Source organism: Bombina bombina, chromosome 6, assembly GCF_027579735.1.
Source record: "Bombina bombina isolate aBomBom1 chromosome 6, aBomBom1.pri, whole genome shotgun sequence".
Lineage (NCBI taxonomy): Eukaryota > Metazoa > Chordata > Amphibia > Anura > Bombinatoridae > Bombina > Bombina bombina.
In genome coordinates, this window is record NC_069504.1 from 455,679,388 (window position 1) to 455,751,476 (window position 72,089).

Here is a 72,089-nt window from a genome sequence, read left to right on the forward strand (position 1 = left end):
GTAACACTCACTTTTTTGCCTCACCGCAAAACTCATAATACCAGCGCTATGGGAATCCCATGACAAACGTAATTTTTACGTGTGCGGGACTGACGTTGCGGTACATGCTAAAAGGTGTGTGGTACACCTATACCGACAACACTTGTAATAGCTGTGGTGCTGTTTTAACGCTGAAAATGGCATATTTTCAGTGTTAATAGCCGCAAGACAAAACTTGTAATCTAGGTGATGATTAGCTACAACATAGGGAAAAAAAAGAATGTAACATTTATTTTTTTATTTTTTTTTAAAGGTTTGATAGTTTGGGACAAAGTTTAGTGAATTCTGAAGTTTAATGGATAAAAATATATAGAAAGAAAAAACCACAAGGAACAGTGTTACTGCCATGGGCAGTTCATTGCAGGAAAACTTACACAAAGATTTGCGTTACTATAAATATGTTACTTTACAATAAAAAGCAAACATCACTGGGTAAAGTTTTCTTTATTGATTTTATCAAAAGATTATTATCTAATGTTGGAGGTTATGGTATTGCTACTTACTGCTACTACTACTTATGCTTTAGCAATACTTATAGTATACATTATACTATATAGTGTGTTCTCTGTTTATAAATCAGGCTTAGAGAATTTACTAGTCTTGAAGGAATTAACAGCATGTTGTACCATTTGCTGGTGAAAGATAAAAGATTATTCTCTCCATGTTAACTGACTTAGGAAATACAGCCTGCACTACATTGACAAGATAAAGAATAAAATCCAATTTTCTGAGCTGAATGGCCACAACCATTTATAAGTGACAACAGTGAATCTTGTGAGATCAAGAGATAGATTCCTTCTTCTTGAAACATCCCACATAGCAAACAAATAGAGGGGGGAATAGAAAATTGCCTTGCTTCTTTTTTTATTATTTCAAGGATGAATATTCACTCATACTGATGTTATTTTCTTAAGAAATGTGAATTGTCTCCATAGAGCTTAGAATACAAGGGGTCATTCACTTAAGTGCAACACCTGGTGCTGTGAGATATCTTTTTAATGCAAACTTGTAATTGTGTAGACATAGCTACTCATGTTTTTTAAAAAGAAATGAAAATGAAACAACTATTTTATAAAATGCTGAACAGTTAGAATTTATTGACATAGATTGAAGAAGACAATTCTTACTGATTTTGAACTGAGTGTGCCTATTTAATATTTCTAAAAGCAGCATGCGTCAGCTAGCTAGGCTTACATTACTATTGATGGGATTGCTTTTTATTACTGTGCAATTGATTACCTTCTTTATCACTGGTCGATTGAGTGTTTTGAATTAGGTGTTTAAACTATTTGACATCTGGGCTGACATGAATTTTTAAAAAGCTGTATTTGGTAGAAACTGTCTTTTTCCAAAAAAAGATGCAACATAATAGCTTCTGAATTTAAAAAAATAAATTTCCTTTGGATTTTAGATACTTATAAGGCGAAACTTTCACATTTTTAACCTCATACAAGTTAATGTCTTTGCTACAAGAAGCATAATCATAAAAGAAAACATTCCTATTGGATTTAGCAAGCTATTAAGTTTAACATTTCACATTTTTAACCTCTGACAAGTTAATATTTTTGCAAAGAGGCTTATAAAATTTGGAAATGATCAAGCAGAGATTAATTATATTTCTAAATTTAAACAACTTTCCTCTTCTAATATATGGTCATTGTTTTATACTTATATATATAAAGGTTGCTTGATAGTAATATATTTTTTTAATCAAGGTTATATTATGGACTGGAAAAATATACTTTAGAAAGAGATTTAAAAAAATATATCCTCAATGTCTAGTAGCTAAAATGGTTATGAGCTAATATGTTCCACAATATATCAATCATTTTCTGGGATAAATGTGTTGTGAAATGTAAACAAATGTTTGGTATTATTTATTTATACTATCCCTTTAAATCTGCCAAACACTCTCTCCTTTATCCCTACCCATGGCCAGATTAAAAGTGGAGCACTAATTACACTCCGGCTTGAGCCTTAATTGTATAAGTAAGCTTTTCATGCACGTTGGGTTGCACTCATATTATGAGTTGAATGTAAATTGTTTTCTCTCTTGCACTAACTTGACGACCGCAAAAAGCCGAACTTAGAATTTTGTGTGTGTTCACATTTTCCCCCATCAAAGTCAATTTAAAAAAAGTGGAAAATAAACACCCCACTCTCGCGCCAACCCGATGGCATGCTCTCATGTGTGCTACCCCAACATACAAGAATATTGTTTTATCTTATTTATATAAGGAGATCAAGCACAGGTCTTCATAACTGTAAACTTTATTAAGAAGCTATACACACACACACAATGCAAGAGGCACTTCCTGACTCTACCATTGTGCACATAACAACAGGTTGAAATGGTTCATACCAAATGATAATCTCAATAGCACACATTTCCTTTTTCTTTTCTTTTTAAACAACAGAAAACTTAAAGTACACTTTTTTATTTTAACTGTAGTCTATGTGAAAAAACTTCAGTTCCTTTTAACATTGTTCAATTAAACTTTTAGGTTTTTTGATATATCGACCTGTCCTTGTTTGCATTGCATCACTGGCAGGCAAGTCAGTCAAGCTTTGCAAAGTTTCTCTGGCATCTTCTTTCTCCAGCTGCAATGGAGTGTTCAATGTATCCTCACAGGTTTCCTTCACTGTCGAATTGTTGTTAACTGATGTAATAGCCATCAAATGTCTACGATTCCTACGTAAACATTGCCCATCATTGGTTTGAACTACATACGATCTTGGAGAATATTGCTGGATAACTGTCCCTTCAGTATTCCAGCTGTTTGAACCTTGTACTCGCACAGGAGTTTGTACCTGAAGATTCTCCAAAGGCTTTGCAGCTCAGTCATAGTATTCATTCCTTTTTTCTCTGAGTTTCAGTTTGGTTTCTATTACATGTTTTTGTGGGAACCTTTTCCAAGGTTTCACAACTGGTACTTGAGTGACCAGCTGTCTGCCAAACAATAATGTTGCCGGTGACTTCCCAAATTTTAAAGGAGTAGCTCTATAGCTAAGAAGAGCCAGACATGGATCCTCATCTGCATCTGTTCCTTTACGAAGTATGTTTTTCACGATCTTTACTCCAGCTTCTGCTAATCCATTTGCTTGTGGATATCCCGGGCTGTATGTTCGATGTTCAAATTCATAGGTACTGGCAAAACCCCTAAACTCTCTACCATTGAATTTAGGACCATTGTCTGATATTATTACTCTTGGAATGCCATGTCTCACCAAAATTGCTTTTACTTTTTTGATCACTGTACTTGCTGACTCATCTTCCAAAAATGCTATCTCTCGGTAATTAGAGAAGTAATCCATTACTAAGATATAACGCATATTTTTGAAAACAAACAAGTCCATTCCTAACTTTTCCCAGGGTGCCAACGGGAAGTCCTTATCCAGTATAGGATCTTTAGGTAACTGAGGTCTGAATTTTTGGCAAGTCTGGCATTGAGTGATCATTGTCTCAATGTTTTCATTCATGTTTTCATTCATGTTTGGCCAGAACAAAATGTCTCTAGCTCGTCTTTTTGTTTTCTATACCTGAATGACCTGCTTTCTTCACTTGACTTAAAAGAGCATCTGTTTCTGTAGCCTGTTCTATTGCTGCCCACATTGCATGACTAAAAGGGGCTGTCTTCAAGATCAGATTGACGTGAACAGTCACCTCTTTCTGCAACTGTAAGTCCTCGTTAAATGGTAAGTAAGCTCGTGACAGAGCATCCGCTACCACCAACTCCTTGCCAGGTATAAAATCCAAGGTGAAGTCATACCTTTGAAGTCTTAGCAACAAACGTTGAATTCTTGGAGGTACATCTATCAAGCCCTTTTGTTAGATGTGAATCAAAGGTTTGTGATCAGTTTCTGCTGAAAATACTCTCCCATACAAATAAACATGAAATTTTTCACATCCGTATACCAGTTCTAGTGTTTCCTTTTGAATTTGAGCATATGATTTTTCAGTATCTGTCAATGCCCTAGATGCATAAGCCACAGGCATACATCCCGAGCCTTGATTTTGAAATAGAACTGTTCCCAATCCAATCTGTGAAGCATCAGATCAAAAAATTGCAGAGTTGGTGCAGTAGTAAGCATTTCCTTCAAAAACTTCCATTCTTTCTGGTGATTCTCTGACCATTCCCAGGCATAGTTTTTTCTGAGTAGTTGTCGCATTAGTACAGTTTTGTCTGGTACATTAGGTATGAACTTGCCAAGGTAATTCACCATTCCTAGTAAGCGTTGTATATCTTGCTTATTTTCTGGCTGTGGCATTTCTGTAATTGCCTTAATCTTTTTCATGTCTGGTAAAACACCACATCCAGTGAGTTGTTCTCCCAAATATTGAATTGAAGTTTTTCTGAATTGACACTTTGTCTTATTGAACTTCAAATTATTCTCCTCAGCAGCATCTAAGACCATCTTTAGCCTTTCATCATGTTCTTGCTTATTTTTACCCCAGATCAGAATATCATCGATGAATATGGTTGTGCCTGGTATTTGTTCAAGAAGTTTCTGCATGATACTATGAAACGCTTCTGGTGCTGAACACAAGCCAAAGGGCAGTCGTTTGTAACAGTACCTCCCATAAGGAGTATTGAAAGTGCAGAGTTCATGCTTTCCTCCTCCAGTGGAATTTGCCAAAATCCTGAGGATGCATCCAATTTACTGAATACAGTTGCTCCACTTAGCTCCCCAAGCAATTCAGTTTTTTTTGGTAAGTGGAAGTGTTCTCTTAAGATGCTTTTATTCAGTTCCTTGGGATCAATACAGATTCTGAGACCCCCATCCGGTTTTTCCACCAACACCACAGAATGAACCCATTCAGTAGGTGTCGTGATTTTCTTTATAATACCTTTATCCTCCATCCTGGCAAGTTCACATTTAAGATGATCCCTTAGAGCAACTGGAACATTTCGCATGGCATGCACTACTGGACGAGAACCTTCTTTTAGTTGTATTTTATGTCTCATTGGAAGACATCCTATTCCTTCAAATACTTCAGCATAGTCTGTTAATAAATATTCTATGTCCTCTTCTTTATTAGTTCCATCAATGGCATTTACCCTTTTAATCAGTCCTAAAGTTTCACACATTTGAAGACCCAGTAGAGCTGGTTTGATTCCTGGAACTACCAGAATGTTCATTTTATGCATTTGATTTCCATATTCTAGGAACACACTGCACTTGCCAAGCACTGGAATAAAATCCCCATTATATGTCTTTAGTTTAACTGAGCTTTTCAGCAGTTCTGGTTTGTTCTTCAGTTGGTGATACTTGCTCTCGGGCATCAAATTAGCTTGTGCACTTGTATCTACTTTGTAAGCAATATTAGTGCCATTTGTAATAGCTTCAATGACCCACTCCTTATCTGTAGCTTTGGGTAAGTCAAGTATTCCAATAAAGAATTCTTCTGATTCCTCACTTTCTGACTGGTCAACAATGTGAACCATTTTTTTAGCTTTACACATCTTTTGAAAGTGATTCCTTTTTCCACATTTTCTGCAGATTTGCCCATAAGCCTGACATTGTCTTATACCATGCTGCTTTCCACATCTTGTACATAGCCAGTCTGATACAGGCTGTGAATTTGCTGTTTGTGTGATTAAACTTTTTCCTTTCATTTTATTTTCATAATGTAGATTCACTTTGTTTTTCCCCACTGTAACTGCCATTACTGGTGTTGCTGCTGTACTGTGTTGCAGAGTGTGCACACTTGTTCCTGTGCTGCCTCTGAACTTTGACACATTTCTACTGCCTTTTCCAGTGTTAAATCTTTCTCTCTGAGCAAGCGTTCTTTAACCCTTATATTTCTGCAGCCCATGACTAGCTGGTCTCTGATTAATGAGTTACACATTGCTCCATAATTACATGATCTACTTTTCCGTTTTAAGTCAGTTACATACTCCTCAATAGTCTCATTGCGTCTAGGTACACAGTACTGTTCAAATTTGTCTAGAACAACCTGATAAACATCCCTTTCTTCATCTGTAAATGTGAAGGTGTTGTATACATCTATTGCTGCTGATCCTGCTACAGTTAGAAAAAGTGCAATCTTTTGTTCATCATCTTGCTCCTGAGCTCCTATAGCTCTAACAAATACAGTAGCTGGAATCTTTGCTTAAACCTCTGCCATGCATTTTCCATATTACTAGTCATTTTCTATTCTGGTGGAGGATTTAGCTTTTTCCATCTTAATGTTACTGAGTCTAGATTACTTTTTGTTGTAAATTATGCAGTATTAATATAAAAGTCTGTAGTGCTGTTAGAATTAGTCAATTGTACAAGTTATGATGCACTTACTCGTGACAAGAAGCTGTAGTCACTCTGCCAGAGCATTGACTCTCACACTTTCAATTTGCTGCAAAGATTTCTTATGGATTCCTCAGAGTCCTTGCTTGTCAGTTCAGATGGAAGCAGGGAACTCCTTATTCTGACACCATGTTTTATCTTATTTATATAAGGAGATCAAGCACAGGTCTTCATAACTGTAAACTTTATTAAGAAGCTATGCACACACACAATGCAAGATGCACTTCCTGACTCTACCATTGTGAACATAACAGGTTGAAATGGTTCATACCAACTGATAATCTCAATATCACACAAATATGTTCTATTTATTCATAAATACATATTTGTACAAATATACATATATGATGGGTTTTTTCGTACAATATATATATATATATATATATATATATATATATATATATATATATATATATATATATATATATATATATATATATATGTGAGCAAATAAAGGCCAACCCCCAGGTGACACGATCCCTTCCCCAAAAGATATCTATAAACGTATATCATATATCAAATAGAGTAGATTTTAATGGGCATATACATTATACCTCATGTATATAGAAAATCAACACATATGTCATAAAAAGTGCCAAGTTCTCATATGGTAAATATGAGTACTAAACATATACAATTACAAAACAACCAATGGCCATTGGATACTATATAATAAATCCCCTATAGAGGCTGAAAGGGCATCATTAATTGTAAAGTCCGTATGTTACAGGTAGTTGTCCCAAATCCAGCATCAATCTTAGGGATGTTAATCAAAGTCACACTCTGACCCTTTATCAACATCAAAGTTCCATCATTGGCACAACAGCAGCATTATGGCAATGTCAGCAATGGTTATCAGTAACAGTTCATGCAAAGCGAGGAAAAGTTGCGGTAAAGTTGCAGCAAGGCAAAGCAACGTATGCAGGTTGAAGTAAAAGCAAAAGCCAGTTAGTCATAGCCATTCACACAACCACTGTAGGGACCACACTTAGGTGCCTCCATGCGATGTCCTATGCAGTAAAGACAGACACTTAACCCCTTTGTACGCGGGTACTACCTCTTGAGGGATGTGCCCTCGCCCAAGGGACCCTTAATCCTGGGGTTTATTCTGGCAGGTAAATAAGTTTCTTACCAATCTTCACAGCGGTTAGTCCCCGCTGCAGTTCCACTTACTTTGTGTGTCCCGTGGTGTGCCGTAGGGATGCCTCCCTGTTATACCTTGCTAGAGCTGATATCCTCCGGTTGTGCAAACGTACACTTACAGGGTCAGAGGTCCTCCAAGTAACCAAAGGAAGGCAGGAACAGCCCGGTTGGCCTAACAGGAGCCGTAAACAAACAGTGCAATTACACAACATGTGTTTCGCCGCTGGGCGAGTTCTATGCGGCTTTCTCAAGCGTGGGAAGTTACGCTTGAGAAAGCGGCATAGAACTTGCCCAGTGGTGGTAAGACCGAACGTTTCTTCTTCTGAGACTCCCAGGGTCAGGAAGGAATATACAGTGGTGTTCTCAGACTTCCCAAGCAGTGAGGAGTATTGGTGGATACGTCTTTGCTTACCTCATATTGATTGAGGTAAACTCAAGTAAGTGGACACCCTTAAAAGCATCTTGATTTCCAGTGTCATTCTGATTCATCTATGAACTTTTGTATATTGTGTTGTTTATTTATTAGTGTATAGATACTCATACATTTTTGGGGGGACCTGGTGCTGCTGGATCAGAGCTTACCTACAATTGCTTGTTCTATTATTATATATAGGTATAGATAAATACAGATGTATATATAGGAATATCTCTTTATAAATACTTAGAACATATTCTGCTATGTGCAGAACATGAGAATGTGAAATATTTACTGTAAATACACAATATTTAATATGAATATTTCATAAATATGCTTTTACATGTTTTCTTCTACTTAACTGCAAAGGGCTCTAATGCACGTATATATATATATGTTAATACATGTGTACATAAGTATTTGTGTTTATATGTGTATATACAGTATGTCTGTAAATACATATATACACATGAGCGCAAACGTTTATGCTCCACTCTTTATCTGGCCCCCATGTCCATATGTTCCACATATACAATATCAGCCCAACACTATCAAGTTCCTCAGGTGAAAGCTAGGAGTCTTTGCACTTAAAGTGAAGTTCAAGTCCGCCTCTGTAGTTAACATTTTACACATTTAGTTTAGAAAATAGTATCATGTTAATTCATTGTTTTTCCTAAAAGTAAGCTTGTCGCTTTAAATTTTAATCTATATTTACCGTCGGTATTGCTTCCATTGTCCGCCCAACATTTATCACTTTTTGATTGACAGTTTTTCCAACATTCATAACCTATCCCTTTACTCACCCCGTGGCGTCCTGCCCCTTTTTACCATCATCATCATCCACTATTGCGCATGCGTAATACAGCGTGTGTCGTCCTAATCGCAATGCTCGTTCACGCTTAGTGCATGCGTATTAGCCAGGATAGTGGATTTTGATACATTGAATCATTCGGTACTGCTCGCAATAGAAGAAAGGACGAAATCCCTTTATATTCTTCCAAACAGGTAAATAACGTTGATCTAAATGCCCATAACAGTGACTTATCTTTATTCTTTCAGTGTCTATATTGAACAATGCTCCTAAATGAAATAAGCGACGGACTGAGATTTTAAACGCATGCGCAAATGAAGCTGTAATACGCATGCGCATATCGAAGCACTTGTTGTGAACGCGCTTTGGAGAGACGATTTCTCCTTCTTCTTGCGCTAGATACGTCATTGCAGCCAAATAAGGAAGTGGACCGGGGGAGGAGTAACACTTAGAAACAACGGTATTATTTATATTAATTTTTAACTAAATTCTTAATTTTTTTTGTAAAACAAACTTAGCGACTGTGCTATTGAGCGGTTAATGTTTAAACGGGTGATGAGCAGTGAGGTAAAATTGAACTTCACTTTAACTCCACAGTATATCAAAACGCACAATAGAAGCAGCACCTTAGTATAAAACAATTTTCTTTGTTTACATCCCAAGAAAAAAAGTAACAACAACAACGTTTTAGTCCACATGACCTTATTCATGTTGAATAGATATACACTTTCCAAGCCCCCTTTTAAACTCTACAGAGGGCAGAGTTTTCTTCAATTACATCTGTCACGGCGGGGGGGGTGGTCCACTTACTACACCAGTACTACACCAGTACCCCTAAATTACGGTTATAGTGACACCTAAAGAAACATAAATGTATACAAATTATATTTTGGTAGCATTCACAAGCTCACGGAAGCCATGAATTCTGTTTCTCATAGAGTTTAAAAGGAGATTTGGAAAGTGTATAGCTATACAGCATGAATTAGGTTTTGTGGACTGCAATGTCATAATTGTTCTTTTTTCTTTGGGATTTGAATAAAGAAGATTTGTTTACTCTAAGGTGCTGCTTTTGATCTGCTATACTTATATCTTCCACAAGCAGCCACAGGTAGCAAAGCAGCAAACAGGAGAGCAGCAAAGCAGGCCAAAGTACGTGGTTTTCAGAGAACTTGGCAAGTACCTTGCAACTGTTTATTTCTCTAATGGATTGTAAGAAAGGATGCAAGCTGCAATGGAAATAGTCTGTATTCTGCTCTTGGCATACACTTGCCAAAATAGATGTAGGGGAGGCATGCAACTGTACAGTGCTTGATAAAAGCCAATACCTAGCATGATGGATGATTGGAGCAGGTAATGGATCTGTATTATGATTATAATAAGGATTGCATGAGGGAACTGGCCTGAGCACTAATCTGGAAATATACTTGGCTTAAAGGGACACTCAAGTTATACACCCTTGTCTTTCCCCTCTTTATAAAGGCCTAAAAGCAATAACAACGAAGCAGCTAAACCTATAAACTACTCCCCACCTCAGAGCAATAGAGGAGTATTACACAAGTGCCACAATGGCATCTAAGAAACAACTTAAAGGAGACAAGGCACCTAAAACCAGCACTGCTAATGCAGCCAAACTTAATACATATTTCAGAGCTCTGGGTGCATTACAAAGCTCAGACACAGAACTAGAACCTGAAGATACATCCCCAATTCAGAGTTCCACAAACACTAATACAGAAGAAAATGTCCCACTGACTAAAGCAGACATCAGCTCACTGACCACCAAAGAGGACTTTAACACTCTCCTACAACAAGTAGACAACATACTCAAAGAAGGCTTGGCTGAAGTAAAAAAAGGACATAGCAGACCTTGGAGAGAGAATGGTATATATAGAAGAACATACCACTGACATTTCTAACACAATGGAGGATCAATCTAGATGTCTCTCCACACAATATGTTCAAATTAAACAGCTTAAAAGCTTATTAAAAGACTTGGACAACAGAGGGAGGCGGCAGAACCTGCGAATCAGGGGTATCCCCGAAAACATAACAACAGACTTAATCGCGCAATATTTACAGAAGCTTTTCCAATTTCTAACAGATGACTCACCTCCCTACCAACTAGACAGAGTTCATAGGGCCCTTAGACCCAAGCCTCGAGAATCAGAATCATCTTGAGACATAATACTAAAGTTCCACAATTTCAAGACAAAGAACTCATAGCACAAGCTGCAAGAAAAACCTCACCAATACACTTTGAAGGAAGATCCATACAAATCTACGTGGATCTGAGTCCTATGACACTTACTAACAGAAAAGAAGCACAGTTCTTAACAGAGCACCTGAGTAAACATAAGATCCCATACAGATGGGGTTTCCCATTTAGTATAAAAGTCAACAAGGATAAAAAAATCATCATCTACAAAACCACTGAAGACTTAGAAAAATTCTGCAGATCCCTTGACATACCACTTCCCTCCCTGCCACTTCTACATGAGAAGGCCATGTAGCAGGGGAGCAAGCAGGATTGCCTTCCGCAACCTCAACACTCACAGTGGCAGAAAACAAACAGAAAGCACCAAATAAATCCGCCTTCTACCACCCACACCTCTGCAGGGACTCTCGTAACAACATGAATCAGACTGTATACTCTAGATATACAAGAAAACTAAGTATCCTTTTTTGTTATGAGATATTACTTTACATATCTTAAAGTCACAAGACTTTTTTCATTAGACTGACTACTAAAAAATAACAGCCTTTATATGAATATGTATCATTATCAATACTTATGTGCTTATGCTTCACATTTATGACTATCAACAAATTCCCCTCACACATTATCCCCCTTGCGCACACATGCACCTTTACATAACATAACATAATCATAACATACACATACATTATTTCATCACTACTACACTCCTTAATTTTACTCACTCAGTAACCCAGTACTCATTTTCCACCAATAGCCAAGAAATATCACAAATTGGCAGTAAAATGTTTACATCTGTAAATGTTGTTTTTATGTTCTTGTTGAAAAGTTTTTCTGTTAATGCTGTTAAGTTTTGTCGATATCAAAGGTATCAAACTCCTTTTCTTTATATACAGAACGCAACTGGGATATCAAAGTTTTTTACATTATCCTACAGGTTCGGGTGTCTACAGACTGATGGGGCTGGTGGGAACCTACCCCTCAAACTCAATGTACCATTCCGTAAGTTATCCTCCCTAATAGCGTCCCAAACCCACAATAGTTAAAACATGGCATTAAGTCAGCTTAAATGCTTAATGCAGAACTGTAGAGGCCTCAACTCCCCTAAAGAGGTCAATCACTCTAAACCACTTCCAAAAATTAAAGGGCCATGTAATATTTGTCCAAGAGACCCACTTCACAAAAGAAAACTATCCCAAATTTTCCTCCCATGATTACCCTACAGGTTATTTTCACTTCCACCCTAGAAAGAAAATACTAGGTGTAGGAATCATCTTTCATAAAAAAACATCCAATTTCATTTAACCAACAAATATGAAGACCCAGATGGGAGGATCCTCATACTCATAGGGCTCTTATTCAAAACAAAGGTAACACTAGCTTGCATTTACACCCCCAACACCAGGCAAAATAGATTCATCAGAAAGGCCAATGATAAAATTCTAGAACTCAGATCAGGAATAGTGATAATTGAAGGAGTCTTGAATGTGAAACTCAATCCACAAATAGACAGCTCCTCAACCAAAAGGAGTCGAAACACATACAACAATACTAACATACTAGATAGTCTGAAAAGCAACACAATGGTGGATGTTTGGAGACTGCAACATCTGCAATCTCGCTATTATACATACTATTTGCATACCCAAAAATCATTCTTGAGAATTGGCTATTTCCTAATTGATCATAACCACTTAACACTAGCTTCCTATACAGAAATTAAACCAGCAACATGGTCAGACCACACAAAACAGTTTGTTTAGAACTTGACTGGCCAAATAAACCTCAAAGAGAGGCATTTTGGAAACTAGACGATTCAATGCTACACAACACCAAAAACATTTAAAGAGATTAGGAAAACTATTGAGGAATACTTCCACCCTAACACAAACACTCGCCTAGATTACAAGTTTTGTCGGTAAGGCTGTGCGGTGCTAACAAGCATTTTATGCTCACCGCTCACCTATAGAAATGCTGGTATTACAGGTTTTTACAAACCCGGCGTTAGCCACAAAAAAGTGAGCGTAGTGCAAAATTTAGCTCCACAACTCACCTCAATACCAGTGTTGCTTACTGTAGCGGTGAGCTGGCAAAACGTGCTCGTGCACGATTTCCCCATAGGAATCAATGGGGCAGAGACGGCTGAAAAAAAACCTAACACCTGCAAAAAAGCAGCGTAAAGCTCCTAACGCAGCCCCATTGATTCCTATGGGGAAATACTTTTAATGTCTATACCTAACACCCTAACATGAACCCCGAGTCTAAACACCCCTAATCTTACACTTATTAACCCCTAATCCACCGCCCCCAACATCGCCGACACCTGCATAATATTATTAACCCCTAATCTGCCGCTCCGGACACCACCGCCACCTGCATTATACTTATGAACCCCTAATCTGCTGCCCCCAACATCGCCGACACCTACATTATATTTATTAACCCCTAATCTGCCACCCCAATGTCGCTACAACCTACCTACACTTATTAACTCCTAATCTTCTGCCCCCAATGTCGCCACCACTATATTAAAATTATTAACCCCTAAACCTAAATCTAAACCTTACCCTAACACCCCCCTAACTTACATATAATTTAATTAAATCTAAATAAAATAACTATCATTAACTAAATTATTCCTATTTAAAACTAAATACTTACCTATAAAATAAACCAAAAGCTAGCTACAATATAACTAATAGTTACATTGTAGCTAGCTTAGGGTTTATTTTTATTTTACAGGTAAGTTTGTATTTTTTTTAACTAGGTAGAATAGTTATTAAATAGTTATTAACTATTTAATAACTACCTAGTTAAAATAAAGACAAATTTACCTGCAAAATAAATCCTAACCTGAGTTACAATTACACCTAACACTACACTATAATTAAATTAATTACCTAAATTAACTACAATTAAACACAATTATCTAAAGTACGAAAAAAACAAACACTAAATTACAGAAAATAATAAAATAATTACAAGTTTTTTAAACTAATTACACCTAATCTAATCCCCCTAATAAAATAAAAAAGCCCCCCAAAATAAAAAAAAGCCCTACCCTATACTAAATTACAAATAGCCCTTAAAAGGGCCTTTTGCGGGGCATTGCCCCAAAGTAATCAGCTCTTTTACCTGTAAAAAAAGTACAATACCCCCCCAACATTAAAACCCACCAGCCACACACCCAACCCTACTCTAAAACCCACCCAATACCCCCTTAATAAAACCTAACACTAACCCCTTGAAGATCACCCTACCTTGAGAAGTCTTCACCCAGCCGGGCCGAAGTCCTCCACGAAGCCGGCCGAAGACAGGCAGAAGTCTTCATCAAAGCCGGCCAGAAGAGGTCCTCCAGATGGGCAGAAGTCTTTATCCAGGCAGCATCTTCTATCTTCATCCATCCGGCACGGAGCGGCTCCATCTTCAAGACATCCGACGCGGAGCATCCTCTTCCAATGACGTCCAAATGAAGAATGAAGGTTCCTTTAAATGACGTCATCCAAGATGGCGTCCCTTGAATTCCGATTGGCTGATAGAATTCTATCAGCCAATCGGAATTAAGGTAGAAAACAAAATTTATGCTTATCTGATAAATTTCTTTCTTTTGCGATGTACCGAGTCCACGGATTCATCCTAACTTGTGGGATATTGTCCTTCCTGACAGGAAGTAGCTAAGAGAGCACCACAGCAGAGCTGTCTATATAGCGACCCCCTTAACTCCACCCCCCAGTCATTCGACCGAAGGCCAAGGAAGAAAAGGAGAAACTATAAGGTGCAGAGGTGACTGAAGTTTACATAAAAAAATACTATCTGTCTTGAATAGACAGGGCGGGCCGTGGACTTGGTACATCGCAAAATAAAGAAATTTTTCAGGTAAGCATAAATGTTGTTTTCTTTTGCATGATGTACCGAGTCCACGGATTCATCCTAACTTGTGGGATACCAATAACAAAGCTTTAGGACACGGATGAAGGGAGGTACAAGACAGGAACCTAAACGGAAGGCACCACTGCTTGCAAAACCTGTCTCCCAAAAATAGCCTCCGAAGAAGCAAAAGTATCAAATTTATAAAATTTTGAAAAGGCATGAAGCGATGACCAAGTCTCAGCCTTACAAATCTGTTCAACAGAAGCATCATTTTTAAAAGCCCATGTGGAAGCTACCGCTCTAGTAGAATGAGCTGTAATCCTTTCAGGAGGCTGCTGTCCAGCAGTCTCATAAGCCAAATGGATGATGCTTTCAGCCAAAAGGAAAGAGAAGTCGCCGTAGCCTTTTGACCCCTACGCTTTCCAGAATAGACAGCAAACAAAGAAGATGTTTGACAAAAATCTTTGGTTGCCTGCAAATAAAATTTCAAAGCACTAACCACGTCCAAGTTGTGCAACAGACGTTCCTTCTTACAAGAAGGATTAGGACACAGAGAAGGAACAACAATTTCTTGATTGATATTACTGTTAGTAACAACCTTAGGTAGGAACCCAGGCTTGGTACGCAAAACCACCTTATCAGCATGGAACACAAGATAAGGAGAGTCACATTGTAATGCAGATAGTTCAGAAACTCTTCGAGCTGAAGAGATAGCAACTAGGAACAAAACTTTCCAAGATAAAAGCTTAATATCTATGGAATGCATGGGTTCAAACGGAACCCCCTGAAGAACTCTAAGAACTAAATTTAGACTCCATGGCGGAGTACTAGGTTTAAACACAGGCTTAATTCTAACTAAAGCCTGACAAAAAGCCAGAACATCTGGAACATCTGCCAGACGCTTGTGCAACAAAATAGACAGAGCAGATATCTGTCCCTTTAGGGAACTAGCTGATAATCCTTTCTCCAATCCCTCTTGGAGAAAAGACAAAATCCTAGGAATCCTGATTTTACTCCAGGAGAAGCCTTTGGATTTGCACCAAAAAAGATATTTACGCCATATCTTATGATATATTTTCCTGGTAACAGGCTTTCGAGCCTGAATCAAGGTATTTATGACTGACTCAGAGAAACCCCGCTTTGATAGAATCAAGCCTTCAATCTCCAAGCAGTCAGTTGCAGAGAAATTAGATTTGGATGCTTGAATGGACCTTGAATCAGAAGGTCCTGTCTCAATGGCAGAGACCATGGTGGAAGGGAAGACATGTCCACCAGGTCTGCATACCAAGTCCTGCGTGGCCACGCAGGCACTATCAAAATCACTGATGCTCTCTCCTGTTTGATTCTGGCAATCAGACGTGGAAGGAGAGGGAAAGGTGGAAACACATAAGCCAGGTTGAACGACCGGGGTACTGCTAGAGTATCTATCAGTACAGCCTGAGGATCCCTTGACCTGGAGCCGTAACGAGGAAGTTTGGCGTTCTGACGAGACACCATCAGATTCAACTCTGGTGTGCCCCATAGCCGAACCAGCTGAGCAAACACCTCCGGATGGAGTTCCCACTTCCCCGGATTAAAAGTCTGACGACTTAGAAAATCTGCCTCCCAGTTCTCTACACCTAGGATATAGATCACTGACAGATGGCAAGAGTGAGCGTCTGCCCATTGGATCCAAAGAACCCTTAAGCAAATGTCCCATAAAACAGAAAACGTTACTCCCAGACACAAAAACGTTTGTCCCAAATTCACATAACAAACTGAGTGCCCAGAAAAAATTAACCCTTTATGCAAGCTAGTAAAAACATCTGATAACACTAGGATTACTGCTTACCCTTCCCCTAATCGGGACACTGTCAGCCTTTCTGAGTTAACACAGTCTCTGCAGAAAATATGACTGAACATACCTCATTGCTGTATAGCAAGAAACCGTTCCTCACACTGAGGTTTTCCTGTACTCCTCAGCTTCTGTGGAAACAGCAGTGGACCTTAGTTACAAATGCTAAGATCATCATCCTCCAGGCAGAAATCTTCATCTATGTCCTGCCTGAGAGTAAATAGTACAACACCGGTACCATTTAAAAATAGCAAACACTTGATTGAAGATAAAACAAAACTAACAGTTTAACAACTCTTATCTTCCTGCTTAGAGCCAGCAAAGGAGAATGACTGGAGGTGGAGTTAAGAGGGGAGCTATATAGACAGCTCTGCTGTGGTGCTCTCTTTGCTACTTCCTGTCAGGAAGGACAATATCCCACAAGTTAGGATGAATCCGTGGACTCGGTACATCATGCAAAAGAAAAATCCTATTGGCTGATGCAATCAGCCAATAGGATTGAGCTTGCATTCTATTGGCTGATCCATTCAGCCAATAGAATGCAAGCTCAATCCTATTGGCTGATTGGATCAGCCAATAGGATTTTTTATACCTTAATTCCGATTGGCTGATGAAGACTTCTGCCCGTCTGGAGGACCTCTTCTGGCCGGCTTCGATGAAGACTTCTGCCCGTCTGGAGGACCACTTCGGCCGGCTTCGTGGAGGACTTTGACCCGGCTGGGTGAAGACTTCTCAAGATAGGGTGATCTTCAAGGGGTTAGTGTTAGGTTTTATTAAGGGGGTATTGGGTGGGTTTTAGAGTAGGGTTGGGTGTGTGGGTGGTAGGTTTTAATGTTGGGAGGGTATTGTACTTTTTTTTACAGGTAAAAGAGATGATTACTTTGGGGCAATGCCCCGCAAAAGGCCCTTTTAAGGGCTATTTGTAATTTAGTATAGGGTAGGCCTTTTTTTATTTTGGGAGGCTTTTTTATTTTATTAGGGGGATTAGATTAGTTAAAAAATGTTTAAATTATTTTATTATTTTCAGTAATTTAGTGTTTGTTTTTCGTACTTTAGATAATTGTTTTAAATTGTAATTAATTGTATTTAGTTTAGGGAATTTATTTAATTATAGTGAAGTGTTAGGTGTAATTGTAACTTAGGTTAGGATTTATTTTACAGGTAAATTTGTATTAATTTTAGCTAGGTAGTTATTAAATAGTTAATAACTATTTAATAACTTTTGTACCTAGTTAAAATAAATACAAAATTGCCTGTAAAATAAAAATAAATCCTAAGCTAGATACAATGTAACTATTCGTTATATTGTAGCTATCTTAGGGTTTATATTATAAGTAATCTAAATAAAATTTCTATAATTAAGTTAGGGGGGGTTAGAGTTAGGGTTAGATTTAGGGGTTAATAACTTTAATATAGTTGCGGCGACGTTGGGGCGGCAGATTAGGGGTTAATAAATGTAGGTAGGTGTCGGCGATGTTAGGGACGGCAGATTAGGGGTTATTAAAATTAAAGTGGTGTTTGCGATGCGGGAGGGTGGCTTTTTAGGGGTTAATATATTTTTTATAGTGGCGGCGATATCCGGATCGGCTGATTAGGGGTTAAACATTTTTATTTAGTGTTTGCGATGTGGGGGGGACCTCGGTTTAGGGGTTAATAGGTAGTTTTTGGGTGTTAGTGTACTTTTTAGCACTTTAGTTAAGAGTTTTATGCTACGGCGTTAGTCCATAAAACTCTTAACTACTGACTTTTAAATGCGGTATCAGTCTTGACAGGAGAGGGTGTACCTCTCACTTTTGGTCAGACTCGTAATACCGGCATTATGCAAGTCCCATAGAAAATATAGGGTACACAATTGATGTATTTTCACAATTGACTGTATTTTCGCCTCTGACCAAAAAAGTGAGCGGTGAGCCTGTCATTTCAAGACCAGCGGGCATTAAAAAGCAGCGTTAGGACCCCTTAACACTGTTTTTTAACCCTGACGCACAACTTGTAATCTAGGCCTCAGTTAATAACATACAACATAGCACAAAAGCTAGAAGAGCTCGCAACCAGGAAAACAACACTCTCAAACAAGAATTTAAAAGAGCCGAAGAGCTACATAAACAAAACCCAAAAAATACTTGTTAAATAAGCTTACTGAAACTAGGACTGCATTAAACAACCACCTCCAAAGAGAAGCCCATTAAAAAGCACTCTTTCTTAAAAAACTATACTTCCATGGAGGAAATAGAGCAGGCCCACTTTTAGCTAAAGCCTTGCGGAAAAAAAACTCAGTAAATCACATTTAAAACATAAAAGACAATACTAGAAATATAATTTATGAAAGCCCCAAAATAGCTAAAGTTTTTAGAAACTATTATGACCACTTATATAACCTATCGAGTACACTAACGACCCCTCATGAGACAAATATATTGTCATACGCAGACATAATAGAATTGCCTACACTTACAGAACAACAAAAACAGGCATTAGATGAACCAATTACAGCCCGAGAGATCTTAAAAGCCATACAAGATCTACCTTCAGGCAAAAGCCCAGGACCAGACGGCCTTACTAATAAGTATTAGAAGACATTTAGTGACTTACTTATCCACCCTCTACAATAATTATTCCAAACACTAGATCCCCAAAACCAGTAAACCACATGACTCACCTAGTAATTATAGACCATTTTCACTCCTCAATACGGATCTTAAAATATTTGCAAAAATTTTAGCTACACGTATTAACCAATTTTTACCACCCCTGGTTTCGTCCCGGGCAGAGAAGCAAGGGACAACACCATCAGAGCCCTTCAATTAATGGAATACTCCAAAACAAACAAAATCAATACCATTTTCCTTTCAACCGATGCCAAAAAGGCCTTTGACTGCCTAAATTGGTCATTCCTATTCTCCACCCTACAAAAATTTGGCTTTGGAAATACAATTATCAATAGAATCAAAACCCTATACCACACCCCGACTGCCAGGGTTAGGATAAATGGAGTACTATCAGATAGCTTCCAAATAGATAACGGAACAAGGCAAGGCTGCCCTCTATATCCCCTATTATTTGTCCTGAGCATGGAGACACTAGCTGCCTGAATACAACAAAATATATACATTAAAGGAATACCCCTAGGGAATAACAACTACAAAGTCTCTATGTACGCAGATAGCATCCTAATATCCCTCACATACCCTCACTCCTCCTTACCAGCAGTCACAAAAGAGTTTAAAACATTTGGTCAGCTTTCATATTTCTCTATAAATTACTCCAAATCAGAACTATTAATCATCAACCTCCCTAAAAACGAAACACAACATCCTTATGGAGTCGTGCCCATACAAACTAGAAATTAAAACACTAAAATACCTAGGTGTCCATCTTACTCATAACCATAGAAAACTTTTTATCTCAAATTACTCTTCCTTATACAACTTGACCCAAATAGACCTAGAATCCTGGTCGATGCGCTCCTTCTCTTGGTGGGGAAGGATCCAAACAATAAAAATGACAACACTTCCAAGAATCCTATATATAATGCAAGCAGTCCCTATAACTATTCCCACATCTTTCCTTAAAAAATGGCCGTCAACTGAACAAATATATATAGTAAATATACTATATAGACCCCAAAAAGACAGGGGATTAGGTCTTTCATGTCTAGAAACCTATCACAAAATGATATGTCTTCAGAGAGTACTCGACTGGCATAAAAATATATTAACAAAAGCCTGGACAATAATAGATTCTCACATCCTCAGAACTCCGAATGCAGGAGTGCTATGCTGGATTCCCTAAACACATAGACCAGAGGAGACAAACCAGTACCTCCTCTACACAAATGTATTCTCTGCCTGGGACAAGATCCAAAAATACCAGCCACACATCACTACCCCAAAATCCTGGTTATCTCTAATATCCCCAAATGCTGAGTTCTTAGGTGGACTAGAATATGCTAATACTCCACAGATACAACGTGAAATAGGATACACAATCCCTATCTACAACCTACTTGATGGCCAAAGACTAAAACAGAGACACAATCTAACAAACATTCTCAATGGTACCTTTTCACAATGGCTCAAATATAGATAACGGCAACCTTTTAGACACATCCATACACAAACAAGATTGGACCAGACCCCTAATGCACTTTGATACACTATGCCTTACTCAAGGAACACTCGTTATCGGTAGAAAAAAATTACCGACATTTACATATAAATGGCAATTAGAATTAGACACTGCAATAGACAAACAAAGTCCTCTACAAAATCATCTACATCGACAAAAATCCTGCATCTTAACTATAAAGTCATAAGGCCAGATTACGAGTTTTGCGTTATGAGGGGTGCGGTGTTAACTTGCACGTTATTGTCACCTACAGCGCTGGTATTACAGGTTTTTCTAAACCCGGCGTTAAAAGGCAAAAAGGTGAGCGTAGAGCAAAATTGTGCTCCATACTGCACTTCAATACCAGCGCTGCTTAAGTCAGCTGTGAGCTGGTTGTACGTGCTCGTGCACGATTTCCCCATAGACATCAATGGGGAGAGCCGGCTGAAAAAAAGTCTAACACCTGCCAAAAAGCAGCATAAAGCTCTGTAACGCAGCCCCATTGATTCCTATGGGAAAACAAAAGTTATGTTAACACCTAACACCCTAACATGAACCCCGAGTCTAAACACCCCTAATCTTATACTTATTAACCCCTAATCTGCCGCCCCGACATCGCCGACACCTACATTATACTTATTAACCCCTAATCTGCCGCCCCGACATCGCCAACACCTACATTATACTTATTGACCCCTAATCTGCTGCCCCCAACATTGCCGACACATACATTGCATTTATTAACCCCTAATATCCTGCCCCCAATGTCGCTGCAACCTACCTACACTTATTAACCCCTAATCTGCCGCCTCCAACGTCCCCGCCACTATAATAAACATATTAACCCCTAATCTGCCGTCCCCAATGTCGCTGACACTATGATAAACATATTAACCCCTAATCTGCCGTCCCTAACATCGCCACCACCTACCTACATTTATTAACCCCTAATTTGCCGCCCCCAACGTCGCCGCCACTATACTAAATTTATTAACCCCTAAACCTAAGTCTAACCCTAACACTCCCTAACTTAAATATAATTAAAATAAATCTAGCTAAAAATTCCTACCATTAACTAAATAATTCCTATTTAAAACTAAATGCTTACCTAAAAAAAAAAAAAACTAAACTAGCTACAATATAATAGTTACTAAATAGTTATTAACTATTTACTAACTACCTAGCTAAAATAAATACAAATTGACCTGTAAAATAAAACCTAACCTAAGTTACAATAACACCTAACACTACACTACAATTAAATACATTCCCTAAATTAAATATAATTAACTAAATTCAGAACAATTAGCTAAATTACAAAAAAAAACTCACTAAATTACAGAAAATAAAAAACAAATTACAAGATCTTTAAACTAATTACACTTAATCTAACAGCCCTATCAAAATAAAAAAAGCCCACCCAAAATTAAAAAAAAAAACTAGCCTAAACTAAACTACCCATAGCCCTTAAAAGGGTCTTTTGTGGGGCATTGCCCCAAAGAAATCAGCTCTTTTACCTGTAATAAAAAATACAAACAACCCCCCAACAGTAAAACCCACCATCCACACAACCAACCCCCCAAATAAAATCCTAACTAAAAAACCTTAGCTCCCCATTGCCCTGAAAAGGGCATTTGGATGGTCATTGCCCTTAAAGGGCATTTAGCTCTATTGCTGCCCAAGATCCTAACCTAAAAATAAAACCCACCCAATACACCCTTAAAAAAACCTAACACTAACCCCCGAAGATCCACTTACCGGGAGAAGTCTTCATCCAAGCAGCAAGATGTCCTCAACGAAGCCGGCAGAAGTAGTCCTCTGAACGGGCAGAAGTGGTCCTCCAGATGGGCAGAAGTCTTCATCCAGACGGCATCTTCTATCTTCATCCATCCGGCGCGGAGCATCCTTTTCTTCCAACATCTTCTTGCTGAATGAAGGTTCCTTTAAATGGCGTCATCCAAGATTGAGTCCCTTAGATTCCAATTGGCTGATAGAATTCTATCAGCCAATTGGAATTAAGGTTGAAAAAAATCCTATTGGCTGATGCAATCAGCCAATAGGATTGAACTTCATTCCTATTGGCTGATCCAATCACATTTGATTGGATCAGCCAATAGGATTGAAGTTCAATCCTATTGGCTGATTGCATCAGCCAATAGGATTTTTTCAACCTTAATTCCGATTGGCTAATAGAATTCTATCAGCCAATCGGAATCTAAAAGACACCATCTTGGATGACGTCATTTAAAGGAACCTTCATTCAGCAAGAAAACGTCGGAAGAAGAGGATGCTCCGTGCCGGATGTCTTGAAGATGGAGCCGCTCCGCGCCGGATGGATGAAGATAGAAGATGCCGTTTGGATGAAGAAGACTTCTGCCCGTCTGGAGGACCACTTCTGCCGGCTTCGTTGAGGACATCTTGCCGCTTGGAATTAGGAAATTTATTTAATTGTAGTGTAGTGTTATGTGTTAGTGTAACTTAGGTTAGGTTTTATTTTACAGGTCAATTTGTATTTATTTTAGTTAGGTAGTTATTAAATAGCTAATAACTATTTAGTAACTATTCTACCTAGTTAAAATAAATACAAACTTGCCTGTAAAATATAAATAAACCCTAAGCTAGCTACAATGTAACTATTAGTTATATTGTAGCTAGCTTAGGCTTTATTTTATAGGTAAGTATTTAGTTTTAAATAGGAATTATTTAGTTATTAATAGTAACTTTTATTTAGATTTATTTTATTTATATTTAAGTTAGGGGTTGTTAGGGTTAGACTTAGATTTAGGGGTTAATCAATTTAATATAGTGGCGGCGACGTTGGGGGCAGCAGATTAGGGGTTAATAAATGTAGGTAGGTGGCGGCGATGTTAGGGACAGCAGATTAGGGGTTAATAATATTTAACTAATGTTTGTGTGGCGGGAGTGCGGTGGTTTAGGGGTTAATATGTTTATTACAGTGGCGGCGATGTCGGGAGGGGGTTAATAATTTTAATTTAGTGTTTGCAATGTGGGAGGGCCTCGGTTTAGGGGTTAATAGGTAGTTTATGGGTGTTAGTGTACTTTTTAGCACTTTAGTTATGAGTTTTATGCTACAGCGTTGTAGTGTAAAACTCATACCTACTGACTTTAGAATGCGGTACGAATCTTGACGGGGTAGTCTCTACCGTTCACTTTTTGGCCTCCCAGGACAAGCTCATAATACCGGCGCTATTGAAGTCCCATAGAAAATAGACTATACACAATTTGCGTAAGTTGATTTGCGTTAAGGCCAAAAATGTGTGCGGGACAGCTGTACCTACAATACTCATTATAGCAGCAGTAGTAAAAAAGCAGCATTATGAGGCTTAACACTGCTTTTTAACTCATAACGCAAGACTCGTAATCTAGCCGTTATCAAGGTGGTATCTGACCCCTTCACGGTTTAAAAGTATATATCCCACCTCATCCGATAAATGTTTTAGGGGATGCGGTTCCAAAGGATCAATGCTCCACATGTGGTGGACATGCCCCATAGTTAGCAATTTTTGGAAATCCCTAGAATCTTTTCTACAAATCTTATTTAATCCCTTGTTTATTTTAACACCTACCATAGCGAAAATTCTCTCCCACCCAAAAACTTGAATCATTCCTAGATATCACATTCTATTGGGAGACATCCAAATACGACTACTTAAACCCGCAAAATGCCCCCATCCCACCAGCCCCGACACCTGTCCCTCAGCAAGCGAGCATTAAGAGGCAATAACCTATATGCCAAACGAAATCTATAACTGTACTATGATCACCTGAAAACCCCTTGATAATCGGACATATGAAACATCATTGTTGTGATAGAAAGAAACGCGAACCACATACCAGTGTGTTCTGAACTTTGAGATAACTCTTTAAATCTAACAAATACCCATTTGTTATGTGTTAATTGTTTTATGTTTTATGTTTATTGACCTGGAATATTCAAAACCCCCAAAAATATATATATGTTATGATTCAGATAGAGCATACAGTTTTAAGACACTTTCCAATTTCCTTCCATTATCACATTTTGCACACTTTCTGGGGAACAAGATCATACTGAGCATGTGCACAAGCTCACAGGGTATACATATACTAGTCTGTGATTGGCTGATGTCTGTCACATGACACAGGGGGCCAGAAAATAGGAGAAAAAATAAATTTGTTAGAAAAAAAATCTACTGCTTATTTGAAATTTAGACTAAGGCCTCTAGTTATCAACGTGTCTACTTACCTGCCTTCGCCGGCCCAATACGCCCGCCTAAGCTTGCCTACCATCTCCGCCGCAGACCTGAATAAGCTTGCCAAAGTTATCAAAAAAGCTGTCAAAAAGCCACGCACCAAGTACTGGGCGATGAGCACCGGACTGTGATAGTTATCACTCATCCAATCTCGCTGCTCTTCAGCTTTTTCCCAGCATTATTGATACCCCTGTCACTAAGCACCCACACTAAACTACACTGTTCTACCCCCTATACCGGTGCCCCCGGAGCCCCCCGCAACTAAATAAAGTTATTAACCCCTAAACCGCCGCTCCTAGACCCCGCCGCAACTATAATAAATGTATTAACCCCTAAACCGCCGCTCCCGGAGCCCACCGCCACTCTAATAAACTGATTAACCCCTAAACCACTGCTCCTGGACCCCGCCGCCACCTACATAATACCTATTAACCCCTATCCTGCCCCCCCTACACCGCCGCAACCTATAATAAAATTATTAACCCCTATCCTGCCCCCCCTATACCGCCGCCATCTATATTAAACTAATTAACCCTTAAACCTAAGTTTAACCCTAACACCCCCCTAACTTAAATATTAATTAAATAAATTTTAATAAATATTACTCTTATTAACTAAATTAATCCTATTTAAAACTAAATACTTACCTATAAAATAAACCCTAATATAGCTACAATATAACTAATAATTATATTGTAGCTATTTTAGGATTTATTTTTATTTTACAGGCAAATTTCAATTTATTTTAACTAGGCACAATAGCAATTAAATAGTTATTAACTATTTAATAGCTACCTAGTTAAAATAAAGATAAATTTACCTGTAAAATAAAAACTAACCTAAGTTACAATTACACCTAACACTACACTATCATTAAATAAATTATTCCTATTTAAAACTAAATAGTTACCTGTAAAATAAACCCTAAGATAGCTACAATGTAATTAATAATTACATTGTAGCTATTTTAGGATTTATATTTATTTTACAGGTAACTTTGTATTTATTTTAACTAGGTAGAATAGTTATTAAATAGTTATTAACTATTTAATAACTACCTAGCTAAAAGAAATACAAAATTACCTGTAAAATAAATCCTAACCTAAGTTGCAATTAAACCTAACACTACACTATCATTAAATAAATTAAATAAATTATCTACAAATACCTACAATTAAATACAATTAAATAAACTAACTAAAGTACAAAAAATAAAAAAACTAAGTTACAAAAAATACAAAAATATTACAAGATTTTTAAGCTAATTACACCTAATCTAAGCCCCCTAATAAAATAACAAAGCCCCCCAAAATAAAAAAATGCCCTACCCTATTCTAAATTACGAAAGTTAACAGCTCTATTACCTTACCAGCCCTTAAAAGGGCCTTTTGCGGGGCATGCCCCAAAGAAATCAGCTCTTTTGCCTGTAAAAAAAAGCACAATACCACCCCCCAACATTACAACCCACCACCCACATACCCTACTCTAACTCAAACCCCCCTTAAATAAACCTAACGCTACCCCCCTGAAGATCATCCTACCTTTAGCCGTCTTCAGCCAGCCGACCACCGATGGAACAGAAGAGGACATCCGCAGCAGTTGAAGTCTTCATCCAAGGGGCGCTGAAGAGGTCTTCCATCCGATAGAAGTCTTCATCCAGGCAGCGTCTTCAATCTTCATCCATCCGGAGTGGAGCCATCTTCAAAGCAGCCGACGTGGAGCCATCTTCATCCACCGACGCCTACTCGCCGAATGAATATTCCTTTAAGTAATGTCATCCAAGATGCCGTCCCTCGAATTCCGATTGGCTGATAGGATTCTATCAGCCAATCGGAATTAAGGTAAGAAAAATCTGATTGGCTGATCCAATCAGCCAATCAGATTCAAGTTCAATCCGATTGGCTGATCCAATCAGCTAATCAGATTGAGCTCGCATTCTATTGGCTGTTCCTATCAGCCAATAGAATGCAAGCTCAATCTGATTGGCTGATTGGATCAGCCAATCAGATTTTTCCTACCTTAATTCCGATTGGCTGATAGAATCCTATCAGCCAATCGGAATTCGAGGGACGCCATTTTGGATGACGTCACTTAAAGGAATATTCATTCGGCGAGTAGGCGTCGGTGGATGAAGATGGCTCCGCGTCAGCTGCTTTGAAGATGGCTCCGCTCCACTCCGGATGGATGAAGATTGAAGATGCCGCTTGGATGAAGACTTCTATCGGATGGAAGACCTCTTCAGCGCCCCTTGGATGAAGACTTCGACCGCTGCAGATGTCCTCTTCTGTTCCATCGGTGGTCGGCTGGCTGAAGACGGCTAAAGGTAGGATGATCTTCAGGGGGGTATTGTTAGGTTTATTTAAGGGGGGTTTGGGTTAGAGTAGGGGTATGTGGGTGGTGGGTTGTAATGTTGGGGGGTTTTATTGTGTGTTTTTTTACAGGCAAAAGAGCTGATTTCTTTGGGGCATGCCCCGCAAAAGGCCCTTTTAAGGGCTGGTAAGGTAATAGAGCTGTTAACTTTCGTAATTTAGAATAAGGTAGGGCATTTTTTTATTTTGGGGGGCTTTGTTATTTTATTAGGGGGCTTAGATTAGGTGTAATTAGCTTAAAAATCTTGTAATATTTTTGTATTTTTTGTAACTTAGTTTTTTTTATTTTTTGTACTTTAGTTAGTTTATTTAATTGTATTTAATTGTAGGTATTTGTAGATAATTAATTTAATTTATTTAATGATAGTGTAGTGTTAGGTTTAATTGTAACTTAGGTTAGGATTTATTTTACAGGTAATTTTGTATTTCTTTTAGCTAGGCAGTTATTAAATAGTTAATAACTATTTAATAACTATTCTACCTAGTTAAAATAAATACAAAGTTACCTGTAAAAACTCAATAATAAATTAATTTCACTTACCTAATATTTCCCTCATCTAACTCTGTATTAACATCCTTCTCAATCTTGCAGTCCTCACCTCCTGTTTCCCAACCTCCTACCCTTCTAGATTGTAAATTCCCACGGGAATTGGGCCCTCAATCCCTCCTGTATGTGTTTGTAAATTTTGTCCTGTATGTTACAAGTCTTGTATTGTTTTATTTAAATGAATTGTATCCATGGACAGCGCTGCAGAATATTTTGGCACTTAATAAATAAAGTATAATAATAATAAAATAAATATAAATCCTAAAATAGCTACAATGTAATTATTAATTACATTGTAGCTATCTTAGGGTTTATTTTACAGGTAAGTATTTAGTTTTAAATAGGAATAATTTAGTTAATGAAAGTGTAGTGTTAGGTGTAATTGTAACTTAGGTTAGTTTTTATTTTACAGGTAAATTTGACTTTATTTTAACTAGGTAGCTATTAAATAGTTAATAACTATTTAATAGCTATTGTGCCTAGTTAAAATAAATTGAAATTTGCCTGTAAAATAAAAATAAATCCTAAAATAGCTACAATATAATTATTAGTTATATTATAGCTATATTAGGGTTTATTTTATAGGTAAGTATTTAGTTTTAAATAGGATTAATTTAGTTAATAAAAGTTATTTTATTTAGATTTATTAAAATAATATTTATGTTAGGGGGGTGTTAGGGTTAGGGTTAGACTTAGGTTTAGGAGTTAATTAGTTTAATATAGATGGCGGCGGTATAGGGGAGGCAGGATAGGGGTTAATAAATTTATTATAGGTGGTGACGGTGTAGGGGGGCAGATTAGGGGTTAATAAGTTTAATATAGGTTGCGTCGGGGTCCGGGGAGCGGCGGTTTAGGGGTTAAACAATTTATTTAGTTGCGGCGGGGTACGGGATTGGCAGGGTAGGGGTTAATAAATTTATTATAGGTGGTGGCGGTATAGGGGGGGCAGGATAGGGGTTAATAGGTATTCTGTAGGTGGCGGCGGGGTCCGGGAGCTGCGGTTTAGGGGTTAATAGGTTTATTAGAGTGGCAGTGGGCTCCGGGAGCAGCGGTTTAGGGGGTAATACATTTATTTAGTTGCGGCGGTGTAGGGGGGGCAGATTAGGGGTGTTTAGACTCGGGGTACTTGTTAGGGTGTTAGGTGCAGATGTTTCCCATAGGAATCAATGGGATGTAGGGCAGCAGCAAACATGAACTTTCGCTATGGTCAGACTCCCATTGATTCCTATGGGATCCGCCGCCCCCAGGGCCGGAAAAGTGCCGAGCGTACCTGCTAGTCCTTTGATAACTAGCAAAAGTAGTCAGAGTGTGCCAAACTTGCGTTCGGAACATCTGGAGTGACATAAGAATCGATCTGTGTCGGACTGAGCCCGGCGGATCGAAGCTTACGTCACTATATTCTGCTTTTGCCGGTGTGTAGGGCTTGATAACTAAGGTGAATCAGCCTCGCCACAAATACGTTGCGGAATTCCAGCGTATTTGCGGTTGACGGCTTGATAACTAGGGGCCTAAGTGTTATTGCATTGTCTTTTTATTATGCACTTGTTATTTATGTAATTCTACTGCATTGAGTGGTCCTTTAACAATGCCATGGTATAACAATTTCCACCAAAAGCCATATTGCATCTATAGCTCTTTATGGCATTGTTAATGGCTCTTAAGAAGACTGCTTGATTGTTGAGGCCTAGGGGAATATTTATCAAGCTCCGTATGGAGCTTGAAGCCCCGTGTAAAGACCGCTGCTCCATAAACTGTCCGCCTGCTCTGAGGAGGTGGATAGCGATCGCCAGAAATCAACCCGATTGACAACCCCTGCTGGCGTCCACGACGCAATTCTACAGGGGGCGGCACTGCACCAGCAGTTCACAAGAACTGCTGGTGTAATGCTGAATGCGGAGAGTGTAATGCTGTCCGCATTCAGCGATGTCTGTCGGACATGATCCGCTGATCGGATCATGTCGGACAGACATTTGATAAATAGGCCCATAGAGACCATTTTTAAGAGTTTTAACTTTTTTCTAATCTTTTATGTTCATTGGTGGCTGAATCTGTTAGAATAAAGATTTCTGATTATATTTCCATTGAGTACATTCCTTTGTATTGCATATTTGATTGTTAGACTGGCTGCACAGTGTTTTGATTCTGCTGTATTCGAGGCACTTCTTAATCTGGAGGAGTATTTGATGAAGTGGTCTACCTAAATTGTAAACTGTAAGATATCTTTCAGATTGTTTTCTTGTTTTCTCCACAAACACTACAGTTAAACATTTTATTTTTATTAGCATCTCTTGAAAGTATTTGCATCGCTGTTTTGGCAATCAGTTTGATTTTGATCATAATTTAGAGGCCGTTCAACAAAACAATCATATATTTTGCAGAGAAGGGTTTTGCTTATCAGAACTCCAATAATGTTTACTTTGTTAGCTATTTTAGCAAGCAAGAAATAGAGATCTAAATATGGACAATCGTCACTCCATAGAGAAGGCACTGGATATATGGATGTAAGCCCTTACAGACTGGAAGGATATTAAAGGACCAATAAATACAATAGATTTGCATTATCAGCAAATGCATGAAAAAAAGACAATGCAATTACAGCATTATAGCACTTGCTCTGAACTTCAAATGAGTCGTAAATTTATTTCTGACAAATTTCAAATTTATGTCTATTTCCACTTCTCCTGTATCATGTGACAGCCATCAGCCAACCACAAATGCATATACGTATAGTCTGTGAATTCTTGCACATGCTCAGTAGGAGATGGTGACTCAAAAAGTGTAAATACAAAAAGACTGCACATTTTGTTAATGGAAGTAAATTGAAAAGTTGAATGCTCAATGCTCTATCTGAATCACGAAAGTTTAATTTTGACTTGAGGGCCCCTTTAAGATATTGTGGGGGAAAATAAGTGCAGAAGCACCTTGAACCCCTTGTGCAGCAAGCTCGATCTTGCGGTCATACAAGTTTATATATCTCAAATTGATATACTCTGCTCTTGTACAATTGTTTGTGTGTGAGCAGAGGGCAGGATTGCACAAGCAATTGTTTGTGCACTCATAAATGCAAGCAGCAGGTGCTGCATCAACTCACTTATTGTGCAGGGAATTTATTCCAACACTCTACCAATCAAGTAAATAAGCCCTGCAGCCACTAAGGGCACACATCAATATTTATTATTATTATCATTTATTTCTAGTGTGCCGGAAAATTCCGTAGCCCTGGGTATAATTATAGGGGTATACAATGACTAGGATTTGTGATAAAATACAAAACATAACAAAACTAAACAAATCTAGTACAGGATGAAGAGGGCCCTGCTCCAGAGATCTCACAGTCTACAGGTTTAGGGTGCAGAGACATAAGGTTGGGGTAGCTTGTCACATCAGTTGTAGTTGCCGCAGTGAGTCGGGCAGTTCAATAATTATTTTGTTTAGGATAAGAGATGGAGGAGAGATGGTACGCCTCTCTGAATAGGTGAGTTTTTAAAGAGCATCTGAAGTTATACAAGGTTGGAGACAGTGTTATGGAGTGGGGTAGAGAGTTCCAGAGGACAGGAGCAGCATGTGAGACGTCTTGGAGACTGGAGCGGTACATAGAGATAACAGGTGTGGACGTAGGTCAGAGGTTGATCGAAGAGGATGGGATGGGGAATATTTCAAGATGAGAGAGGAAATATAGTTGGGAGTTAGATTGTTGAGTGCTTTGTAAGTAAGGGTTAATACTTTAAATTGTATTCTGGAGTGTATGGGGAGCCAGTGTAGAAACTGGCAGAGCAGACCAGCTGATGTAGATCGGCGACTTAGGTGGATGAGTCTAGCAGAAGCATTCATAATAGATTGGAGAGAGGAGAGGTGGTGTTTTGGAAGGCCATTTAGAAGTAGATTGCAACAATCAATGCGTGACAGAATGAGGGAATTAATTAGTATTTTTGTAGTTTTTTGAGTAAGGAAGGGACGAATTCTGGAAATGTTGCATAGGTGTGAATGGCAGGATTTGGTAAACACTTGTATATGTGGGTTGAATGTGAGTTCTGAGTCAAGTGTGATCCACAGGTCTATGGAATTGCCTTCACAGTGGGTTGGAGATGTTGCCCCCGGCCACAGCAAAATACAGACAAGTGGCATTGTGGGTGGTGATGTCATACTCCCATTGACTTCTAGGTGATAAGGCTCCTAGGGATACCACTTGTTTGGGGTGCTTCCATCTATGAGGAATGGGAGACACTTTAATTCCCCCATTCATCCCAGAAAGTAGCAACCCCAAACAAGTGTTATCCCTAGTTGCCTCATAAAATTAAAATTCCTGAATACATACTATAAGGGCAGCTTGATCTCCTGTACCCTGCTCAATTGGCACCCCTTTTAAGAAGCACCAGACTGGGGCTCAATTCTGTGTGTGTGTGAGCAGAGGGCAGGATTGCACAAGCAATTGTTTGTGCACTCATAAATGCAAGCAGCAGGTGCTGCATCAACCCACTGTGCAGGGAATCTATTCCAACACTTTACCAATCAAGTAAATAAGCCCTGCAGTCACTAAGGGCACACATCAATATTTATTATTATTATCATTTATTTCTATAGTGCCGGAAAATTCTGTAGCCCTGGGTATAATTATAGGGGTATACAATGACTAGGATTTGTGATAAAATACAAAACATAACAAAACTAAACAAATCTAGTACAGGAAGAAGAGGGCCCTGCTCCAGAGATCTCACAGTCTACAGGTTTAGGGGGCTGAGACATAAGGTTGGGGTAGCTTGTCACATCGGTTGTAGTTGCAGCAGTGAGTCAGGTAGTTCAATAATTATTTTGGTTATGATGAGAGATTGAGCCTCTCTGAATATGTATGTTTTCAAACAGCGTCTGAAGCTATGCAAGGTTAGAGACAGTGTTATGGAGTGTGTAGAGAGTTCCAGAGGACAGGAGCAGCATGTGCGAAGTCTTGGAGACGGGAGTGGGATGTAGAGATAACAGGAGTGGAGAGACGTAGGTCAGAGGTTGAACAAAGAGGACAGATTGGAGACTATTTCAAGATGAGAGAGGAAACAGTTAAACTGTTGAGTGCTTTGTAAGTTAGAGTTAATACTTTAAATTGTATTCTGAAGTGTATAGGGGGCCAGTGTAGAGACTGGCAGAGCAGAGCAGCTGATGTAGATTGGCAACTTAGGTGGATGAGTCTAGCAGAAGCATTCATAATAGATTTGGGAGAGGAGAGGCGGTGTTTAGGAAGGCCATTTAGAAGCAGATTGCAACAATCAATGCGTGACAGAATGAGGGAATGAATTAGTATTTTTGTAGTTTTTTGAGTAAGGAAGGGACGAATTCTGGAAATGTTGCGTAGGTGTGAATGGCAGGATTTGGTAAACACTTGTATATGTGGGTTGAATGTGAGTTCTGAGTCAAGTGTGATCCACAGGTCTATGGAGTTGCCTTCGCAGTGGGTTGGAGATGTTGCCCCCGGCCACAGCAAAATACAGACAAGTGGCATTGCGGGTGGTGATGTCATACTCCCATTGACTTCTAGGTGATAAGGCACCTAGGGATACCACTTTAATTCCCCCATTCATCCCAGGAAGTAGCAACCCCAAACAAGTGTTATCCCTAGTTACCTCATAAAATTAAAATTACTGAATACATACTATAAGGGCAGCTTGATCCCCTGTAACCTGCACAATTGGCACCCCTTTTAAGAAGCACCAGACCGGGGCTCAATTCTGGTCTGGTGCTGAGTTCCAGGAGCCTGGCTAGGCCAGAAAGGTTTTGCCGGCCCTCCGGCTTTTACCACTTCTCCTTCACAAAATATGTATTGTCATGTACAGTGTTGATTATAATGCATGGTAAAAAGACAGTGCAATAGCACTTAATCTGTACCTCAAATGAGATTTTTTTCGGACAAATTTCAGTTATGTCTATCTCCACTCCCCGTGTATCATGTGACAGCCATCAGCCAATCACAAATACATACGTATAGTCTGTGAATTCTTGCACATGCTCAGTAGGAGCTGTTGACTCAAAAAGTGTAAATATAAAAAGACTGTGCACATTTTGTTAATGGAAGTAAATTGGAAATTTATTTAAAATTACATGCTCTATCTGAATCATGAAAGTTTAATTTTGACTTGAGTGCCTATTTAAAATGGATTTAATGGTTGCTTGCTATTTTTTCAAACATAAATAACTATTTGAAAATAAATGTTAATGTTTAAATCAATAGAAAGCATTATTAAATACTGCTTATTCTATAGATATATATAATTGTATATGATTATGCATATCTTTTAAACTGTCATAACCTAAACTAACTGTAGAAGCTAAGGCCCTACAGATAAATATTAAATATTTAAAATTATGTATTGATATATAGAATGCATACTGTTTAAATATTTGCATATACATGAACATTTGAATAATGTTGCTTGTTGTGTTTATTATTTGTTATTAAAGACAGTATAATTAAAATTTTAGTTCTACATAACTGCATGCCTGTTATGTAAAAATATAATTTAATGCTACTGACTACTATAACATCAATACATATCAACATATTTTTTCTATGTTATCACTAATAAACATAACAAGCTAACATAAATACATTTTAATGTATATGCAACACTAAAAGCATTATGCAATATACATGCATAAAAGTTTAAATATTGAATATCAATGCAAGGCCTGGCTACATTATATCTACAATGTTTGAAATAAAATGCATTTTCATGTATTATGCATATTAGTTTAAGTATTGGATATATAAATTAAAATGTAAATATTCTTGTTCGATGCATACATTATTTTTTAAATATATTTTTAAAATATATATTTATGTTATAAAAGACAGTTGCATTATAATTATAGTATTAAATAACTGCTTGTCTGTTATTTAATAATTCAATTGTAATACCAATGCCATTTTTAACATAAATATACATTTTAAAAAATATATTTATGTTTTCAATAAAAAAAATCACAATACACAAAAAATATGCATTATAGATAAGAATGCATAATATTTTAAAAATTGTAGAAAAATGCACTATGAACCCCTAAGCTTCCCTAAACTACAGGTATGGGGGTTGGTTAGGAGATTAAAGACTACAAAATGGTAACCATCAACAATCACCTAATCAACACCCATACAGGTATGAGAGGTTGTTAGGAGATTATTGCCTAAACTGCCACCTCCAAAAGCAAACTAGAACTCCTTCCCCCCTCTAAACTACCCTCCTAAACTAAAAATCCCTCTAATTTAAACCCCCTAAGTTATATAAAAAAATCTAAGTTACAATAAAAAAATCTAAGTTACAAAAAATAATAAACTACAGTATTCAAAACAATACCTTGCCCCATAAAATAAAAAATCCACCCAATAATCCCAAAAAACCTAAACCCTAACACTAAAAGAATACAATAGCCATTGAAGAGATTTCAGCACTTTCACAAAAAAAACTATTACAAAACCCTCTCTACAATACAAGAAACCCCCCACCCCCCAAAATAACAAAATGTACCAAAAAAACTATTACAGAAAATAAAAGTAAAAATAAAAAACCCTAACTAACCCAAAAGTTGTACTCACCGGTGGGAAATCCAGCTCTTCTTTGGTCCCTTTTCATCTTGGCTCCTGGTGCTTAGGGGCCCATCTTTGTGGTGGTGGAAGCAAACTTCTGCGGTCTCCTCCGCTGCCTCCACTACACAATATTCATCCATGTCGGGGCCCTTTTTGACTCAGCTCTTGTTGCCAGGGGCCCATTGTCATGGTGGTGGAGGCAAACTTCAGCGGCCTCTTCCATCGCCTCCACATCTTCTTTTCATTTTCTTCTTTTCTTTTCTTCATTTCTCTTCAACAAGCCCTGGTCTTTATTCGGTTGCCGCAGAACACTGAAATTCCGGATTTATATATATGGTACCACTTAATTTCCGATTGGCTGATTTTATATCAGTCAATGCTAATATATAATCAGCCAATAGAAAGAACATTTTTAAATTAAAATTCTAATTATCCTTTTCTATTGGCTGATTATAATTTTAAAAACATTCTTACTATTGGCTGATTTAAAAAAGAGAGAGAGAGACAATTTGTTCGTGATATGGGGTGGAAGTGAAAACTACCTATTAACTTGGATCAAAATTCACGTATGTCATTGGCCATGAACGTACCTTTGTATTTTTAAAGAAAGTACTGATGAAGGGTGCTCCTTTAAAACCATGCTGTTCACAAAACCCATTGATAGGAACACTTTACTAAAATCCAATAAGATGGGTTGTTTTAAGTGTGGGAGTTGCGTCACATGCAATACACTTCTATCAGTACAAAGATTTCATCATCCCAGCAACAATAAGATGTTACAGATTAGACACCGACTCACCTGCTTATCAGACTTTGTGGTTTATGTACTTATCTGCATATGTGGTAGGTTTTATGTGGGTAAGACCACAACCACCTTCAGGGAGAGGCTTGCAAACCAAAAAAGTGCAATCAGAGCAGACATCAAAGATACCCATAATCACCCAATTTCCACCTTGAGAGCGATACTGATTGACAGGGTCCCTCCACTAAAGAGAGATGGTGATCGAGAAAAAGAGCTATTAAGATATGAAGCAAAATGGATCCACAGGCTCAAAACTCTAGTTCCGGACTACAACTAGATTTTGTTCTATTGAGGTTATGTACCCATAGCACTATGTATCCATCTCTTGATTCTCTCTCCCTCTGTACATCTTCTTTTTTCTTGACCTCTCACCTCTGGATCTAGGCGGGCCTTCTTTTGTTTTGTTAAGCAGCCGATATGTCCCGGCAACATTGGGGTTGTTTCTGCTGTCTATGTAAAACCCTGCCATATTTTATTCGCTGCTGTCTATGTATATCCCAACCATAGTGCTGCAGTCTTTGGTTTAATGCCATGTTCTATTTGGTATCTCATCTGGTATTTTGTGAATTAATATATGTCAGGGTATCCGCTGATGTTAAAATATATCTCTGCCATAGTTCAAGACTATTTGGTTTATTGCCAAATTGTATGTGACATTTCATGAGTCCATGTGACGCCTTGCATTGTAATACTGTAATATTAGTATGGTGTAATCAGTAAAGGGGAAATGGTTGGCCCTAGAAATATGTAGATTTATGTGGGGGTGGGACTGGCATTGGGTCATTGCTCTTCATTGCATTTTTTTTGCCTTGTGAGTCTAAGGTTACATGTAACTGAAATGAGAACGTGGTCATATATAATTGTGTTGTTATTCATTAGTTGCCCCCAGCATGGTTTTGTTATTTTGTCTCTCTTATTGGGCTTTAGCTGTTATCATGGTGACGCTGTCTATAACAGATGTTTTCAATTGGTTCCCCTCCTTGATACATTAACCGTGTATCTAATTAATTTATATAACACCTGTGTCCTCAGATAGTTCTAACACTAAGAGGATTTAAAGATATCGCTGTGTTTGCTCTGGTATATTTTTCTTTCCGTCTGGCATAGAGAGTCTGGCTGATGGCTGCTTCTGTGCCTGTATCCAGTTTTGTTTATACGTGAGTATAGCTTGAATTCCCTCATATTGTATATATTGCATAGGTTTCACTACAATGTGACATATCTTCACTGGGATCTACATGGTCCGACATACTACTTGAGAGTTACTAATGTTTTTACGATAGTGATGTATGTGCAGTATTGGATATAGTACACACATAGACCGGGCCACACGCGGACTTAGCTGTTAGTATCACTGATTACGTACACTTTGCTAGTGCTCGTTAGCACCGAGAGCATATGAAATTGACTGTGTGCTATTTAAGACATTTAATCATTTTTCACTATTTGGTGCTGCGGCTCATTATGTAGGGTTGCATGCTGAGTTTTCTACTTTTTACTTTTCTCCGTTGCTTCCTTTTTTCCTCCTCTTTTTACCAGTAATTAAGATTCTTGGTTTCCGGCTCCTATTGGTGTTTTTATCTCCTCACCTCTTTTTAATGTTTGGGTTCTATGCTGTTTTTGGTGATTTGGCAAGTTTTTTTACACATACCATCTACTAAAGTGAATTAACCACTTTTTTGTTCACCTTTTCAGCATTTTATGATTAACGCTGATATTGATATATTGTATCCACTATGCTTTTGTAGCTATTATTAGTAACTCATTATATAGGTGCACTGAATATTATTTATGCATTTTATGTTTGGTCAATGATTTATGCACTGCCTGTGTTTATCTTTTCACATTTGTATTTAGACTTGTGTCTCTGGGCACACATTCGCTATCTTATTTATTTGTTATAAATACAGTGGCGACCCGCTCAGTGCCCGTGAACCTCTTTAGTGGCTAATTTCAAAAACTGAGCTCCTTATTTTTAACCCTTTTTCCAAAAGCTCCACCTCCTACTTGTATTACTGTCGATAACTCCATCATTAACCCTACCCTTCATGCCCGATGTCTTGGGGTCACGCTTGACTCAGATCTTTCTTTTAATACTCACATTCAGTCCTTGGCTAAAGACTGCCACTTCTACCTTAAAGACATCTCTAAAATTAGACATTTCCTTGCACAAGACACAGCTAAGATTTACACGTCGCTCTTCATCTGCTGCACCTCTCTGCCAATCACTTCACTGGCTTCCTCTTGCCTCTAGGTTTAAACACAAAATTATCACTCTGACATACAAAGCCCTCAACTGCACTGCTCCCTCCTACATCTCAGACCTTGTCTCCAGATACTCTCCCTCCCGACCCCTTCCCTCTGCTCATAAACCCCTCATCTTCTTCTCTCTTGTTACCTCCTCACATTCCTGTTTACAAGACTTCTCCAGACTGGCTCTCATCTTATGGAACTCTCTGTCTCGCTCCAGAAGACTCTCCCCTAGTTTTGAAAGCTTCAAGTGCTCCCTAAAGACTGTACTATTTAGGGATGCATACAACCTACACTAACCTTTCTTAACTCCATTGGTATCCCCTTGAACCCCTTAGCATGTAAGCCTATGAGCCCAGCTGTTTGTAGATCACCCTCATAAGAGCCGATTACAACAGTGCAACTCTCAGCAGGGCCCTCTACCCATTTGATTCCTATAAATGTTATCTTGTATACCATCTATGTTTATAGCACTGCGGAATCTGTTGGCACTCTACAAATACTTGATAATAATGTATTTATGTGTTTATATGTGTAAATATGTCTGTAAATACATATATACACATAAAAATACATATGTACACATATATATATATATATATATATATATATATATATATATATATATATATATATATATATATATATATATAAAATAGTACTGTACAAATATTAGAATACCTGGGGACAGGAGGTCCACACGTAAGCTCCAAAAGTGATACTGGTGAGAGATATCTAATATAACAGGGAATAGATAGATCTAAAAGACTATGCAGCCAATCGCCATATAGTAGATAAGTCCCCAATGCCTTATCAAAATCACAAATACAAATAAAAGAGTAGGAGATGGCGCTTAATCAAAGAGATCATATATACAACCTGGTATAAATATTGTACATAGAAATTATGGACATAAAAATTATATCCCTATGTATTATATAATAAACTGAATAGGACAGAATTAATGTAAAACGCTATACAAATCAATATTCTGCAGGTCCCAGTTAATGAGTATGTAAACCAGAGAATATATATTTAGCGGTCATATAATTTGATCCTAACAAGATATATGTACAATTAATACAATCTTTAAAAATAATATAATAAATACAGTTAATAAAAGATGTGTTAATTCATCAGTATTATAAAACGTAATCAGAAAAAAATTGGTGCAAATAAAGTCCTTTACTCTTGACAGCTTGTGCCAAAGATGGGGATATAAGCTCTCTCCCCCAATCAGATGTGCACTTACTTGGTTTAACCTCAATCACATATGAGGTAAGTATCAGGCACTCCCAGAGTATGGATGGTAGATTAGGTGGTTTAGATCTTCAGATCACACAGCAGGTAGAAACTTCCGGTATTACCCTCAATTCAGTATCCCTCCATTCAAGTGTAAAGTGATATGGCCACAGATGTAAAGAGAAAACACAAAACCAAAGAAGGCTAATAGTGTTATACCCTTTATTACAAATCAAATACAAAATAAGCCGTAGTTATTTCAACTCACACTTTACAACCTCAATACAATGAGGTATCTTATACACGTTTAAAATCACAGTTCCTCTGCACACTTAGCCACAGTTTGAATAACACACTGGAAGTTGTACAGTTTTCTTTACCACATAAACTCCTTCTCATAGAGAGGCCTTCAGCCTCAAAACAATTTCTCAAATTAACCTTACGCGTTTTGAAGGGTTCTTAGTAATTTCCCTTCTTCATCAGAAGAAGAGAAATTACTAAGAACCCTTCGAAATAAATGGAGCCCATAATCTGAAGTACACACAGAATTTAAAAAAGGCTACAGAAAGAACAGAATTATTATAATTTAAATTATAGCAAATTTTACTTAAAGGGGCAGTCTAGACAAAATTAAACCTTCATGATTTAGATAGGGCATGCAGTTTTAAACAACTTTACAATTTACTTTTATCAGCAAATTTGCTTTGCTCTCTTGGTATTCTTTGTTGAAAGCTAGACCTAGGTAGGCTCATAGGCTAATTCCTAAGCCCTTGAACTGCCTCTTCGCTCAGTGCATTTTGACAGTTAGACACTGCAATTCATGTGCTTATTTCAATTATTTTCATATTTTTCTTACTATAACTATTTTTTACATCTGATAATATTTTTCTTATTTTTCCCTCCTTATTAAATATAAAAATCTAATATTTTAAATATCACATCAATATATATTGGTATTTACTTTATCTAATGGCATCTTTACTTACACATTTTAATACCGAAAAAAAATTCTGAAAACTATTTTGATTTTGTTTGTTTTTATCTTATTCTATTCCTTCTTACTTTTGTTAAATGTTACACTATTCAAAAAACCTGAAACAGGAAAAGCATGTATAATCATAAAATCTATTAAAAATGATTTAACAAACATTTGAAGTCCAAACATTTCAGGACTTCAACAATAACAATATAACATACTATTTTTATAAAAAAGGAAAGAAAAATAATCATATATATTTTTAACTATCTAGAGCCATGAGCATATTATGGTTACTTTGCGCAAGTCGGAAGGAGCACTCATATTACAAGTTGAAAGTAAATGTGAACGTGTAAGCGCAATCACAAGTTACGCTAGAATGATTTCTGCAACCTCAGAGCTCTGGTTAACTGTTACACAAAATTAAAAACAAGTGTCACAAAAGACATACAAAATACATTACAAAGTACAATTACACTCATAATAACAATATTTGCTAAAAAAAAATTGATAAAAATATTGCACAAAAAAGTTATAAGAGTTTAAAGATTTGAGGTCTCAGGTGTTAGAAGTAAAACAAAGGCATGCAAAGAGCTTTAAAGTATAGATACAATCATATACATGTCTAAATATATATATGTTTGTATATATATATATATATATATATATATATATATATATATAAATATATGTGTGTGTGTATGTATATATATATATATATATATATATATATATATTTATATTTTATCACAAAAAGATTCTAGGGTACAAACACAAACGGAAGCCCCCAGAGAGACATTCTAAACCAGCACTGATTATGTACCAAATATGAAAAATCTCAGTGAATTCAGCAAGTGCCACAATAAGGGACTTGAACTTCAATTGTGTATACATCAAATTTATTCCTAGGTATGAAAACCCAAAAATATATTTATACCCAAAAAATTATTAATAACAAAATGCAAAAACAAAAACAAATGCAAGAAATAAAAAATGCAATAAAAGAGCACATGCATATCAAACATCAACCGGTTCTTGCTTTGCCAAGCTACATTCGTGATACATCTCATGTGTTGGGTATGCTGGAAGGCATTGAATGGCATGAACATTACAGCTGGCTAACCATAGAAATGGTTTCTTTGTATCCAAGCATACCCCACAATATGGGATTAGAAGCCATTGAGTATTTTCTGACTTCCAGTGCAGATCTCACGACAGATAACGTAACGTATCTTTTACGTATCTGTCATGGTCCTATCTCACACATTCCACCTTAATATATACTTTGCCATATCAAGCCTATACCACCTTAACATTGTCTCCTCCTGCCTATAAAGCCTGCACTGTCTAATTACTCTTTGCTGGTTTATTGAAGTGATTAACTCACAACTCCAGCTTGTATCCTGGTGTAAGAAAGTACTCGGCTGCATTTAAACTACTTCACTTGCACACCTTGGCAAAAGCGCTGCTTGTTGTCTTCCTACCTGGCTTCCTCTGACGTCACTGCAAGCCATTCACTCCTCACACGCTGCTCAGGCCTGGCAGCGTTCCAACTTCACAGCGTGCACAGACTTCCAGCTGCTCTGACACAGCCTTCCGGATCTCAAGCACTCACAGTGCCTTCAGCTTGCAACAAGTATAGCGACACATGAGGTTATCAGGTTCCGTATAAGCTTTTACTTGTAGTGTTCTAAGTCTGCTAATCTCACTACTTCCATATTTAAGCTTGCCATAATATTGACATTCCTCTATGTGTTACACTGTATAAATCTGCCAGCAAGCTACTAGCACTACCATTACTAAATGGTTATATTAACTCCTCACCTGCAGTGTGCCATATTAAACATGCTATGAGTACTAATCAGGGTATTTTCCTTAACTAGTTACTGCTCCTGTCTTGAGAAATATATATCCTTTGTTCTGCCTCTAAAGCATTCCTGTATTCATTACTCTTTGATATTGGAAGCTTATTGAGGCAATATAAATACAGATTAGGATTATATGCTTCCTTACTAGCAAGCATATTTCCCAGTTTGTTACATTAACATAGTACCACAGTTCTACTTCTAAAGTACTAAAGATAAGTAAAGAATTGTCACATAAACAAGTGATTTCTTACATAATAAACCAGCCTTAAAAAAAAAAAAAAAAAAAAAAAAAAAAAAAAAAATAAATTTTTTTTTACTATGGAGCCATCAGATGTGGCCCCCCAGCTACATAATTTAAACCAGCGCCTGGACAACTTAACTCAGGCATTTAGAGATATACAGGTGGAAAACCAAAGTCTCAAAGCCTGTCTTAGAGAAGTGTTGGCCAATAGGAATGCTGGAAATGACCACCAGGCTGAGCCCCAGGTTTCTTACCCTGAGAAATTTACTGGTGATAGATCCACTTTTCGCCAGTTCAGAAACGCCTGCCTGTTGTTATTCGATTTAAAACCGAGAACTTATCCTACAGACAGATCCAAAGTATTAACTGTTCTCTCATACCTGCGAGGGGAACCTCGGGCCTGGGCTGACTCATTTTATGAGTCCCAGGACCCAATTCTGAATTCTTTTGATGCCTTCTTAAAGGCTTTATCCAACCTTTATGATGATCCTTATCGTCAGATTACTGCTGAAACTAAACTCAGAGGACTCAAACAGTTAAAAGCTCCAGTGGAGGAGTATATTACTCGTTTCAAGATTTGGGCCAGAGATTCGCTCTGGAATGAGGTCTCTCTCAAGAATCAGTATCGAATGGGGTTGTCAGAGGAAGTAAAGGACGAACTCTCCAGAACTGGCATACCAGATCGCCTAGAGGATTTCTATACTTTAACAACTACTATAGATCGCAGGCTCCGAGAGCGAAGGCAGGAAAAAGGTAGTTCTAGCCACCCCACACGCCGGTTGCTCCCGACTCCGCCTACTGCTACTGCTCCCCCTGACCAGCCTATGGACATTAGCTTTCTGAGAGGACCTCTCACTATGCAAGAAAAGACCAGACGCCGTAATCTCAATCTGTGTATGTATTGTGCTGGTACGCAGCATGTGGTTAAGGATTGTCCCCTGCTTCTGAAGCAAAAGCGAGGTAAGACAAAATCAAATAGTAACTGTCTTCACACAAAGTCAGCTACATCAACTTACTTTACCTTACCTTTACAATTACAGTGGGATCAGCACAGGATCAGCAGTAACGCCATCGTTGATACAGGCGCTTGTACCAATTTCATTGATGTTCGTTTGGTTCATTCTAATAAAATTCCTTTTCAGTTAAAAAGCATTCCACTGCCTCTCAAAGTCATTGACGGGTCACATTTAGCTTCTGGTCCAGTGTCACATCAAACTGTCCCTCTGTTAGTCACAACTCCCTCTGGTCACACTGAAACAATTACTTTCGATATCATATCCTCTCCTATTTACCCTATTGTACTGGGCATCTCTTGGCTTCGTTTACACCAACCCACTCTGCATTGGTCCACTCTTTCTCTCTCCTTCCCCTCCTCTTACTGTTCTAACACTTGCTTCCCTAGGAAACATATTTTGATCACATCCACTCCTGTCATACCAGTTGAATATTCTGATTTTTCAAACGTTTTCGATAAAAAAGAGGCAGAGGTATTGCCTCCCCATAGGGCCTACGATTGCCCCATAGATCTGCTGCCTGGTGCAACCATACCTCATGGTCATATTTATCCCCTCTCAAGACCTGAGTTACAACACCTTAAAACTTATATTACTGAGAATTTAAAAAAAGGGTTCATCCGTCCCTCCACCTCACCTGCAGCAGCAGCTATGTTTTTTGTAAAGAACAAGGATGGGTCTTTACGCCCGATAATAGATTATCGCGAGCTGAACAAAATAACAATAAAAAACAGATACCCACTACCTCTCATCCCAGAACTGATTGAGAGGTTACGTGGCGCCACAGTGTTCACTAAACTAGATCTGAGGGGTGCCTATAACCTTGTCAGAATAAGAGCCGGGGACGAGTGGCTGACCGCATTTAGGACTAGGTATGGTCTCTATGAGTATACGGTTATGCCATTCGGTCTGTGCAATGCCCCGGCGACATTCCAGAACTTCATTAATGATATTTTTAGAGATGTCCTTGACACGTTTTTGGTTGTCTACTTAGACGACATTCTTATTTACTCACCCTCTTTGACAGAACATATACAACATGTCAGGCTTGTGTTGTCTAGACTACAAACACATAGACTCTATGTTAAATTAGAAAAATGTTTGTTTCACGTCACAGAGGTGTCTTTCTTGGGTTATCACATCAGTAAGGGTCAGATTAAGATGGAGGATAACAAAATTTCAGCCATATCATCATGGCCTATACCCTCTTCTGTGAAAGAAGTTCAAAGGTTCTTGGGCTTCGCAAATTTTTATAGACGCTTTATTCAAAACTTTGCTGCCATCACAAAACCCCTGACAAATCTGACTAAGGGAAAGACTCCATTTTGTTGGACACCTGAGGCTCAAACCGCCTTTGACCAATTAAAGCATCTCTTTACCACCTCTCCGATACTCCATCTACCAAACACAAAGTGTCAATTCGTATTAGAGGTTGACGCATCAGAATATGCCATTGGCTCCGTGTTATCCCAGAGATCCACTCCTAAGGATTCATTACATCCTGTGTCTTATTTCTCTAGGCTCCTGACACCAGCTGAGCTGAATTATCCAGTTGGTGAAAAGGAGTTGTTGGCTATTAAGTCATCCTTTGACCAATGGAGGCATTTATTGGAGGGTACGGAGCAACCTATAGTGATATTTACTGATCATAAGAATCTACAGTATCTCCAGACAAACAGAACTCTTTCTGCTCGACAGCTCCGCTGGAGCCTCTACTTCTCTCGTTTCTCCTTCCACATCGCCTACCGTCCTGGCATACGGAATGGAAAGGCAGATGCTTTATCTAGAAGGGATAAAAAGCCTGAGTCTACTCAATTTCCATCCACCATCATTCCAAAATCTTCTTTTGTAGGTCTTCTATCAAATGATCTCACAGATCTAAAAACACATCAACAACAAGACATTACTAAGACCGCTTACACGCTTACCCCTGATAATGCTGGAATCCTCTACAAGGATTCAAGGCTATATGTTCCACCCTCGCTGCGAGATCAGGCAGTGTCCATTGCCCATGATTCATTATTAGCAGGTCATATGGGTATACACAAGACACTTGACCTTCTACAGAGGTATTTTTGGTGGCCTTCTATGAGAACCACTGTTAAACAATACATCAAACTCTGCGTTACCTGTCAAACCTGTAAGCCCTCACACCAACCACCTCTGGGTTTACTACAGAACCTCCCTATTCCCGAATTTCCGTGGACTTCTGTCTCCATGGACTTTGTAGTTGATTTGCCTAAATCTGAAGGTTACACCGTCATTTTTGTTGTTGTGGATCTCATGTCAAAGATGGCACATTTCATTCCAACCGAAACTCTACCCACTGCACAAAAATCAGCTCAGTTATTTCTTAGAGAGATTATTCGTTTACATGGAATACCCACTACAGTACTCAGCGACAGAGGCTCACAATTCACCTCAAAATTTTGGAGACATCTTTGTACCTCACTAGACATACATCAGTGTTTGACCACATCGTACCACCCACAGACCAATGGACAGTGTGAGAGAACCAACCAGTGGCTGGAGCAATTTTTACGTTGCTACTGTTCCCACAAACAAGAATCTTGGGCCACGTACCTCCCACATGCTGAGTTTGCATATAATAATACCACCAATACTTCTACGGGGTTTTCTCCCTTTTATATCAATTCAGGCTACCATCCCCGATTTCATCCATTGCCTATGACACACTCACCTTGTCCTCAGGTGAATGATCTCGTCAATTCCATTAAGCAGACTTACGTCGCCATACAGGATAACATCAAGCAAGCACAGGCCACCCAAAAGAGGTTCTATGACCTACGCCATCGCCCTCATCCTACCTACGCTGTAGGACAAAAAGTCTGGTTATCGGCAAAGAATCTGAGGATTCCAACTCCTTGCAAGAAGTTTAACAAACTTTTTGTTGGTCCTTTTTCTATCATTGCTCTTCCAAACCCGGTTACGGTGACTCTACAGCTTCCTTCCACTTACCGCATTCACCCGACATTTCATGTGTCCCTCATCAAGCCTTGCTACTCTTCTACCCCTCTATCAGCCACTTCCCTGGGTTCTCCTACCCCGGATCCTGAGTACGAGGTCCAGGCCATTCTGGACTCTAGACGTTGGCTTGGTGAACTGCAGTATCTGGTTCATTGGTCCGGGTACGACTCTTCGGAGGACTCTTGGGAACCCGCCTCAAATCTCTCTGCAGATAGGTTGGTCTCTTTGTTTCATCAGAGGCATCCGGATCGTCCTTCTCCCTGAAACCTCTTTGATGTTTCCTTGGGGGGGGAGTATGTCATGGTCCTATCTCACACATTCCACCTTAATATATACTTTGCCATATCAAGCCTATACCACCTTAACATTGTCTCCTCCTGCCTATAAAGCCTGCACTGTCTAATTACTCTTTGCTGGTTTATTGAAGTGATTAACTCACAACTCCAGCTTGTATCCTGGTGTAAGAAAGTACTCGGCTGCATTTAAACTACTTCACTTGCACACCTTGGCAAAAGCGCTGCTTGTTGTCTTCCTACCTGGCTTCCTCTGACGTCACTGCAAGCCATTCACTCCTCACACGCTGCTCAGGCCTGGCAGCGTTCCAACTTCACAGCGTGCACAGACTTCCAGCTGCTCTGACACAGCCTTCCGGATCTCAAGCACTCACAGTGCCTTCAGCTTGCAACAAGTATAGCGACACATGAGGTTATCAGGTTCCGTATAAGCTTTTACTTGTAGTGTTCTAAGTCTGCTAATCTCACTACTTCCATATTTAAGCTTGCCATAATATTGACATTCCTCTATGTGTTACACTGTATAAATCTGCCAGCAAGCTACTAGCACTACCATTACTAAATGGTTATATTAACTCCTCACCTGCAGTGTGCCATATTAAACATGCTATGAGTACTAATCAGGGTATTTTCCTTAACTAGTTACTGCTCCTGTCTTGAGAAATATATATCCTTTGTTCTGCCTCTAAAGCATTCCTGTATTCATTACTCTTTGATATTGGAAGCTTATTGAGGCAATATAAATACAGATTAGGATTATATGCTTCCTTACTAGCAAGCATATTTCCCAGTTTGTTACATTAACATAGTACCACAGTTCTACTTCTAAAGTACTAAAGATAAGTAAAGAATTGTCACATAAACAAGTGATTTCTTACAGTATCACTAGGTATTTGCTTGAACATAACTACTTCTGCTTCGAGGGGGTATTTTACCTCCAGAAGCAGGGCACGGCCATGGGGGCCAAATTCGCCCCCTCTTACGCTAATTTGTTTATGGGTTGGCTCGAACGATCTTTCATCTATGGAGGTGATAGCCCCCTCAGAGCAGGAGTGGTCTTTTACCGTCGCTTCATTGACGACCTGATCTTCATTTGGTCATCTACGGAGGAAGAAGCCATTTCATCTTTTCAGTACCTCAATGAAGGCAGACATGATCTTAAATTTACCTATGAGTGGCACAGACAAGTAGTCAATTTTTTGGATGTCACCTTGATAGGAGACTCGGCAGAACACAAAATACATTCAAAACTCTATAGAAAACCTATTTCAGGGAACACAATTCTTCACCATAAGAGTGGGCACCCCTCCCATGTGTTCAATGGAATAGTGAAAAGCGAATTTTTGAGGGCCAGGAGAGTTTGCAGCCAAGATAGTGATTTTCTTGAGGAATGTAAGGAAATCAAACAGAGGCTTAAAAATAGAGGATATCCACTCAAGTTGCTTAACAATGTGGCTAAAAAGATTGCTTCAGCAGGAAGGAACACTTTAAAGCCCAAACGATGGGAGAACAGGGAGGAGAGTCCACTCACTTTCATCACCCAATACTCTTCAGATCTCACTGCAGTGTGTAACATCATTAAGAAATATTTTCCCATCCTTCTGGGTGATGTACACTTAAATTGAACAGTCGAGAAGGGGTTTAAGTGTGTTTATTCAAAGAACCTGACCCTGGGTAACATCCTGTCCCCAAGCCTGTTACCTTCCAGGCAAAAGAATAAAGGTTATTGGTTGCAGGTTAATGGCACTTAGAAGTGTGGGGATCACAGATGTAAAGCCTGTGATTTCATTACTGAGGGCAAAGAATTTTATTCATGTACCACCACACAAAGGTTTGCTTCCAAAGGATGTATTAAATGCTCCAGTACCTATGTCGTGTACCTCATAGAGTGCCATGCACATTCCAAGCAGTATGTTGGCATGACCAGCAAAAGAGGTTTGAACACGGATTCGTGAGCATTTAGGCTACATCAAATACGAGAAGCCATGCTCGGCATTATCACGGCACTTTATTGAGGTGCACGGCAAGGATACTGGATCATTTAGATGGCGTGGCATTGAAACTATAAAATTGCCCCCTAGGGGAGGTAATAAGGACCAACAACTGGCAAGACAGGAGGTGTACTGGATCATGAAACTCAACACTCAGGTTCCTCAGGGTTTTAACTCTGAGTTTGATATTATTAACCATTGGAAATAATTTGTTTCATGGTCCAGTACACCCCTGGTCACTCCATTAATATTATAGGTATACCCTTTTTACTGGCTTATGCCATTTATTGATCAGAATTCGAGTATACATGAAGCCAAATAATTTAACTTAAATAGACAACATGCTTTATTTTGTTTAACATATGGTTCTGTTTAATGAAATCTTAATGAATCTATAAACATAGGGCGCGATCCGATATACGGCGCAGGTTTCAGCGCAAGCGTGGAAACCTGCGCCGCCCATAGTTTCAGCTCGCAAATCGAGCTATCACATATACGGCGCCGTCAGATGCTAAAGTGCCGTAAGTCTGACAAACTAGCGATGTCCAGAAATCTGTGCAAGTACAAATTTCTGGAGTCGCCAGTGACTTACGGCACTTTAGAAAATGCCGCTGCATAAAAAAACTGACTAAGTTATAAAATCACCCGTACTAATCTAACACGCCTCCAAAACATAGCCCGACACATATACTCCTCTATCAATCCCCCTCTCACTCCTAATAATAAATATATTAACCCCTGAACCGCCGCTCCCGGACCCCGCCGCCACCTATATTATGTGTACCCCCTAATCTGACCCTCCTACACCGCTGCTAGCTACATTAAATGTTTTACCCCCTAATGTGAGCCCCCTACCCCGCCGCCACCTACATTGACTATATTACCCCCTAATATGAGCCCCCTACACCGCCGCCACCTATTTAAAATATATTAACCCCTAATGTGATCCCCCTACACCGCCACCACCTATTTAAACTATATTACCCTCTAATATGATCCCCTACAGCGCCGCCCCCTATATTAAAATTCTTAACCCCTAATGTAATCCCCCTATACCACCGCCACCTATATTAAATTTCTTAACCCCAAAAATACTAAAATTTCCCTACCACTAAACCTAAGTCTAACCCTACAAATAGCCCTGAAAAGGGCCTTTTGCGTGACATTGCCCCAAAGTAACCAGCTCTATTACCAGCCCTTAAAAGGGCCTTTTGCGGGGCATTGCACCAAAGTAACCAGCTCTATTACCAGCCCTTAAAAGGGCTTTTGCGGGGCATTGACACAAAGTAATCAGCTCTTCTGCCTGTAATCTAATCCCCCTACACCACCGCCACCTATAATAAATGTATTACCCCCTAATCTAATCCCCCTACACCGCCGCAACCTATATTAAATATATTAACCCTTAATCTGACCCCCCTACACCGCCACCACCTATATTAACTATATTAACCCTAATTATATTAGGGTTAATATAGTTAATATAGTTATTATATTATATATATTAACTATATTAACCCTATCTAACTCTAACATCCCTAACTTAATTATTATTAAAATAAATCTAAATAATATTAATAATATTAACTAAATTATTCCTATTTAAAACTAAATACTTACCTATAAAATAAACCCTAAGATAGCTACAATATAATTAATAATTACATTGTAGCTATTTTAGGGTTTATATTTATTTTACAGGTAACTTGGTATTTATTTTAGCTAGGTACAATAGCTATTAAATAGTTAATAACTATTTAATAGCTACCTAGTTAAAATAATTACCAATTTACCTGTAAAATAACTCCTAACCTAAGTTACAAATACACCTACACTATCAATAAATTAATTAAATAAACTACAAATATCTCAACTAAAATACAACTAAATACACTAAACTAAATTACAAAAAAACAAAACACTAGATTACGAAAAATAAAAAAAGATTACTAGATTTTTAAGCTAATTACACCTATTCTAAGCTCCCTAATAAAATAACAAAGCCCCCCAAAATAAAAAAAATTCCCTACTCTAATCGAAATTACAAAAGTAATCAGCTCTATTACCAGCCCTTAAAAGGGCCTTTTGTGGGGCATTGCCCCAAACTAATCAGCTCTTTTACCTGTAAAAAAACAACAACAACCCCCCCTCCATTACAAACCACCACACACATACCCCTACTCTAACCCACCCAATCCCCCCTTAAAAAACCTAAGTCTAACCGCCAAGTGCTCCTTACCTGTCCTGAAGACCGGCAGAGAAGGTCCTGTTCCAGGCGGAGAAGTCTTCTCCCAGGCGGTGACCTCTTCTTCTTCCAGGATCCAGCCGGCGCGGAGCGGAGAAGTTGAAGACCGATGACTGTGGAGCTGAAGACCGTCCATGTGGAACTGAAGACCGGCGATGCTGGAACTGAAGACCGGAGCCGGAGCGTGGAGGATCCTCTTCATACGATCGCCGCCGTACACTGAATAGGAATTCAAGGTACGCCATTAATTATTAAGAATAAGAGCTACTATAATTCTATTGGCTGATTAGAATAGCCAATAGAATTACAGTAGCTCTTAGTCTATTGGCTATTCAAATCAGCCAATAGATTTAAAGTAGCTCGCATCCGATTGGCTGATTTGAATTTGAAGGCTCAAATCAGCCAATAGGAATTCAAGGGACGCCATTTTTAATTGCGTACCTTGAATTCCTATTCAGTGTATGGCGGCGATCGTATGAAGAGGATCCTCCACGCTCCGGCTCCGGTCTTCAGTTCCAGCGGTCTTCAGTTCCAGCGTCGCCGATCTTCAGTTCCAGCATTGCCGGTCTTCAGTTCCAGATGGACGGTCTTCAGCTCAACGGTCATTGGTCTTCAACTTCTCCGCTCCGCGCTGGCTGGATCCTGGAAGAAGAAGAGGTCGCCGCCTGGAAGAAGACTTCTCCGCCTAGAACAGGACCTTCTCCGCCGGTCTTCAGGACAGGTAAGGAGCACTTGGGGGTTAGACTTAGGTTTTTTAAGGGGGGATTGGGTGGGTTAGAGTAGGGGTATGTGGGTTGTAATGGGGGGGTTGTTGTTTTTACAGGTAAAAGAGCTAATTACTTTGGGGCAATGTCCCACGAAAGGCCCTTTTAAGGGCTGGTAATAGAGCTGATTACTTTTGTAATTTAGATAAGGGTAGGGACATTTTTTTATTTTGGGGGGCTTTGTTATTTTATTAGGGGGCTTAGAATTGGTGTAATTAGCTTAAAAATCTTGTAATCTTTTTTTATTTTTTGTAATTTAGTGTTTGTTTTTTTTGTAATTTAGTTTAGTGTATTTAATTGTATTTTAGTTTAGATATTTGTAGTTTATTTAATTAATTTATTGATAGTGTAGGTGTATTTGTAACTTAGGTTAGGATTTATTTTACAGCTAAATTGGTAATTATTTTAACAAGTTAGCTATTAAATAGTTATTAACTATTTAATAGCTATTGTACCTAGTTAAAATAAATACCAAGTTACCTGTAAAATAAATATATACCCTAAAATAGCTACAATGTATTTATTAATTATATTGTAGCTATCTTAGGGTTTATTTTATAGGTAAGTATTTAGTTTTAAATAGGAATAATTTAGAAAATATTATTAATATTATTTAGATTTATTTTAATAATAATTAAGTTAGGGGTGTTAGAGTTAGATAGGGTTAATATAGTTAATATATATATAATATAATAACTATATTAACTATATTAACCCTAATATAATTAGGGTTAATATACGGCTAGATTTAGAGTTTTGTCGGTAACGACCCGAAAAGCTAACGCCGGCTTTTTTCTGGCCGCACCATAAAAATAACTCTGGTATTGAGAGTCCACATAAAGGCTGCGTTAGGCTCCAAAAAAGGAGCGTAGAGCATATTTAACGCAGCTTCAACTCTCGATACCAGAGTTGCTTACGGACGCGGCCAGCCTCAAAACGTGCTCGTGCACGATTCCCCCATAGGAAACAATGGTGCTGTTTGAGCTGAAAAAAACCTAACACCTGCAAAAAAGCTGCGTTCAGCTCCTAACGCAGCCCCATTGTTTGCTATGGGGAAACACTTCCTACGTCTGCACCTAACACCCTAACATGTACCCCGAGTCTAAACACCCCTAACCTGACACTTATTAACCCCTAATCTGCCGCCCCCGCTATCGCTGACCCCTGCATATTATTATTAACCCCTAATCTGCCGCTCCGTAAACCGCCGCTACTTACATTATCCCTATGTACCCCTAATCTGCTGCCCTAACATCGCCAACCCCTATATTATATTTATTAACCCCTAATCTGCCCCCCACAACGTCGCCTCCACCTGCCTACACTTATTAACCCCTAATCTGCCGACCGGACCTGAGCGCTACTATAATAAAGTTCTTAACCGCTAATCCGCCTCACTAACCCTATAATAAATAGTATTAACCCCTAATCTGCCCTCCCTAACATCGCCGACACCTAACTTCAATTATTAACCCCTAATCTGCCGACTGGAGCTCACCGCTATTCTAATAAATGTATTAACCCCTAAAGCTAAGTCTAACCCTAACACTAACACCCCCTAAGTTAAATATAATTTTAATCTAACGAAATTAATTAACTCTGATTAAATTAATTATTCCTATTTAAAGCTAAATACTTACCTGTAAAATAAATCCTAATATAGCTACAATATAAATTATAATGATATTATAGCTATTTTAGGATTAATATTTATTTTACAGGTAACTTTGTATTTATTTTAACCAGGTACAATAGCTATTAAATAGTTAAGAACTATTTAATAGCTAAAATAGTTAAAATAATTACAAAATTACCTGTAAAATAAATCCTAACCTAAGTTACAATTAAACCTAACACTACACTATCAATACATTAATTAAATAAAATACCTATAATTATCTACAATTAAACCTAACACTACACTATCAATAAATAAATTAAATACAATACCTACAAATAACTACAATGAAATAAACTATCTAAAGTACAAAAAATAAAAAAGAACTAAGTTACAAAAAATAAAAAAATATTTACAAACATAAGAAAAATATTACAACAATTTAAAACTAATTACACCTACTCTAAGCCCCCTAATAAAATAACAAAGCCCCCCAAAATAAAAAAATGCCCTACCCTATTCTCAATTACTAAAGTTCAAAGCTCTTTTACCTTACCAGCCCTGAACAGGGCCCTTTGCGGGGCATGCCCCAAGAAGTTCAGCTCTTTTGCCTGTAAAAAAAAACATACAATATCCCCCCCAATATTACAACCCACCACCCACATACCCCTAATCTAACCCAAACCCCCCTTAAATAAACCTAACACTAAGCCCCTGAAGATCTTCCTACCTTATCTTCACCATACCAGGTTCACCGATCGATCCAGAAAAGCTCCTCCGATGTCCTGATCCAAGCCCAAGCGGGGGGCTAAAGAGGTCCATGATCCAGCTGAAGTCTTCATCCAAGCGGGGCAGAAGAGGTCTTCCATCCGATTGAAGTCTTCATCCAAGCGGGATCTTCTATTGTCATCCATCCGGAGCGGAGCGGCAGGATCCTGAAGACCTCCGACGCGGAACATCAATCCTGGCCGACGACTGAACGGCGAATGACGGTTCCTTTAAATGACGTCATCCAAGATGGCGTCCCTCGAATTCCGATTGGCTGATAGGATTCTATCAGCCAATCGGAATTAAGGTAGGAATATTCTGATTGGTTGATTCCATCGGCCAATCAGAATCAAGTTCAATCCGATTGGCTGATCCAATCAGCCAATCGGATTGAACTTGATTCTGATTGGCTGATTCCATCAGCCAATCAGAATATTCCTACCTTAATTCCGATTGGCTGATAGAATCCTATCAGCCAATCAGAATTCGAGGGACGCCATCTTGGATGACGTCATTTAAAGGAACCGTCATTCGTCGTTCAGTCGTCGGCCAGGATGGATGTTCCGCGTCGGAGGTCTTCAGGATGCTGCCGCTCCGCTCCGCTCCGGATGGATGACGATAGAAGATGCTGCTTGGATGAACACTTCAATCGGATGGAAGACCTCTTCTGCCCCGCTTGGATGAAGACTTCTACCGGATGGAGGACCTCTTCTTGCTCCGCTTGGATGAAGAATTTGGCTCGGCTGGGTGAAGACGACTCAAGGTAGGGAGATCTTCAGGGGCTTAGTGTTAGGTTTATTTAAGGGGGGTTTGGGTTAGATTAGGGGTATGTGGGTGGTGGGTTGTAATGTTGGGGGGGGTATTGTATGTTTTTTTTTACAGGCAAAAGACCTGAACTTCTTGGGGCATGCCCCGCAAAGGGCCCTGTTCAGGGCTGGTAAGGTAAAAGAGCTTTGAACTTTAGTAATTTAGAATAGGGTAGGGCATTTTTTATTTTGGGGGGCTTTGTTATTTTATTAGGGGGCTTAGAGTAGTTGTAATTAGTTTAAAATTGTTGTAATATTTTTCTTATGTTTGTAAATATTTTTTTATTTTTTGTAACTTAGTTCTTTTTTATTTTTTGTACTTTAGATAGTTTATTTCATTGTAGTTATTTGTAGGTATTGTATTTAATTTATTTATTGATAGTGTAGTGTTAGGTTTAATTGTAGATAATTCTAGGTATTTTATTTAATTAATTTATTGATAGTGTAATGTTAGGTTTAATTGTAACTTAGGTTAGGATTTATTTTACAGGTAATTTTGTAATTATTTTAACTATTTTAGCTATTAAATAGTTCTTAACTATTTAATAGCTATTGTACCTGGTTAAAATAAATACAAAGTTACCTGTAAAATAAATATTAATCCTAAAATAGCTATAATATCATTAAAATTTATATTGTATCTATATTAGGATTTATTTTACAGGTAAGTATTTAGCTTTAAATAGGAATAATTTATTTAATAAGAGTTAATTAATTTCGTTAGATTAAAATTATATTTAATTTAGGGGGGTGTTAGTGTTAGGGTTAGACTTAGCTTTAGGGGTTAATACATTTATTAGAATAGCGGTGAGCTCCAGTCAGCAGATTAGGGGTTAATAATTGAAGTTAGGTGTCGGCGATGTTAGGGAGGGCAGATTAGGGGTTAATACTATTTATTATAGGGTTAGTGAGGCGGATTAGGGGTTAATAACTTTATAATAATAGTGGTGCGGTCCACTCGGCAGATTAGGGGTTAATAAGTGTAGGCAGGTGGAGGCGACGTTGAGGGGGGCAGATTAGGGGTTAATAAATATAATATAGGGGTCGGTGGTGTTAGGGGCAGCAGATTAGGGGTACATAAGTATAACGTAGGTGGCGGCGCTTTGCGGTCGGCAGATTAGGGGTTAATTATTGTAGGTAGCTGGCTGCGACGTTGTGGGGGGCAGGTTAGGGGTTAATAAATATAATATAGGGGTCGGCGGTGTTAGGGGCAGCAGATTAGGGGTACATAAGTATAACGTAGGTGGCGGTCGGCAGATTAGGGGTTAAAAACATTTAATCGAGTGGCGGCGATGTGGGGGGATCTCGGTTTAGGGGTACATAGGTAGTTTATGGGTGTTAGTGTACTTTAGAGTACAGTAGTTAAGAACTTTATGAACCGACGTTAGCCCAGAAAGCTCTTAACTACTGACTTTTTTCCTGCGGCTGGAGTTTTGTCGTTAGATGTCTAACGCTCACTTCAGACACGACTCTAAATACCGGAGTTAGAAAAATCCCATTGAAAAGATAGAATACGCAATTTACGTAAGGGGATCTGCGGTATGGAAAAGTCGCGGCTGAAAAGTGAGCGTTAGACCCTTTTTTTAATGACTCCAAATACCGGAGGTAGCCTAAAACCAGCGTTAGGAGCCTCTAACGCTGGTTTTCATGGCTACCGCCCAACTCTAAATCTAGGCCATAGTTAATATAGGTGGTGGCGGTGTAGGGGGGTCAGATTAGGGGTTAATATATTTAATATAGGTGGCAGCGGTGTAGGGGGATTAGATTAGGGGGTAATACATTTATTATAGGTGGCGGCGGTGTAGGGGGATTAGATTACAGGCAAAAGAGCTGATTACTTTGTGTCAATGCCCCGCAAAAAGCCCTTTTAAGGGCTGGTAATAGAACTGGTTAATTTGGGGCAATGCCCTGCAAAAGGCCCTTTTAAGGGCTGGTAATAGAGCTGGTTACTTTGGGGCAATGTCACGCAAAAGGCCCTTTTCAGGGCTATTTGTAGAGTTAAACTTAGGTTTAGTGGTAGGGAAATTTTAGTATTTTAGGGGTTAATAAATTTAATATAGGTGGTGGCGGTATAGGGGGATTAGATTAGGGGTTAATAATTTTAATATAGGTGGTGGCGGTGTAGGGGGATCATATTTGGGGTTAATATAGTTTAAATAGGTGGCGGCGGTGTAGGGGGATCATATTAAGGGGTAATATAGTTTAAATAGGTGGCGGCGGTGTAGGGGGATTAGATTACAGGCAAAAGACCTGATTACTTTGTGATAATGCCCCGCAAAAAGCCCTTTTAAGGGCTGGTAAAAGAGCTGGTTACTTTGGGGCAATGTTTCGCAAAAGGCCCTTTTAAGGGCTGGTAATAGAGCTGGTTACTTTGGCGCAATGTCATGCAAAAAGCCCTTTTCAGGGCTATTTTTTATTTAGTTTTGGGTAGGGACATTTTAGTATTTTAGGGGGTAATACATTTATTATAGGTGGCGGCGGTGTAGGGGGATTAGATTAGGGGTTAATACATTTAATATAGGTGGCGGCGGTGTAGGGGGATTAGATTAAGGGGTAATATAGTTAAAATAGGTGGCGGCGGGGTAGGGGGCTCACATTAGGGGGTAATAATTTTAATATAGATGGTGGCGGTGTAGGGGGATTACATTAGAGGTTAATCATTTTAATGTAGGTTGCGGCGGTGTATGGGGATCACATTAGGGGGTTAGACATTTAATGTAGGTGCGGCGGGGTCCGGGAGCGGCGGTTTAGGGGTTAAATACTTTATTAGGGATTGCGGCGGGGGATCGCGGTTGACAGGTAGATAGACATTGTGCATGCGTTAGGTGTTAGGTTTTATTTTGCAGTTCTCGGTTGACAGGTAGATAGACTTTGCACATGCGTTAGGTGTTAGGTTTTATTTTGCAGGCAGTTTAGGGAGTTACGGGGCTCCAATACACAGCGTAAGGCTTACTACGCCTGCAATTTGTGGCGAGGTGAAAATGGAGTAAGATCTCTCCATTTTCGCCACGTAAGTCCTTACGCTGTATATTGGATACCAAACTGAGATTGTTTGGTATACCTGTGTATGGGCTAAAAAACGACGGCCGAAGGCAGAAATATACGAGCGTAACTTCTATGTTACTCCATATATGTGATACCAAACCAGCGCAAAATTTGGCGTCGCCGGCTTTTGCGGGTGACGATTTATATTGGATCGGGCCCATAATAGGCATAAATTTACATAAGCCTCTATGCATATACCACTACCAGAAATGTCTATAAAATAATACACATTTTACGATTGAGAGATCCAGATTATGGTCTAATCATTATAGTTGATCCAAAGTTTCATTGCCATACCGCTATGTCAAATGACAAAGACACTGGCAGCATTGTTATGGTTTAGCTTTTGCCCTCTTATCTCCTATAGTACCAGCATTAACCCCACTGACCGCCTGGTATATAACACTAATGGCTTCACCTTTTAGCACTAAGTTCACATCCATATGCTTATTTATATCAGGATATAAAGTCCCGCAATATGTATTGATTATGCTGAATTGTGTTAAATGTATTTTTCTAAATTGTACAGTTCTTGATCTCTATTTGAGAGTAATGATTGCATATATGATTGTACTGTTCTTCTGTATATTCCTTTGATCAATTCAAATCTTTGTTATGTTTAATAATAATCTTTATTTGTGTATATTCCGTTACCTAAATGGTTAATAGGGGTGTGTTTCACACCAACCAATAACCATCAAGTTTGAACCCTTTTTAAACAGGCACTCTCCGGTGCCTAATCAGGTTTATGAGTACGGCCCTAGCCGAAACGCGTAAAACCCGACTTCTAACAGTGTGTACCATGTAACTTTTAAACTTGGATTAATAAAGCTGTTTTTATCACTTTTTTGGATATTGGGACCGCTTACTCTCTTTTTTCCAATAGGAAGCTATGTCTTGCTGAGGCCCCCCGATGTAACCTCCACAGCCATGGATTTTTGATATGCAGGGGATTTCAGCTGAACCCCTGCTCTGTGTCTGCATCTGCCCAGTTCACGGTGATTCTTAAGAGGGAATAGCTATCGGCACCGAGTAACCTAATGCCCTGTCTTTAAAATGAATGTATCAGGTATTAACTTACCTTTCTCAAGTGAAGCGGTCTTGGAATAAAGTCTTCAAGGACTGACGGAGTGATATACAAAATACAGGTATGGTGCTGCAATATCTGCCCACACTTCTGTGAATAACCATCCCCGGATTTGAAGGGGTTCCGCTATTTTCACTGAATACCATTGTACATATTAAAGGGACTTTCTGCATTTGTGGAGGTTACATCGTGGGGCCTCAGCAGGACATAGCTTCCTCTGGGCATACAGAACTTCCCGTATGGGATTTGCAACTTTGTACCTTCTACTAGTAATACCGGACTAGCTACATAGTAACATTTAATTTACTACAAGTTACAACAAGCTATATAAAAGATATCCTTTCATTAACACAAGTCCTCACTAGTATTATTCCTTCCCGGGAAGTGTGAAATTATTGAACCGGTTGATGTTTAATATGCATGTGCTTTTTTATTGCATTTTTTTATTGATATTTTATTAACCTTTGACTATATAAATATATATAAAATATATAATATATATATATATATATATATATATATATATATATATATATATATATATATATATATATTATATATATATATATATATATACACACACACACACACACACAACACACAGAGAAAGTCCAGCACTCACAAGCTCTCAGCTAAGATTAAAAACAAAAATGTAAGGGTTAGTAACCGCATCTGGCCAAATGGGGCAAGCCCAGATACCTCGTCAAGGTCCCTTCCAAAACCTGTGTCCTTAAAACAGCCACACAATGCAAGCTCTCAATCCAACAAACTGGGAACAAGTAAAGGGCGCACAGGCTTATGTAATCACCCTAGACATATACAAAACACGGAAGGTGACTGCACTCTCAGACTGGACAGGGTACACATTCCATGACCCTGCAACATGCTCAGCCCTGGGTGCTCACTGGCACTCACAGGAAGCTGTGCTGTCCCCAGAGTCACAGGCAGTTAACCCCAGTCTTAGAGTGCAGTCCCCTTCCGTGTTTTGTATATATATATATATATATATATATATATAGATATATATAGATATATATAGATATACATATACACACACACAACACGGAAGGGGACTGCATTTTCAGACTGGACTGGGTACACATCCTATGACCCTGCAACATGCTCAGCCCTGGGTGCTCAATAGCACTCTCAGGGAGCTGTGCTGTCCCCAGAGTCCCAGGCAGTTAACCCCAGACCAGTCTGGGTGAAAGGTCCATAGGGAAAATTACAAAATAAATTAATACAACACACGGAAAAAGTCTAGCACACACTTGCAAGCTCACTTTTTCTTTTTTTGTATATATGTGTGTGTGTCTGTGTTTATATGTTTACAGGCATATGACATATGTTTTATATATATATATGTGTGTGTGCATTGGAGTCCTTTGCAGTCGAGTAGATATTAACATGTAAAATCATATTTATGCAATATTAATGTGTATTTACTGTAACTATTTCACATTCCAATGTTCTTCACATAGGGGAATATGTTCTATGAATTTTTAACTAGACACCCGAGAGCTGCTGTTCCTAAACTACAGACATCTGTCTTTATATGGTAATGGAGTAAAATAGGAAATTCAGAAGTGTGGTCAGCAGCTGCAACTAGTGGCTTTCTATTTACTAAAAACCAATGGCAAAGCCACTATTTCTGAACAAAGAGGATCCCAAAGAAGCTTTTACAATCATGTGTGTCATGATTGCACAAGCAGTATGTAAATATTTTCAGTGAAAAGCCCAAAATTTGTATAAACGTTAACAATTTTTTTATATGATCGCATTTGGTGGCGAAATGGTGGCATGAAATACAAAAATGAGCCTAGATTGATACCAGGTGTTGTCTACTTAAAAATATATATAGTTTTAATAGGTTAATTAAAAGGCCCTATTTGGGGGCGTGTCTGGGCTATGGCCTAAGATGGCTGCTAAACTGGGAGCTCTGCAAGGAAAAATTGCAATCCGCCTTGTAATTCAGATTTTGCTTGTCCATCCAAAAAGAATTTGATCTTTATGAAGTGCATAATGTCCTGCTGGATTGGACTACATCTATATTAAGAGAAAAGAAGCTTACCAGACTGGGCCGCGGAGATCTCTTGGTGGCCTGAAAAGGAAGAGAACTCAGCACCCCCTCTGCATTTACTTATATTTACTTCACCCTTAATACGACCTGCATTATGAGGTAGATTTCTATTATCATAAGAGACCTGCTCCTCGACCTCGAGCCCAAGCTTTGCAGCAGACTAGATCGCCTTGCGGCCTGCATGCAGCACATACATGCCGAGACAGCAGCGCCTAAGCCGGAGGTGGTGACAGTGATGGATTTTAATAACCCAGGAGAAACTGCACAGACTTATGTGGCCCAGCATCATGCGGTGAGAGCTCTGCCGTATCCACTACCGATGACCTGTGTGAGACCCTTACCTTATCCCTTGGCCCCGGCTCTGGGGGACGTGGCCGCCCCCCTGGAGAAGGCCTAAGATAGTTCCGATGTCCGCAAAGAGATCCACATGGAGGCAGCTGTAAGGCACTCTGACAAGGAGTCCGAATAGAGGATGACGGTGACCCCTCAATGCATAGCTGATTCCAAGCAGGGGCAGAACTTGCCCATCACCTTTTTTCTCCGGCTGTGCTCGGTGGGGGATACCGGAATCTCTCTGGATGCCACCAGAGTAATAAGGGTCAGTCGTGGACAAAGGGGGATCCAGCTAGTCCTGGTCCAATTTCAAGGTATTCTTTGGTGTGCGGTGGGGCATTGTGGACCTTCACCGAACAGATTGGGACCTCACAGATTCTCCAAAGCCGGCATCGGCTAGAGCTATCCCCCTCGCTATAGGGCTTGGAAATAGGTGTACTTTTGTAAGTGTGGCTGACACGAAGAGCTCATAGTTTAAAATTTGCCTGCTCCGATTCTATGCATAAACGTAAGAGACATGTGTCTATGTACTTTTATTTTCTATATGTTTCCCAACTAGAAAGAGCTGCAGGTATGGACTGGGGCTATTTGATTTGGGTACTATGTAATTAGAATGACGGGGGGATCTGTGTTACGGGTATGTACTAGTGCTACTTGCATATGTTTTGTGACCATTATTGTTCCGCCCTGCATATTGCTCATGTTCTGTTTGCATGCATGTACCTCCTCAACTAAAATTTTTTGTATTAGGATGGTTGGCCGCACCATATTGCTATATCTGTACAATGCATTTTATGTATTGAATTTCTGTGCCTAATGGCATGGGTCCAAAAGTGGCCTGTGTGTGTGTTAAGTTTACATATATGTGCCACTACATTATATATCCATTTTATCTAAACGCCCTATATAGGGCTATATATATATATATATATATATATATTTATATTGTTGAGACAGTATAATAGAAATAAATAATAGTTATAAGAGGGCTGTAGGTCTCAAGAATAGTTTCTGTTTCACAGAGGGGGCTTTTAGCTTTAGTTTAACAGTTCTCCCCTATTCCTTTATAAGGCTACTATCTATGTAGAGGTTAGATTTATACCTTTTCTGCTGTTACTTACATGTAGAGGCTAACTAGGATTCAAGGGTAGACCTGTCACCTAAATAAACCTCCCATGTTTTAAATAGCTAATATCAGGGGTCCAAGAGTGACCTTAGTAAGCTTGGGAGGTGGGAACTGAGGGTACACTCTACACGCCCTCTGAATTTATATACTCTTGTAAATATTGTTGTGTAAGCACATAGGTAACCTGCAGGTTTGCCTCATAGCAAAAATAAAATGAATTAAATTCAAAAAGAAGTAATGTAGCCAGTGAAGGGAGGAAGTATTGTACATGCCTAATTGTATGAAACATTGACCTTATGCCTTTCTGTCCTAATTTGTACATATTATGTTTAGTACTGCTTGGTTGACCTTAACTGATCTGAAGTCCATGACACTTTTCTATTACAAAGTTATTACAAGAAAGTTAGGTCTCATAACTATAACTTATTGAGTTATTTTGGATTTGTCCAAGTTAAAATGTATATATTTTAAAAGAGGTGCTGCTCATGGCTCCATATATTTCACTCTAGTGAGGAGTAATTGTTATTTATAGTTTCTAGGACATGCCTATGTATTAATTGTAAGAGTCTGAATGTATGCTTGTAGGCGTGTTGCCATGATAAATGTAGATTTTGTCTTTGTATGTCCTTGTTACCTCAATAAAAAGTATTTGAAAAAAAAGGCCCTATTTCTGTTTAGAGTGATAGCAAAAATGCTAAAAATTCTCTTTATGATTTTTAGCATGCTGATAAAATGTATAAGGCAAGATTACAAGTTCCGCTTTATGAGTTTTCTGCATGCGATATGTTCTTTTCACAATCAATTTACATTGCGCAAGTATTACAAGTCTTGAAAAATCATGATTGCACGGATTCCCATTTTATGCAACAATCCTTTCTGCCCTTGAAGCGCTGTAGTTAACAGTTTTGCACAACATAAAAGTTTCATGAAACACTTCAATAATACATTACAAAGTACAGTTATACTCATATTAACACTGCCTAATAAAAATATATACTGTATATATATATATATATATATATATATATATATATATATATATATATATATATATATACATATCTCACTATAAATAGATATATTAGTCCAAAAATCATCACATATATAGAGAAATCATTTTTATAAATAAATAGAACATATTCCATTGCGAAAAACATTTTTGCAATCTGAAATATATTTGCATTTTCATGTACACTTTTAGAGGAAAATACGTCATGGGCTTTGCGCAACATATTAGGGTTTTGTGTGTTTTTTTTTTCTATTTGTCTTCTCCTTTGATTCTATGGGGAATACGAGAACACGCACGCCAATTTCCATTTTGCATTTTGACTTCTATGGAGAATACGTGAACATGCACGCCAATTTCCATTTTTGCGGGTTAACGCAAAATAAGTTATTTCTCAACTTGTAATAGCTGTGCAACCCCAAATGTGAAAAAGCCACAAAGCGCGCAGTTTTCGCAACTGATTTGCAGCACGACTTGTAATCGTGCCCATATTGTATAGTGATAACAGAGAAATTCATCAGTTAGACAAAAAAAGGTTCACAAGATTCTACATTTTACCTAATGTCTAATTTTATTACAAGACCAGAGACTCCTATTTTGCATATCTTTCTTTATACTACTCAATGCAGCATTTTAAAGTAAGGATACATAAGTAAATGAATCCAACATGAAAACAATAAAGATAACATAGAGTTAACATAAGTAGCCAATGAGATGGATACTTTGGAAAACACAGAAAAAATGGACCAATAAGAAGAGTCATAGCTTCCAGAAACTGTCCAGTATGTTCCCCAACTTCCTCTTTCTTTTCCTGCTCGCTGCAGATAAGTCCCTTTATTACTCTGTTTTCTATATATTTTGGTTTTTTAATGCAATAAATCTAAAATTATCCTAGTTTTTTTCTTATTATTGTTCCTGTTTGTTTTGTTCTATTATTACCCCTTTTTTCCTTTTTTCTTTTCCATTTATGTTTTATTCTTATTATTTACATATTAATTTTTTCTCTTTCCCCTTTACTTGTTTAACTCCAATCTACCGCTACACTACCCTACATTTTATCCTTAGATAACAGCCGTTTCTTCTATTTTCTCCTCTTATCTATCACCTGATATTTTGACAGTTTTTTCCTGTGTCTCATGCGGCCGTCCACCATCTTGTGACGATGCCATCTTTACCCACCTCCTTTCCTGCCCTCTGATGTCGTGGTTAATCCGTCCCCTCACATTGTCACTGTTTTCTGGGCTAGTGAGAGAACGGATCGTCTGGCTGCCTGTTTTATCCATAAAATAAACACACTTGTTATTATTTACCACTAGGTGGAGGCAAAATCCTTTACAGTGGGATTTATCTTACAAACTTCTACTTTACTTTGAAAGAAGTTACATTTTAAATCACATATTTTCTTTATAAAATTTGTTAACTGCATAATTAGTATTGACTGAAGTTCTTACATTTACACACTTTATTTATTTAATTTTATTTTATTATCAACTTATTATATCTAAGAGAAAAAGACCTTTTTCTGTTTCGGTTATGGCTAGTAAGAAATTAATTTCTAAATCTCGTCAGACTCTTGCTGACACTTCAATTCCTGGCGGTAAAGGAAGGAAAACATCCGCAAAACCTTCCCCTAGTCCCAAGGGGTTAAAGTTGGGATCTAAAACTTCTGAGACTTTATCTGTTAAAAAACATAAAAATGTTGTGTTATCTTCTAATTCAAATTATTCTACTGAGGAATTATCTAATTCTGATTTTGAGGATTTATCTGACAACTGCTCCTCAGACTCAGATTCTCCTAAACCCAAAAAATTTAAAAAAATCCCCCTCCCCAAAAAAAATCTAAATCTTCTAAAAAAGAAAATTCAAAATTTTTTGATTGTCTTGACAATCCCAGATTTTGCGCAGATGATCTTCATCATCCAATATCATCTGAATGGTGCCCCTCTCTAGATGTGGCATCTTTTATTGATTTTCAATTAAAATTTCCCCTCAAAAAAGAGGCTCGTAATAAAATGAGAGCAGAATGCCCTCGTCCCCTTCTCCCTAACAACGCTTGTTTAACTCCCAAAATTGACCCAAAAATTATAAAATGTATTGGTTCCCCTGGTTATAGGGTTAAGAAAGGCATGGATAGGGCATGGAAAACATGCCAAGACAAACTTTTAGATTCTGTCGCCCTATTGCAAAACTTTTTGAAATATCAGAACAAGCTGTTATTGAGAATTCCCCTCTTGACCCCTTTTTGGTCAGAGAATGGGTTCAAAGAATTCTCTCTTTTATTGGCAACACCAACACTGCTATGATTGTCAAACGTAGAAAAAAATATTCAACGTAAAATTGACCCTAAAATCTGTGACAATGCCATCAATGAATTAGACTCAGACTCTATTGGTCTCCTCTTTGGTGATATTTTTCTAAAAGACCTTAATAATTACATCAATACATTTTCTAATTTAAACAAAGTAAGAACTTCAGTCCGAAATTTTTTTAATCAAGCAGTTTTTCTGACAGGGCCGGGAAAGGCAGAGGTCGCTTTCTTGGCCGCACAAATTACCAATCAAGACCTCAATTCCAATACCAACAACAATACCAGCAACATTTCCAACGATCCTTTCAGGATCCCTCTACTTCCCAGTTCTTCCCGTCTCGTTCCAGACCATGGTTCCAAAGAGGTCAACTTTCCAGAACCAGATCCCGACCTCCTGCAAGTAAGTCTTCCTTTTCAGTCTCCTCTTTCTTCTTCCCCAAAAAATCTTGGTGGCAGGCTTGCTCTTTTTATTCAAAATTGGAGCTTAGTAACCTCAGATCCTTGGATTCTTCAAACAGTTCAAGGTGTTTTCATAGAATTTTCTTCCCCTCCCTTCCAAATTGTAAAACCTCGTCCCATTCTATTTTCAAAAGAGGATCAAATTCTGGTCCAGTCAGAAATTTCTAACCTTTTTCAAAAACAAGCCATTCAAATCGCCAATTTTTCTCAAGATCTTTTTCTCAGCAATCTCTTTCTTGTAAAAAAGAAAAACGGTCAATTCCGCCCTGTTATAAATTTAAGGGAGCTAAATGCTTTCGTCTCCTATCATCATTTCAAGATGGAGGGGATTCATATGTTAAGATATTGTCTCAGAGAAAACGATTGGTTGATTCGCTTGGACCTTACAGATGCTTATCTGACCGTTCCTATTGCTCAGAAGCATCGGAAATTTCTAACTTTTTCCTGGAAAGGCCAATTGTGGAATTTTACTTGCCTTCCTTTTGGCCTTTCTTCAGCTCCTTGGATATTTTCAAAATTATTAAAACCTGTTATGGCTTGATTGAGACTCAGAGGAGTCCGTTTAATTATCTATTTGGACGATATTTTGATTATGAACCAGAGTTTCATTTCTCTTCAAAATCAATTATCTCTTACTATTCATCTCTTAGAGAATCTGGGTTTTATAATAAACAAACAAAAATCAGTTCTGATCCCTACTCAGTCCTTGATATTTCTGGGGTTCACCATAGACACCTCCAAAGCAACTCTCAGTTTACCTCCAGACAAAATAAAAAATATCAAGAAAGAAATATCTCATACTCTTTCATCTCAATTTATTCCTATCAGGAGTATAGCCAGGCTAGTAGGGTTACTTTCATCCTCTATCTAGGCTATATTTCCTGCTCCCCTTCACTATCGGGAATTACAACGTCTCAAAATTTGCCACTTGCAGAAAGGGTTTTCTTACTCTCATTTAATTCAACTTTCTCCAGAAGCCAAAGAGGGACTCTCCTGGTGGCTCTCTCATATGGAGGCTTGGAACGGGAGGGCTATATTTGGCAATTCCCCAGACTTCATAATCGAATCTGACGCCAGCAGATCCAGTTGGGGTGCCCACTGTGGTCCTTCTATTACAGGAGGAAAATGGTCTCTGAAGGAGAAACGATTCGACATAAATTGTTTAGAACTACTAGCGGGTTCTTTTGCTGTCAAGAGTTTTGTGAAGAACTCTTCTACAGTTACCATTTTACTTCTTATGGACAATATCTCTGCAGTTCATTATCTGAACTGTTTAGGGGGTACGAAGTCCGGAAATCTTTCCAATATTACCAAAGAATTCATTCATCTGTGTTTAGACAGGAATATTTCTGTGAAAGCAGAGTATATTCCAGGTCTTTCAAACACAGCAGCGGACTGGAGCTCCCGCTTTCTCACTATTCATCTCTTAGAGAATCTGGGTTTTATAATAAACAAACAAAAATCAGTTCTGATCCCTACTCAGTCCTTGATATTTCTGGGGTTCACCATAGACACCTCCAAAGCAACTCTCAGTTTACCTCCAGACAAAATAAAAAACATCAAGAAAGAAATATCTCATACTCTTTCATCTCAATTTATTCCTATCAGGAGTATAGCCAGGCTAGTAGGGTTACTTTCATCCTCTATCCAGGCTATATTTCCTGCTCCCCTTCACTATCGGGAATTACAACGTCTCAAAATTTGCCACTTGCAGAAAGGGGTTTCTTACTCTCATTTAATTCAACTTTCTCCAGAAGCCAAAGAGGAACTCTCCTGGTGGCTCTCTCATATGGAGGCTTGGAACGGGAGGGCTATATTTGGCAATTCCCCAGACTTCATAATCAAATCCGACGCCAGCAGATCTGGTTGGGGTGCCCGCTGTGGTCCTTCTATCACAGGAGGAAAATGGTCTCTGAAGGAGAAACGATTCCACATAAATTGTTTAGAACTACTAGCGGGTTCTTTTGCTGTCAAAAGTTTTGTGAAGAACTCTTCTCCAGTTACCATTTTACTTCTTATGGACAATATCTCTGCAGTTCATTATCTGAACTGTTTAGGGGGTACGAAGTCCGGAGATCTTTTCAATATTACCAAAGAATTCATTCATCTGTGTTTAGACAGGAATATTTCTGTGAAAGCAGAGTATATTCCAGGTCTTTCAAACACAGCAGCGGACTGGGGCTCCTGCTTTCTCACGGATTACAGCAATTGGAGACTCGACAGAGATGTTTTTCTTTCTCTATCTCTCCTCAGAGGTCCCTTTATTCTCGATCTTTTTGCATCTCGTCTGAATTTCCAAATTCTCCCCTTCTTCAGTTGGAGACCGGATCCAGAAGCATCAGCAATCGACGCATTTCTTCAAATCTGGCCTCTTCAAGGAGCTTATGCCTTTCCCCCCTTTTAAATGATTTCGAGGACAATTTCGGTTGTTCGCAGATACAAAATTTCTCTTCTTCTAATAACCCCCCTTTGGCCAACTCAACCTTAGTATCCTGCTCTTCTGGAAATGTCTTTCAAGCTTCCTCATCTTCCACACTTGTTGACCAACCCAGAAGGATATTTTCACAATCTCATTTTTCAAGAATCCCTTCAATTAGTCGCTTGGACAATTTCGGGGATTCCTCTCCTCTCGAAGGACTTTCTGAAGGGGCTAAGACTCTCATGCGAGAATCTTGGGCTCCAGGCACCCGAAAATCCTATTTTTATGAATGGACAAAGTGGTCTAGCTGGTGCATGGCTAGGAACTTGGATCCCCTTTCAGCGGATATAAGTCATATTATTAATTTCCTAACCTCACTGTTTGAATCTGGTCTAGCTTACAGATATATCAACTTATATTGTTCCGCTATCTCTCCTAAACATTCCTTATTAAATAATTTTCCTATTGGTCAACATCCTCTTACAGGGAGTGCAGAATTATTAGGCAAATTGTATTTTTGAGGATTAATTTTATTATTGAACAACAACCATGTTCTCAATGAACCCAAAAAACTCATTAATATCAAAGCTGAATAGTTTTGGAAGTAGTTTTTAGTTTGTTTTTAGTTATAGCTATTTTAGGTTGATATCTGTGTGTGCAGGTGACTATTACTGTGCATAATTATTAGGCAACTTAACAAAAAACAAATATATACCCATTTCAATTATTTATTTTTACCAGTGAAACCAATATAACATCTCAACATTCACAAATATACATTTCTGACATTCAAAAACAAAACAAAAACAAATCAGTGACCAATATAGCCACCTTTCTTTGCAAGGACACTCAAAAGCCTGCCATCCATGGATTCTGTCAGTGTTTTGATCTGTTCACCATCAACATTGCGTGCAGCAGCAACCACAGCCTCCCAGACACTGTTCAGAGAGGTGTACTGTTTTCCCTCCTTGTAAATCTCACATTTGATGATGGACCACAGGTTCTCAATGGGGTTCAGATCAGGTGAACAAGGAGGCCATGTCATTAGATTTTCTTCTTTTATACACTTTCTTGCCAGCCACGCTGTGGAGTACTTGGACGCGTGTGATAGAGCATTGTCCTGCATGAAAATCATGTTTTTCTTGAAGGATGCAGACTTCTTCCTGTACCACTGCTTGAAGAAGGTGTCTTCCAGAAACTGGCAGTAGGACTGGGAGTTGAGCTTGACTCCATCCTCAACCCGAAAAGGCCCCACAGGCTCATCTTTGATGATACCAGCCCAAACCAGTACTCCACCTCCACCTTGCTGGCGTCTGAGTCGGACTGGAGCTCTCTGCCCTTTACCAATCCAGCCACGGGCCCATCCATCTGGCCCATCAAGACTCACTCTCATTTCATCAGTCCATAAAACCTTAGAAAAATCAGTCTTGAGATAATTCTTGGCCCAGTCTTGACGTTTCAGCTTGTGTGTCTTGTTCAGTGGTGGTCGTCTTTCAGCCTTTCTTACCTTGGCCATGTCTCTGAGTATTGCACACCTTGTGCTTTTGGGCACTCCAGTGATGTTGCAGCTCTGAAATATGGCCAAACTGGTGGCAAGTGGCATCTTGGCATCTGCACGCTTGACTTTTCTCAGTTCATGGGCAGTTATTTTGCGCCTTGGTTTTTCCACATGCTTCTTGCGACCCTGTTGACTATTTTGAATGAAACGCTTGATTGTTCGATGATCACGCTTCAGAAGCTTTGCAATTTTAAGAGTGCTGCATCCCTCTGCAAGATATCTCACTATTTTTGACTTTTCTGAGCCTGTCAAGTCCTTCTTTTGACCCATTTTGCCAAAGGAAAGGAAGTTGCCTAATAATTATGCACACCTTATATAGGGTGTTGATGTCATTAGACCACACCCCTTCTCATTACAGAGATGCACATCACCTAATATGCTTAATTGGTAGTAGGCTTTCGAGCCTATACAGCTTGGAGTAAGACAACATGCATAAAGAGGATGATGTGGTCAAAATACTCATTTGCCTAATAATTCTGCACTCCCTGTATTTGTAGACTTTTAAAAGCCATTAGATTAAAACGCCCTCCTACTCCTAAATATAATTTCTTCTGGGATGTAGATAAGATATTCTCTCTTTTCAAATCATGGCCTTCTAATAACTTGCTTTCTCTGAAACAACTTACTGCAAAATTAGCTACTTTGTTATGTCTTATTTCTTTTCGTAGAGTTTCTGACATTGGTGCTCTAGATTTTAATTCAAAAAAATTTTCCCCTGAAGGTGTCACCTTTTTTTTATCCCGCAGAACAAAAACTTTTTCTTCCTCTATATTTTACCCTTTTCTACCTTCTGAACCTTCTCTTTGTGTTGTCAAATGTTTTAAAGAGTATAAGTCTAAAACCTCTCTTTTAAGATCTTCTTCTTCTAATCAACTTTTTATCTCCTTTATTCCTCCTCATGCTCCTGTCACTAATACTTCTATTTCTCGCTGGGTGAAATGGGTTATGAAAGAAGCTGGCATTGATATTTCAATTTTTCTGCCCATTCTGTCAGAGGTTCAGCCGCTTCCAAAGCTTTTCTTAAAGCGGCTCCTCTTCAACAAATTCTAATTTCGGCAGACTGGTCTTCGGACTCTATTTTTAAATAATTTTATTTCAAGCCCATTCATCATCCAGCGACTAATTTATTTTGTTAGTTTCTTTAAACTAGCAAAATAGGAGTCTCTGGTCTTGTAATAAAATTCCGATTATCCTAACTTTGTGAAGGTATAATCTAGATTTTATTAAAGACACAGAGACAAGTATTTTCCCACCCTTCTGTCATTATACCCTTCCTTTATTATTTAAAGTATTAATAATTTATTTGATTTTCAGTTGCCAACCAATT